The 57,500-nt window shown below is 41.9% G+C and overlaps 1 long non-coding RNA gene across 1 annotated transcript; it reads right to left on the bottom strand.

Annotated features, from left to right (window-relative positions):
• Positions 1–22,596: 22,596 nt before the first annotated feature.
• Positions 22,597–27,648, bottom strand: LOC108718706. Its single transcript, XR_001936052.2, has 3 exons — positions 27,401–27,648; positions 25,683–25,791; positions 22,597–22,835 (listed from the first exon to the last, which is right to left on the bottom strand). It is a non-coding gene; the product is annotated as an uncharacterized LOC108718706 (long non-coding RNA).
• Between the last annotated feature and the right edge of the window lie 29,852 nt (positions 27,649–57,500).

The raw sequence follows: 57,500 nt of genomic DNA, 5'->3' as shown, positions 1-57,500 counted from the left end.
CATCAAAAAAACTTTGACGCCGGTGGCGAAACTGTTGCCGTCGCAAAACTCTTTCCGCCGCCGCCGCCGCAAATTAGCATATTTATTCACCGGCGACGAAATGGCCAAATCCACCATGAATTTGTGCCTGCCGAATAAATTCACCCATCACTAAGTACAACTGATTCAGGGGGAGAATTCCAAATCTTCACGGCTCTCACTGTAAAAAAAACCCTTCTGAATATTTAGGCGGAATTGGTGACCTCATGTCAGCTGGAAAGATCTACTGGTAAATAAAGCATTAGAGATATTATTATATGATCCCCTTATATATTTATACATAGTTATCATATCACCCCTTAAATGCCTCTTCTCCAGCATGAACATCCCCAATTTGGCCAGTTTTTTCTTCACAGCTAAGATTTTCCATACCTTTTATCAGATTAGTTGCCCTTCTTTATACCCTCTCTAATACAATAATGTCCTGCTTGAGTGATGGAGACCAAAACTGTGTGGCATATTCTAGATGGGGCCTTACCAGTGCTCTATAAAGTAGAAGAATGGCAGCTTCCTGCCTTGAATCAATGCCCTTTTAATACACCTCAAGACCTTATTTGCCCTTGATGCTGCAGACTGGAATTGCTTGCTACAGCCAAGTTTATTATCTACAAGGACTCAAATGTCCTTTTCCATAATGGATTTCCCCAGTGCAGTCCCATTATGGGTATAAGAGGCTTGGATATTTCTACATCCCAGGTGCATTACTTTACATTTATCAACATTGAATCTCATTTGCCACTTAGCTGCCCAGATTGCCCCACTTTGTCAAGATCCTGTTGCAAGGATGATACATCCTGGATGGAATTTATTGGGCTGGATAGTTTTGTGTCATCTGCAAACACTGATACATTACTTACAATACCCTCCCCTAAGTTATTAATATACATGTTAAACAAAACTGGATCCAATACCGAGCCCTGATGGACCCCGCTAACCTTACTCCAAGTAGAGAATGTACCATTGACAACCACCCTCTGTACCCGATCCTGTAGCCAGTTTCCTATCCATGTGGAAATGACTTCATTAAGCCCAACATACCTTAGCTTACAAAGCAGTCATTTCTGGGGCACAGTATCAAATGCTTTGGCAAAATCCAAATATATCACATCTACTGCCCCCACTGTCCAGCATCTTACTTACCTCATCATAAAAAGCAATCAAATTTATCTGACATGACCTATCCTTCATAAAGCCATGCTGATTGCTGCTCATAATGCCATTCACTCGGACAAAATTTTGAATGTGATCCCTTAACAAGCCTCCAAATAATTTAACCACCAGAGATGTCAAAATTACTGGCATGTAAATGTCAGACTGAGATCGTAATCCCTTTTTAAATATTGGAATGACATCAGCTTTTCTCCAATTCATAAGTACCATACCAGATGAAAGTGAATCTGAGAAAATCAGAAATAGGGGCTGGTCTAAAACTAAACTAAGCTCTCTTAGAACCCAGGTCTATATGCTATCAGGTACTGGAGCCTTGTTTACATTAATTTTTATTAAAGTTTTATGGATCATATCCTGAGTCAGCCACTGACTAGACTGAGCTGAGCCATCAGTGCAGCTATGAAGTTACCCTGGGAACTCGGACTCCTCTATTGTATACACTGAAGAAAAGAACTGATTAGCACATTTGCCTTTTCTGTATCTGTTACAACCATATTGGTACCATTATTTAATGGAACAACACTCTCAACCTGCATCTTTTTGGGGTTAGTCTTAGCCTTCGCTGCAATGCACTATTCATTTCCTTTCTTTGCTTTCCAGATTGCTCATTTACAAGTTTTATTATAGTGTTTATATTCATTAAATGCAGCTTCTGTCCCAACAGACTTGTAGTTTTTAAAAGCTTTTCTCTTTCCTATTAACTTCTTTACTTCTATATTAAGCCACATAGGGTGATTCTTAGAGCTTCTACATTTACTCCATAAAGGAATAAATTGAGAACAGTAATGATTTAATAATGACAACCATTTCTGTTCTGTGTTTTTAACTGAAAACTTAATGTCCCAATCAATGCTCTGAAAGGCAGCCCTCGGGGCACTAAAATGATCTTTTCTAAAATTCATGTTTTTTGTTGCCCCAGTGTTTAATTGTTTTTTGCACTAGACATTAAATGATATAACATTATGGTCATTATTACCCAGGGGTTCAATGACTTGCACATTTGCTATAAGTTCTGGGTCATTTCAGTTCACTAGATCCAGAATAGCATTTTTTCTGGTTGGCTCCTCAACAACCTGTACCATAAAATTGTCATGCAACAAGTTTATAAACTTGTTCCCAGAAACTCAAGACATAAGTAATACAGCAAAAGAGTAACATCTAATAAACTGGTTAAAAAAGCATACACTGTCATTTGTACTTAATTTTGGATATACTGTATGTGAGTATATGCATGTTACTGCATAAAATGGATGATAGTTAATGTGATAACATTAATGCATGCATGTTTCAGCATTAGAGGGCTTAATTTACTAAGTTTTCTCATGTATGTTTCTCCCATTTTCTTACTTGGGGAAATTATTGAACCTTTATGTATTAGATATACTGTTAATATGTATAACCAATTGTAGATTTTTACCTATTAATGTGCAGATAAAAATGAATAATCATACCAATCAGTAGTGATGGGCAAATCTGACCCGCTTCACTATGGCGAAAATTCACCAAAATGCATAAAAGTCTATGGGCATTACCTATCAGGTTTGACAGTCTGGTTTTCATGCAGAAACTAATGGATTTAATTTGGCAGTTTCCAAATAAAATCAGTTTGTCAGTAATGGTAATCTTTCTAAAACATTAAATCAGTAACATTTAATTCAATATTATTTCTCAATGTATAAATGTGGAAGGTCAAGTCTTTAAAATTCCTCATTAAAACCTATTTAAAATAAAATGAGGGTTTGATTGAAACTAATCTCATGCAATGTGCTCCTGCTTGGGACCTGGGGTTTTCTGGATAAGGGGTTTTTCTATAATTTGCATCTTCATGCTTAAAGACTGCTGAAAAATCATTTAAAATTAAAAAAACCCAATAGAATTGTTTTGCCTCCGAGGCACAATCGGAGTAAGATATACTGGAATACACGGCCTTCCTGGCTAAAATGTATGGAAATGTTAAACTAACATAGAGAAGAGGCTTCTAGGGCCATTGAAGACACTGGTGAAACAAAACACCAAACAAAACATTTGCCAAAACACGTAACTTCCCATCCATATAGGTAACAATATCATATTAGATGAAACTGAAAATACAGATTTATGTATAATTTCATAATATCAGCAATAACATGTATGCTAATTAGATGAAATGAATATGTCTTTGAAAACTTGTTTGAACTCCTTTTCCCTCCCTCCCTCCCCCATCCTCTTGCTTTCTGTGCTCCCCTTCCTACGTTATAAAACTATAAATAAAGAATTATTTTAAAAAAAGGATTGTTTTGCCTTCAATAAAGATTAATTATATTGTAGTTGGGATCAAGTACAAGGTACTAGTTTATTATTACAGAGAAAAAGAAATAAGTTTTAAAATTTAAAATTATTAAATTAATATGGAGTCTATGGGAGATGACCTTTCCTAATTCAGAGCTTTCTCGATAATGGGTTTTCAGATAATTGATCCTATACCATACCATAAATATTAATAGCAATATAACACAAAATAATGCACACCTAATTGTAAAGGATGAAATATTGTCGTGTCTCCAGCATAAGCTTCTACCATGCTATGGGATTTCCTGATTCACATGCTGTGGGCTTTCTCCACTGAATGCTTGCTGTAAGTACACAAGGCCATATAATGTTTATTCTGCACATCCACATGGCTTATGGCAGAACTGCATTTGGACTTATCCGGCTACTGTAGTTTTACCATGTGACCCAGCACAGTGCCTTGTGGGAGCTAAGACTCCATATTACAGTCCATGCTGTGGAAGAAGCACATCGTTTCTCATCCCCCTCATGGTAGCATCGCTGATAAGCAAATAGACTCAGAGTTGCACCAAATCACCTCCACAACCCCTGAGACATTGCTGTATATATATTTCATGCCAGCTACTGTTATAGCTATGTATTTGCTATGTTTCTGCATTATTATTCTTTGTACTCATTTCACTCCTTTTGTTTGTATTACAGTTTCACCTCTCCACTCAACTCTCTTTATCTATTCCACTTGCCTATCCAGTAGACTCCACGCTTAGTCTCTTTATTGGTTTGTGGGGAGGTTTAGCTGCATGTTGAACTACACACTGCCCCAGGGTAATACATAGGGAGGACAGAACAAACATGATTATCACGGCCCAAAAGGGGATCATAACTCCGCCTTCAAGTTCAACATTTTATCTTTGACACTGCATCCCAGCTAAGTAGAAAGTTACTGAATTAAAGGGGTGGTTCACATTTAAATTAACTTTTAGTATGTTATAGAGTGGCCAATTCTAAGCAACTATTCAATGGGTTTTCATTATTTATCTTCTTCTTCTTCTGACTCTTCCCAGGTTTCAAATGGGGTCTCTTAGGGCAATTGGCACCTAGCAACCATATTGCAAACAGGAGAGGTGCTGAATAAAAAGCTAAATAACTTAAATACAACAAATAATCAAACATGAAAACCAATTGCAAATTGTATCAGAATATCACTCTCTATATCATACTAAAAGTGAACAACCCCTTTTAGAAAGCCCTATTCAATTATTCAATTAGTCATAGTTATAAGAATATACAAAACAATAAATACACCTTTCCTATTTAGTTCACCCAAAATAACCATAAAGCTATGTTTCTAGTAGTACATATGAGTACATTTTTCCACAAATTTCATCCTAACTGTCCTTGCAAAAGATTATGACATCACAAAATAAGACATTAAGGGAGTAATTTGCTAAACCTGAAATTTATCTGGTGGGGGTGAAAACAAACTTGAATTTTTTGAGATTTATTATACCCCAATGCTGCAAAAAGCCACAATCCAAAAATCTGCCATCTCAGATCTATCGAAGTCCTGTATAAGTCAATAGGAGAGGCACCTATCTCAATTTGAAGTTTTAGTGGACTACACTGGGTTTAGCCAGAAAATCCAAATTTTTAGGGATTTGTATTCTCTATGAAAGAATTATATTGCATGTATATGTAATAACTAATATTTTCATGTTTTAACATTTCTGAAAAATGCTAAGCAAGTTGGTTTTATTGAATTACGGTACTCTACATACTGATGATGAATCTGCCACTATGTATAACCAAATCAATCAAACCAACTAGGTGAGCACTAGCAAATGCCATTTTCTATCACTTTCAATCTCAATTCTAATGCTTATGTCACATAGAACTGAACAAAGAAACATCAAGATGTGCTTCTTGCATCAATTGCCATTCTTTCCACCAGGGCAGCATGGTATACCTGTTACACATATGTGATTTTAGCATCATGAAAACATTCATTAGAAAAAATACAAATAATTTCTCATTCCTCTAACCAAGAATACATTAAATTGTATGGGTGTAAACAATAAAAAAATGCATTTCGCCTATATCATTTCTCTCATTTTATTTACTGAATCAAATTTGTATTTTATTAAATTTGAGGAGTATGAGAAATAATTTGTTTAGTAAATATTAGGTATCCTACATATGTATTAGATACTGCATGTGACATTACTTAATATATTCCCTCTTAAAAATTTATACAATTTATAAGAATATAATCTAGTCTATCAAGCAAAAAGTAGCAGCTATCAGTAAAAAATTTTATCTTGCCATGTTAATGAGTCTCTGACTAAAAGTTAATGCTCCTTGAGGACACCAGTCTCAAAAGCTCAGATGTAGAATGAAAGCAATGGACATTAGTTAGAGGAATAAAGCATTCTCTTGAGGCCTTAGTAGGTAAAATCGTAGCCATAAATTGACAGGCAACCTTGTTTGCCCTTCAGCTTGTCTGGATTGTATGAGAAAATATGTTTGAAATTATTTAGAACAAAATATTCAATGGATTGATTTTTCTGAAAGATAAGAAGAAGTGTTTTACTATATAATTGAACTTCTTCTCAGTCAAGTCACTCTAAGACATTTAAGTTTAAATAATGTGTTCTTCTTTTTACTATATAATGCTTAAATATTAAAAATGTAATATTTTGTGTCAATATCTTATTATGATTATTTATATCAGAATACCATGCAGTTACTCAGTGTTTATTAAAGCACAGAGAAACACTGAAACAACCTTTAAATAATACATAAACCTTTGTAGTATATACTACCACCAAATATTTTCTTTTGTTTTTTTTCTCCCCTTATATTATCAACATATATATATATATATATATATATATATATATATATATATATATATATATATATATATATATATATATATATATATATAGTGGATAATGTACCCCCTACTGTAATTTATAAAGATATTATGTTACCGAGGAGTTATGTGACCATATAAAAGCACGAGGCCGCAGGCCGAGTGCTTTTATACAGGTCACATAACTCCGAGGTGACTACTAATATCTTTATAAATTTAAGTAGGGGGTACATTATGCATTATAATCTACAGTTTTTATGTGCCTTACAATGTAAAGAATGGCTTCACTTACATACTTCTAAATGACACTTTTGCCCCTTCCCTTGCTGATTTTAGTTTTCTCCTTATGTTTCCCTGTAGTTCTTTTTGGAGTTAAAGGACCAGCAACAATTTTTTTTTTTAAATTAGTTTAAACATTTCAACATTTCAGTTTAAGTTCACATGGGGGCAGATTTACATAAGGTCGAATATTGAGGGTTAATTAACCCTCGATATTCGACCATCGAAGGATTTAGAGCAAATCGTTCAAATCGAACAATTTTTTATTCAAATGTTTGAATAGTCGAGTGATTTTTAGTTCGAATCGTTCGATTCAAGGTCGAAGTAGCCCATTCGATGGTCGAAGTAGCCAAAAAAAAAACATTCGAAATTCAAAGTTTTTTTCCTCTATTCCTTCACTCGAGCTAAGTAAATGGGCCCCATAGTCTTTATTAAGAAATAACTCACCGATACTCTGCTTCCGCTCCTCTTCAGAAAAGGCGATCCGTTGAGTTCCATCGTGCGGCACTAGATTTCTCCTCCCTGCCTATCTCCTATAGAAGACAGGGAGGAGAAATCGATCGCCGCACGATGGAACTCACCGGGTCGCCTTTTCCGAATAGGAGCGGAAGCAGAGTATCGTGAGTTATTTCTTAATAAAGACTATTATATCCTTATAAACAGCGCGTTCTGACGCCAGAACGCGCCGTTTATAAACTTAAAGGGACAGCACTCGCAGCTGCTGCCATCGCCTCTACCCGACCTTCCCACCACTATAGCTTTCGGCTCTGCATTTGCTTACCTCCCACAAAGCGCTCCACCCCCTCCCTTCGGCTTCTCTTTGCTTCATAGCAGATCTCACTTCAGTAAAACATTATCTGCAGCTGCCTCACTAGCGTTTCTCTTCTCCATTTTCACTCCCCCTCGCATCAACTATCTGAAGTCTCGCCCCCCTCCCTTACCCTTCCAAAGTCTCGCTCCACCTCCCGTCCACTCTCTGAAGACTCGCTCCACCTCCTTCCCTTGCCTTCACCCGTCTGTGATGCAGTGAAAGAAAATGTCACACAGTGCGGGAGCTAGCCTTCAGAGTGGATGGGAGGCGGAGCGAGACTTAGATAATGTAAGGGAGGGTGAGAGAGACTCCAGGTAGTGTATACGAAGGGGAGGAGACTTTGGTAATGCAGGGGGGGCGCAAAAATGGAGAGGAATCCTGTGAAGAAAAAAAGGAAAGAACTACATCCTAGCAGGCCCGGATTTGCGGCAAGGCCGCATAGGCCCGGGCCTAGGGCGGCAAAAAAATTGGGCGGCATGCCGCCCAGCCGCACTATGGGGACGCGTGCGTCCCCATTCAATTACAGCAGCTGCGCCGGCGAAAAAACGCCAGCGCGCTGGGAAGGGGAGGTGAAGTGGGCGCTAGGACCGCGCGGCCGCCTGGTCGGACCGCGCGGCCTAGGGGCGCCGCACATTGAAATCCTAGCTGCATCCTAGCTGCAACACACATGTGACATGACCATAGCAATAAGAAATAAAGGTACCCAGCTAAATATACTAAAGTATGGCATAATTTAAAAAGCAAAGAACTCGTCAGAAAGTACAAACTGAACCCAGAAATTGTAGATTATAATGAATAATGTACCCCCCACTGAAAATTTATAAAGCCATTAATAGTCACCTCGGAGTTATGTGACCTGTATAAAAGCACTCGGCCTGCGGCCTCGTGCTTTTATATGGTCACCTAACTCCTCGGTAACATAATATCTTTATAAATTACAGTAGGGGGTACATTATCCAATATATATATATATATATATATATATATATATATATATATATATATATATATATATATATATATATATATATATATATATATATATATAAATATAAATTTGCTGCAGTGAGCCAGACTGTACTTTATATAGTTTTTATAGTAGTTCAAAAAAAATGCATTCCTTATCTGGAAACCTATTAACCAGTTTGCAAATTCACTAAAATGTGGATTTTACTGAACGTTGCATCTTTCGCCAGAGTTGCCTTCGCCACCTCAGACCAGGCGAAGTGCATTAAAGTATATAGATATTTGCTTCTATGTACTTTGAATAACCAGCTTTACACACTGATTAATGTCTATGCTCCTAATGATAACCAGCTGCAGTTCCTTGACAAGACTTTGGCACACCTAATGCAATTTAGAAAAGGTAGATGTGTTGTGGCGGGAGATTTCAACCTTGCTCCTGATCCTATCATGGATGTCTACAGAACGTCTCAGCACCCCTTTACGCGTCAACAATTATCACAGGCCCGTAAGTTTAAAGACCTTTTAAATAATTTTGCTCTTATAGATATTTGGAGGGCCCAAAACCCGACGGAAAAAGACTACACTTTTCATTCCCCCAGATTCTTGACTCATTCTAGAATCGACTTAATTTTACTAGACCCCCAAACTACTGTCCAAACAACTGAAGCATGGATAGGGACACAATCTTGGTCAGACCACGCCCCTGTTGGAATTGAACTCACTTTGTCCCCAGACAGGAAAACTTTTTCCCCCTGGAGATTAAATGACTCTCTTTTAACTCATCCAGATACTCAGGAACACTTGAGACATTCCTTAACTTCTTATTTTGTGAACAATGTTACTCCAGGGATGGATTCCCAAACCATTTGGTTAGCCCATAAAGCTACAATGCGTGGGGAGCTTATCTCGCAAGCTACTAATCTTCGTAGGAAGAGAGAATCTCACACTCGGGAATTGCAACACCAAATACAGCAGGCTGAACAAGCTTATTATTTACATCCTTCTCAGGTCCTAGTGGACAAAATCCAAGCACTCAAACTTGAGTTACAAAAGCTTCTTTACGTTAAGACTGAGTACAGGTTGAAACTTCTTAAGCAGCTATACTACACCAAAAGTAATAAGGCAGACAAGCTTTTAGCTTCCCAACTACGTAAAAAACAAGCCTGTACGAGAATTCAATATCTAAAAATGCGACAACTCAAGATTACTGATCCGCTCCAAATAGCTAACCAGTTCGCCTCCTACTACTCCTCCCTGTACACCCTTTCCAATAATACTGCTGAACCACAACCTACACTAGAGGTTATACAACAATATCTGGACTCAATTCACATTCCAAGGCCTTCTGCATCGCAACTAGACTTACTAAACGCCCCCCTAACTACAGACGAAATTCTCAAAGCTATAAAATTGTTAAAATTAGGTAAAGCCCCTGGGCCTGACGGCTACACCAACTTTTATTACAAACATTATGCTGCTGTTTTAGTCCCCCATCTATTAAAAGTGTTTCAATCTATTATGGATACAGGGAAAATACAACCTGAATTTCTCCAAGCGCATATCTCGACTATCCCCAAACCTGGTAAGACTTTGGAACACTGTAGTGACTACAGGCCTATATCTTTATTAAATACTGACCTCAAACTTTATTCTAAAATTTTGGCACTCCGGTTGAATACTGTTTTACCACATCTTATCCATTATGATCAGGTGGGATTCGTCCCTGGACGACAAGCCCCCGATAACACCAGAAGATTTCATAATCTACTTCATATCATTAAACGCAATAAACTCCCAGCCTTACTGTTGTCATTAGATGCGGAGAAGGCCTTCGACAGGATCCATTGGGGGTTTATGATGCAGACACTTAGTAAGTTTGGTTTAGGGGATAACTTTTTACGGGCAATCGTACCGCTATATTCAAAGCCTTCAGCCAAAGTTCTAACATCAGGGATCCTGTCGAACGCCTTCACCATCACCAACGGTACACGACAGGGGTGCCCTTTATCCCCTTTGATCTTTGCCCTCCTAGTAGAACCACTGGCTATTAGAATTAGACAAAATCAGGATATTAAGGGAATCCCAACAAAACTTGGCAATAGTGCTATTGGACTTTTTGCCGATGATGTGATTCTTTCATTGACTAATTTGCATATTTCACTTCCCAATGTCTTTCGAGAACTTGATTCCTTTTATCGTGTTTCCTGGTATAAAATTAATCCTCAAAAAACACAGGCTCTGCCAATTAACGTCTCAGCTCAAGAGGTGGGACTTAAAAGTAATTATTTGTTTGAGTGGAGGGAGTCCTTTCTCGTGTATCTTGGCATTCGGGTCCCTAAAGACCCTGAGTTATTGTATAGGCACAATTATATACCCTTGCAGAAAACCCTTCAAGAACTATATCTTAAATGGAAACCTTTGTATATCTCATGGACTGGCAGAATTAATGCCGTTAAGATGACGGCCTTACCGAAAATTTTGTATCTATTTCGAACCATTCAAGTAGATCTCCCGCCGCAATACATTAAACTGTTACAGAGACAAATGAGTGACTTTATATGGGGAGGGAGGAAGCCTCGTACAGCTGCTAAGGTGTTACAACGTCCAACTTCTGTGGGTGGTTTTGGAATGCCTAACCTATCTTGTTACTTTAGAGCCTCTCTTTTGGACACTGCTGTGAAAATGCATAGCCCCTTATCTTGCAGATATTGGTTAGACTTGGAGACTTTTGAACTGCCCCAAATTACCATTCCTCAACTGCTGTGGACTCCTCCTAGCTTAAGACCTAAAAGCTCTTTGTGTAATGGAATCCGAAGGTTCTTACCTGCATGGCGTCCAAGATGGCGACCAAGATGGCGTCCCCCTGCTCCACCATGTGGTCCCTGCTGGTCGCAGGCCATCAACGTCAAGATCGAGTCGCTCAGGGATTGGTCGCCGGCGACGGAACGGACGCCGGCGTCAGAATCGGGCGCCGGCGTCAGGACGTCAGCGTGGGGACGCTGGCGTCTGCGTCTGACGCCAGTGCGTCAGTTTTTGGCGCCAAGCCCAGGACTATTTTAACCCCATTCCCCTTTTCTTCATTGCCCGATTATAGGTTCCTTTACTGTGTTCCTGGGTGTTATCATTCTGCTATATTTTCCTGTGTACCGTTTATTGCCTGTTTCCTGGACTTTGCTGATTGCCGCCTGAACTGACCCTTTTGCTTGTATTTGACGATTCTTCTGGATAAACCCTTTCTGTACTGCGAACCTGGTCTGGTCTCCTCTTTGGTCCTTACTATTACTGTGCCTTCGGGCCCGTTACAGTATAATCGGGCCATGGACCCTGCGGAGGAGACGCAAGTTACGCCCGATGTCTACCAAGCTGTCCGAGGATTGTCTTCTCGTTTTCTCTCTTACGAGAACCAGCAATCTCAGTTCAGCCAAGTCCTTCTGGCGATTCAGGAGAAGCTGTCCGCATTCCCGTCAGCGGCCCACGCCCCTGTTCCAAGACCTGCTACACCGGTATGTGTCCCTGAGCCCCGCATACCTGCACCCCCTCTGTATTTCGGCGATCCGGTAGCATGTCGCGGATTCATCATCCAGTGTGAAATCCAATTTGCTCTGCTTCCCGGCCAGTATGTCTCAGAGCGTGCTAAGGTGGGCTTCATCATCTCCCGGTTACAAGGGAAGGCTCTGGAATGGGCATCACCACTCTGGGAAAAGCACGATCCAGCCATTGACGATGCAAAAGCCTTCATCCGGGATCTCCGCACTGTGTTTGACGCGCCAGGTCGGTCTGCCTCGGCTTCTGCTCGGTTGTTCCAGTTACAGCAGGGAACTTGCTCTGTGCCGGAATACGCCATAGAGTTTCGTACCTTGCTGGCAGAAACATCCTGGAACAACGACAGTTATCACGCTGCCTTCTACAACGGCCTGGCAATGCGTATCAAGAATGACCTAGTGTCCCGCGAGATCCCTTCTTCTTGGGAAGATTTGGTTTCCTTGGCTGTAAGAGTCGATACCCGGCAGAGGGAACATCTTGCTGACTGTGAGCGGGTCTGGAAATCGCAGAGGTCTCAACCAGCTTTAGCTCCTCGCTTCCAGAGACCCATACTACCTCTCCAGTCTACTTCTACTTCTTCTGTTTCTCCTCCTCTGCCCGCCAAGAAGCAAGTACAGATTGGTCGCTCTCATCTGTCTGATCAGGAGAAACTTCGTAGAAAGGCTACTGGACTTTGTTTATATTGTGGGGGCAAGGCTCACTTCGCTCTGGAATGCCCCATTAAGCCTGGAAACGCCAGAGCCAAGGTTGGGGAAACTTTTCTGGGAGGAATTGTCCCCTCTCCACAGTCTTCTGCCCATCGATTTCTTCTTCCTGTGCAAATCCAATGGGGCCCCCGGAAAGTCTTCCTGCAAGCCTTCCTTGACTCTGGGGCCGCTGGAAACTTTATGGACAAGGTCTTCGCTGCTAATCACGCTATTCCTCTTCAGCCCATGGCGAATCCTCTTCGAGTCCTTGCCATCGATGACCGTCCTCTGTCTTCTGCAATCATTTCCTTGTCTACACAAGAACTTTCGCTTAAGGTGGGCACTATGCACTTGGAGAGACTGTCCTTTCTTATTATTGACTGCCCTTCCACTCCAATAGTTCTGGGGCTTCCATGGTTGTGTACCCATAACCCAGTCATTGATTGGACCTCCTCACAAGTCTCCCATTGGGGTCCTTATTGCCAGCAGAATTGTTTGCCTGCTGCGCCCCTTGTCAAAGTTTCTTCTGTGTCTTCGAATCCTTCTCTTCCTCCCGTTTATCAGACCTTCTCCGATGTCTTCAACAAAGGCTCTGCTGAGACTCTCCCTCCTCACCGTCCTTACGACTGCCCAGTCGAGCTTCTTCCTGGTTCCATGCCTCCTCGTGGTCGCACCTATCCACTTTCTCCCTCTGAGACTGCCGCCATGAAGACCTATATTCAGGAAAATCTTCAAAGAGGTTTTATCCGCCCTTCTTCTTCCCCTGCGGGAGCAGGGTTTTTCTTCGTTGAAAAGAAAGATGGAAGTCTGCGACCTTGCATTGATTACCGGGGGCTTAATAAAATTACCATTAAAAACCGCTATCCCCTCCCGTTAATTTCTGAACTTTTTGACCAGTTGAGGGGCGCCAGTCTCTTCACCAAGTTAGATCTTCGGGGCGCCTACATCCTCATTCGGATCCGTGAGGGGGATGAGTGGAAGACCGCTTTTAATACTCGTGACGGGCATTACGAGTACCTAGTAATGCCATTTGGTCTCTGTAATGCTCCTGCGGTCTTCCAAGAGTTTGTAAATGACATTTTCAGGGACTTATTGGGGCAAAGTGTGGTCGTTTACTTGGATGACATCCTTATCTTTTCCAAAAATCTCCAGGAACACCGTTCTCAAGTCAAAGAAGTTCTTCTTCGTCTTAGGAGGAATAATCTGTTCGCCAAATTGGAGAAATGCTCTTTCGAAGTGCCTACCATTCCCTTCCTTGGTTATATCATCTCCCAGCAGGGTTTCAAGATGGATCCCGCCAAAGTCTCGGCAATTATTGATTGGCCTCTTCCCACCTGTGTCAAGGCCATTCAGAGGTTTATTGGCTTCGCCAATTATTATAGACAGTTCATTAAAGGTTTTTCTTCCAAGATTTCTCCAATTCTTGCTCTAATCCGTAAAGGGGGTAGACCTCAACACTGGCCCCCTCAGGCTCTGGAAGCTTTTGAATCCCTTAAAGAAGCCTTTTCATCTGCACCAATTCTCAGGCACCCGGAACCTCTTCTACCCTTCTTCCTCGAAGTCGATGCCTCTGATGTGGGAGCGGGAGCAGTTTTGTCTCAAAGGTCCTCTTCCGACGGTAAATTACATCCCTGTGCTTTCTTTTCCAAGAAATTCTCTTCTTCTGAGCAAAACTACGATGTTGGGAATCGTGAACTACTTGCTGTCAAGTTGGCCCTGGAGGAGTGGAGGCATCTACTGGAAGGGTCTTCTGTTCCTGTAACCATCTTTACCGACCACAAAAACCTCGAATTCATCCAGTCCCTCAAACGTCTCAATCCACGACAAGCCAGATGGTCTTTATTCTTTTCCCGTTTCAACTTCATCATCACCTTTCGTCCTGGCTCTAGAAACAGAAAGGCTGATGCCCTGTCCAGAAGTTTCATTTCCGAAATGCCTAGTTCCGAGGTTCCTGAACCCATTGTGCCTTCTTCCAAGATTATCGCTGCCTTATTTCCGTCCTTGGCTTCGCAACTCCTCTCTGCCCAGACCTCGGCTCCTGGAAATGCCCCCTTGGGGGTTGCTTTTGTTCCTCCAGATTGTCGTCAGTCCATTTTGTCCCAAGTCCACACCTCTAAGCAAGCCGGTCATCCGGGAATTGAAAAAACCACTGAACTACTTTCACGCCTGGTGTGGTGGCCATCCATGAGAAAGGACGTCAGAGACTTTGTTTCTTCCTGTGCCACCTGTGCTGTCTCTAAATCTGGACATTCCTCCCCCAAGGGTCTTCTCTTGCCATTACCCATCCCATCTCGCCCTTGGACTCATTTGACGATGGATTTCATTGTCGACCTGCCCTTATCCTCCGGCCACACTGTCATCTGGGTGGTGATCGATAGATTTAGCAAGATGGCCCATTTCACTCCTCTTCGAAAATTACCTTCTGCTCCTGAACTCGCTGAACTGTTTATTAAACACATTTTTTCGTTTACATGGTTTCCCTGCCGAGATTGTGTCAGATCGAGGTTCTCAATTTGTCTCTAAGTTCTGGAGAGCTCTGTGCAAGGTTCTTAATATTTCTCTTCAGTTTTCCTCAGCTTATCACCCTCAGTCTAATGGTGCCGCTGAACGGGTCAACCAGGCTTTGGAGCAGTTTCTTCGGTGCCACGTGTCCCTATGCCAGGATGATTGGTCGGATCTTCTTCCCTGGGCTGAGTTCGCTCATAATAACGCTTTGCATTCCTCTTCTTTGAAATCTCCATTCTTCTGTGTATATGGTCGGAACCCGTTGGCCTTCCCTCAGGATCTTCTCCTTACCAACGTTCCTGCGGCCAACGACCAAGCTGCTCACATGTCGGCTATCTGGCAGGCTACTTCCTCTAATTTGGAAAAGAGTTCTTTGGTTCAGAAGAGGTTCGCCGATAAGAAGAGAGTTCCTTCCCCACCATATGCTCCTGGTGACAAGGTTTTTCTTTCCACCCGCAACATTCGCCTCAAGATTCCCACTCCCAAGCTTGGTCCTAAATTCATTGGTCCTTATCCTATCATCGAAGTTATCAATCCGGTGGCGGTCCGTCTTCAACTTCCTCCCGAGATGCGGATTCCTAATGTCTTTCATGTTTCTTTACTTAAGCCTGCCATGTCTTGTTCCTCTTCTTCTTCCCCCCCAGCTCCTGTCCTGGTTGATGGTCACCAAGAGTTCGAGGTCAAGAGGATTCTGGATTCTCGCTTTTCCAGGGGCACTCTTCAATATTTAATCGAATGGAAGGGTTTCGGTCCAGAGGAGTGTTCCTGGGTAAAAGACTCAGATGTCCATGCACCTACCCTGGTCCGTAAGTTCCACAGACTGTTCCCTTCTTCCCCCAGTCTCGGTGGTCCTGAGGCCCCCCCTAAGGAGGGGGGTACTGTAATTATCACTCCATCCTGATAAGTGGTTAAACCTTATCTGGTGCTACTAGATGCACTAACCACTTAGAGTCCCACAAGAAGCTGATTTATAGGTGGCATCTTACACCGGCAACTTTGCATAAAATTTCACGATCCCATTCCCCGCTTTGTTGGAGAAATTGTGGTCAGTCTGGAACTCTGCTTCATATGTGGTGGGACTGCCCACTATCACAGCACATTTGGAAATCTGTGTTTACTATTATAACGGTTGGTCTTGAATTAGACATCCCCTACGACCCACAAGTGGCATTGCTATTGATGTTCCCGGACTACGTGCCTAAGTATACGAAAAAGCTACTTTTTCACCTCTTTAACACTACCACTAGCTTGATTGCCAAATTTTGGAAACCTGGAGGACCAATTTCAATTGACCACATTTTATCAGCAATGGATGTACGAGCGGATATGGAACTAATGGCGGCGCATAATGAGAACCGACTCCCCACTTATGATGCCATTTGGCAGCCGTGGATAACTTACAGAGGAAAAAATACTCGATAGGCCTGGAGGATCCACAATCTGGACACTTTTCTACTTGCTTTTTTATGGCCCTCTCTCTCATCTACTAACTTGCATCAAAACGAGACTCTTACTTAGAATTGAAACAGGTCCCACTACCTGGTGTGACTGATCCTTTTCCCTTTCTCCCCCCCCCCCCTTTTTTTTTTTTTTTTTTTTTCTGGGAAACCTTCCGTATGTTTGTTTGTTTTTTTTTGTTTCTTTCTCATACTTACAGTTTGGCTATATTTCGGATATGTGTAATTGCACATGTTTATTCCTGTTACTGCTGTTTAACAGAATGCTTCGTTTAGCTACTATGGTGACCTTGTTTATGGTGTGAAAGGTACAATGTCTGTATAATATTACATTCTGTGTTGTTGTCAACATCTTTGACTGATATCAATAAAGAAGTTATAAAAAAAAAAAAAAGTATATAGATATACTACATAATATTACATAATATTCTGTGAGCGTAAAATGCATCAAAGTCCAAAAAACGCTGGCGTCTTTTCCTTTTTCAGAGTGATAATAAAATAAAAAATTTGTTTGTGTAACCGGTTTCCCCCATACATTTTCTAACATATGGAACGTTAACTATACAGTGGGCTCATGTGTAGGGCATTATAACATCTCTATTGTCTTTATAAAGGTTCCCTGGACATGTGGAAGTAACAGTGGAAATGTAATGTATTTGTTGCAACATATAACATATAACGTCCATTCAACTTTAAATTTCCCGCCGTATGTAAATTAACCTGAGCGCATACCTCTAGTAAATTTGAACTAGGCAGAAATTAACCCTAGCGCATCTTCAATTTGAATTGCTTGCATTGCCGAAGTAATGCTAGTAAAAATTCACCAGCGTTCGGCACAGAGGACAATACTCTGCATGCTAGTGAATTAGCGTTGTCTTGGTGAATTTTCACCTGACAAAGTGTTGCAATGGGTGTGAATCGGACGCTGGCGAATTTTTGCTGGTTAGTAAATCTGCCCCGTAGAGTCCATTTTTAACAAAATAGGATTTTCAAAATGTATTAAAATAAACCAGCAAATGTAACAATAAACCAGCAGCTTGTACTTGATGGTAACTAAGCTGCATGAATCCATATTGGTGGCAAAACAACTTTAATGTATTTATTTCCTGTTTAAAAATATTAGTAGATTTAAGGTATGAAAATAAATCCAAATTACAGAAAGATTCCTTTTCCAGAAATTCCCAGGTCCTATGCATTCTGGATAACAGATCTCATACCTCTACAAAATACTTTAAACTCATAAAAAATTAATTGTTAACTCTCTGGGCGTAGCACTCCACATTACAAGATATTTATAATTATGGATATCAGGGATTATAAAATGTATATGTTTTCTATACAGAATATTGTGCCATATGTATGCAGATTTGGAACAAGAGATCCAAAATGCTTACCTCTATGGTGATTGTGAGCAAATTGCCACTTACGAAGGGACATGATTACACTTACATTAGAGGACATTATAGACAAATAGCAGGGGACCTTTTTACCCTTAAAGTGGATCACCGTACCAGAGGCCATCCCTTTAGACTGGAAGAAAAGAAATTTCATTTGAAGCAGCGTAGGTGGTTCTTCACAGTGATGACAGTGAGGTTGTGGAATGCATTGCCGGGTGATGTTGTGATGGCTGATTCAGTTAATGCCTTTAAGAATGGATTGGATGATTTTTTGGACAGACATAATATCAAAGGCTATTGTGATACTAAGCTCTATAGTTAGTATAGGTATGGGTATATAGAATTTAATTAAAAGTAGGGATGGGTGTATGTATGGATGCTGGGTTTTCAGTTGGAGGGGTTGAACTTGATGGACTTTGTCTTTTTTCAACCCTATGAGTCTATCTGCAGTTTTGGTAGCCATGCCTAGAGAAAGGATTATGTCTCATGGATGTAGAAGTTATTACACACATTTTAGTATTTTTAAAATTCTTTACAAACTAGAGGCAGTTGTGTGGTCCATTTTTATATTGTGTGTATTCATTTGACATGCAAGTTAAATGAGGGTTGTCAAAAGCCAACTCTTGGGGGGTTATTTAGTAAACTCTGAATGCAAAAATCACAAAAAAAAATCATGATTTTTTTTTTTTAATAAAATCTGACTTTTAAAAAATCACAAATTTTCGGGATTTATTAAACCCTGAGGACAGAAAAGTCAGAATCTGAAAATCCGGCATCTCAGACCTTGCATATAAGGTTGCATATAAGTCAACGGGAGAAGTCCTAATGATTTTTGATGTTTTGTTGAGTTTTCTGTGAAAATTCCGAAAACATCAAGAAAAACCGATGCAAAAATCTGAAAAAATCTTGAAAATTGTTTTTTTCCCCGCAAAACAAATTTTCGGCAAAATGTAATAAAAAATAATTATAAAAAGCTCAAGCGGATTTGATCACAGTTTGTAGCAGAAAATATTGAAATAAATTCGGAATTTGTACAATAACCCCCCTTGGAGACTAATTTATAAAAAAAAAAATATATTTTGCTAATAAAACTCCCAAGTACTTCTACAGTACATGAGCTTTTTATTTCAGATTTTTTTTCAGATATTTTTTATGCTAAAAAATGTCAATTATTTGAGTTGGAAATTCAAATCCAAGTTAACAACTTTTTTAGTATACACAATAGCTATTATTTTCATATTCAGTCATTGTGAAAGGAGAACTAAACCCTATCTTGCATCCCCCAACTCTCCAATGCCTCCCTATAAGCCCCCTCCTCACAACATCTATTTTGTTGAAAAGTTTCTGTGTGTGTCAACCAGTCATAAATCTGCAGAGCTGCACCATCTTTACCTGTCTTCTCATCTTCTTCTGTTAGACCATTGACACAGATATTGCAGGAACATGCAAAGTTGAATCAGCACTCAGGGGAACTTTTTAACAGAACTAATGTTGAGGAGAGGGAACTTGAGGAGTGGAGTGAAGGGTGTGGAGGGGGGTTTGGAAATGGGCTAGGGTTTACTTTTCCTTGGATGTCAATCCCTTACAATGTCTTTGTCATTTTCCAAAAACTACAAGTACAATTGGACTTCCATGTCCCTTTGCTTATACTAATGGCTTTCTATTTTTTTATTTTAGTCTTAAAGCTTAAAATATCAGTTTTGCCCTACGTAAACTAAGCCATAATGATATGTACCCAGTAAGATACTAGGGGTACATAATGAGGGAAAATGCAATTGCATGTACAACATTTTTAGCACAGACATTGTGGGCATTTTTTGTCATTTATTATAGGTATAAAATAATTTAAAAAAGGTGTATTTGGAGACCAAATTAATCTGAATGTATAAGAATTTTTTTTTTTGTTTTAAAAATTTTTTAATTTAAAACCTGGCAGGCCAGGAACCCAACATATAACAATATAAATACATTAAAAACATGTATTCAGGTAGGTGGATTATCAGATTGAACTATAATTCACACCATAATACTCCCAAATTGGAGAACTGTCACTCCAATTATGCTCTACATAATTATTGTTGCAAGACTGGGGGAATCATTCAATACAACCTAGGAGATTTGTAAAATTCCCATTACTGTGTTTTTAAGTGACCACCTACCTAAATCATTTTTACAAAAAAAACATGTATGCATTTATATTGTTATATGTTGGGTTTCCTGGCAGGTCAGATTTTGAATGAATTTTTTTTTAAAGCAAAATAAAAATTTTATAATTTCAGATTAATTTGGTCTTCAAATGCACCTTTAATTAATGTATTACTGTTTTGTTATCCTTAGTAGGACCTTGGGGAGTAAAGGTGTGTTCACAACCAATTAAAGTGACTTCTCCTTAATGCCACATTACCTCTTATTATAGGTACTTGCATCCAAAGCCACTGTTTGCACTTCCATATATTTGTGCATAGTGTTCTGCCTTTGTCCTGCCTTCCTATTCTCTAATTTGTGCAAGTGCATCTATTGACAAAAGTTGACCATGGACCTAAAATCACCTCCAAAGGCTCCATTTCCACAGCAGCCTACATTAACAGATTCAGCATATTTGCACCTTGAGAATTGTGTGCAGCATCATTTTGAACCATGTGCTGGAAGTGACTCCATCCAATTCTTATTACAGCACAAGTGTGATTACTTTAACATATTGTCCACAATGGAATCAAGTCCTTGTTGGAATTAAACTCAAGACCTATGTTTAAGTCAGAAAAGAGACATAAACCATACCTCCCAACATTTTGAAAATAGAAAGAAGGACAAAAAGATTTTCCGCCCAGAGTGTGGCAAAATTTTTAACCACACCCATTTTCTGGCCCCTCCTCCTAATTACCAATTAGCATTTTACAACATTTGGGAGGTTAAGAAAGTGACTGAAGCCTCTGAGGAAGTTGAAGTTTGATAAAACGCGCAAGGCAAAGCATTCAATGTCATCCCCAAGAGCCCAGGAGGACACACGCGGTTAAGGGCAGCACTGGTCGTAGTCAAACAAACAAGCAAAACTGGATTATCCTCATATGAGCAAACAGGAAGGGGGAATTAATATACTCGTTTAAATTCCACAATTTGAGAAGCAGCCACAATTGACAAATTTCATGTGTGCAGAAAAAACTATAACATTTGTGAGTACCCCTCAATCACTAACAAGTGGTGCATCTAAAAAGTGCAAAGTGTAATTTATACACACTCTCGGTTAATAAGGTTGGAATGTGAGAATGTATGATGTTGTGAAACTACAACATAAAAAAAATGTACTACACTCAAATATTGCTATTTTTCTCTTCATCTTTTTCTGGCTGTTCAGTGCAGGAGATCAAAGAGAAAGTCGGGACATTTCAGTAATAATCTGGGACTTTGGGTTGAGCTGTCAAATTCGGGACTGTCTTGTGAAAAACGGGACAGTTGGGAGGTATGCATTAACTAGGTTATTTTATTACAGTGATAATTCAGCTATGAATGTGAACATATATAAAGAAGCTTTATCTAAGATAGAGACTATTTATAAATCTGTGTATTTTTGCTTATGCATAATTTTACAAGTTCATTGTAATCCCTGAAGTCATCCATTAAAAAAAATCTAGTTACCATAGTTATACAGGTGTGTAAAAATTGCAAGAAAATGATGGTGTCAGAAATTGTACAAAAACTGTGCAAAAGAGGCTACAAAAACTGATTCTTTTTTATTCAAACTGTTTTAGTGGACCACTGTTTTTTATGTCTGTGTATCACCTTAATACAAAACTTGATTAATACACACATTTTGAAATATATAGGTTTCTGGATTTTAAGGATGAAACATTTTTGTGACTCATTTTTGTTAATCACTAGACTAAAAGGTTATAATAGCAACATGAAAAAAGTCTGCATATTAAAGATCAAGGTAAAAACATTGTTTACTTGTTTACTGAAATTTTCTGTACAGATAAAAAGATGACAAGAGGGTATTGATAAAGAGTAGAGAAAGGAAGTTTTTTAAGCATTGGAAAGCCATCAACACTAATGGACAATGAAATTATGACATTTCCTGCTTACATTGAACTTGCAGCAAAACCCAAGGGGCTGCTACTTTTTATTCAATTCATGCTATTCTGGGGGCTACAGTCTACTGAAATCCTAGGCCCCTGCCACCAAGGAGCACTAGAGGCTGGGCTTCTTTGTCACAAAGGCCAATATCCTGTGCCTTCCTAGTAAGTCAAGCTTGGAATTTGGACTGCTTTAGATCCAAAAATATCCTGTAAATAGCACATTTTTCAAAACATGCGTTCAGGTCCTGGAGATGGCACTGAAACAATTTCAGTATAGTGCTAGCTTCCCTTTAAAATACTTTAAGAAATTTAGTGTACAGTTTGTTATGGAAAGTTTTTGTGGAAAGGAATTCATGGTACAACTATTAACAAAATCTGTAGTGGGGTTTGTTTCAGCTCCCTCTTGATTTACTTTTAGATGGATTCAATCTTCATGAGATTATATTTTGTACATGAGCATGTACAAATGCAGGCTATAGATGAGAAGTCTGGGAAAGAAAAATAATAAGACACAGGAAATCTTCCTAGCAAATATTCATCATCTTGATTTATTTATTTAACAAGTTATGCAGAAGTTCACAACAATGTTACAACAAATGGAAAAAATACATTCAAGGAACAGTAACACCAAACAATAAAAGCATTTTAAAGTAATTACAATATCACGTACTGTTGCCTGCTTTGGTAAAAGTTATGTGTCTGCTTTTGAAAGACTACTATCTTTATAAGAATAGGCTGCTTGTAGTCATGAGGGCAGTCATTCAACCTGAAAAAGGATAAAAGGCACAGGTTACTTAACCGATAACAGCAAAGCTCTTCAATAGAGTTCAATGATATTTTACCTTTGTGCATCTGTTATCTGCTTGTTATGTACTTTGAATGGCTGCCCTCATGGCTACACAGCAGCTTGTTTATATAAACTGTAGTAGTGTTTCTGAAGGAAACACACCAATTGTACTAGTGCAGGAAAATACTACATTAATGTTAGTGTTACTGTTACTTTAACAAACAAGGCTTACAGAATTATCTTCACTAAGGTATGGAATCAGTCATGTGGAAAGGGGTCATAGCCTGTGATGCCCTGCTCCAAGTCCTGGCTGATAACAGCCATTCCATGTGGAGGGGTGAAATTCCAAGGAGGGGGGACTTAGAGTTCACATTAAGATGCCCATAGTTGATGTGGAGGTCACTTTATAACATAGCCTCAAATACCTGTTATGCCAGAGGTGTCAAAAGCTGGGTGTGGGTTTAATTAATCATTCCCTGTCAGATGAGCACAAACATGATGGGCTTTCAGTACTTGGTCTTTTAGATAAGAATATCTGAGAAAGGGTAGGTCACACAGCAGTGATATTTGGTCTCTATGAAATCAGTAAAATAATCTAGTGCCACTGAATATAATATCATGTATCTTCTATGTTCCTATAAGAGTTATGGTTCTTATATTAGTGGTCTGGTCCATACACTCAGGAGGTCATAAAAACTCAATTTGGGGACAATGTAATTTTTTCGCCACACACCGTTGTGCTGGTCCTCCATTGGCCTTGCCTGGTCCCTTGGCAACAACAAACGTTTGGAAAAGGATCCACACGCACTCAATATTATGCAGTCGGGGAGTAGACCCCTTTTTTATGCCAAAAAAAGTTCAACATTTTTGAAGGTATAATAAAAGGGGTTTACTTCACGACTGCATAATCTCGAGGGTGTGTGGATCCATTTCCAAACATTTGTTGCTGCTATTGGGAAAGCCCTTCTGCATTATTGAGGGTGGGGAGTGGCCAGTTACCTGATGCCTGGAAAATAAATAAATAAAAAGTCAGCTCTTCTGACTCAGTTCTAGGTTATACTTAGGAGGACCCTTTTCTGTGGGGGTTTATCTAGTTTGTTTCCTCTTGCCTCCAGGACCAGGAAATTCTCAATTTCAAGCAAAGTACAGGTTTCTATGTAGTTCCCTTTTATTTGATAAACGGTTTGTATTTGTGAATGTATGTCTTTTTGTAACATCCTTTTGTTACTTAATTTGCAGTTATACCTTTTATAATATTAAATATAACATTTAATAAGTTTGTCTTTGATGCTCTAAACAACCCTAGCCTGAAAGTGTATACCTGTGAGCATTAGCCCCCTGCATGCTGAATGAAAATGCTAGCCAATTATAGTAATACAACTAATGATGCATGGTTCACACATGAGAAAAATTCAAGAGATACTGGAACAAAGATGGTATTCGTCCCAGGGTACTTAGCGAGCTTAGCTCTTTGATTGCCAAACCTCTTTACTTAATTCTTCAGGATTCATTGAGGTCTGGCATAATGCAGAGAGAATGGCGAATTGCTAATGTGGTGTCGCTGTTCAAAAAGGGGTCTTGTTCTCAGCCTCAAAACTATAGGCCAGTTAGTCTGACGTCAGTGGTAGGAAAGCTTTTCGAAGGTTTAATAAAGGATAAGATACTGTACTTCATAGCAAATCATAATACTATTAGTTTGTGCCAGCATGGTTTTATGCATAATAGATCTTGCCAGACTAACTTAATTTCTTTTTATCAGAAGAGACCTCAGGTTTTTGTAGATAAGTTGTCTAATTTTGGGCAGTGTCATTCTGTGGCTACTAAAGCAAATAAAGTTGTGTCTTGCATAAAAAAGGGCATTAACTCAAGGGTTGAAAATATAATTATGCCTCTTTATAGGTCCCTGGTAATGCCGCATCTGGAGTATGCAGTGCAGTTTTGGACTCCAGTACTTAAGAGATATAAATAAGCTGGAGAGAGTGCATGTTAGCAGAGAACTGATCTGAACTGCATGTGCAGCTTCTCTAAGTGAGGACACACCAACTTCTGTGTGAACAGTAACTTGGTTGCTTTATAGAACTCAGCATAAACACTTCTGCAACAGGAACTTTTCATAGAGAGTATGCACAGGAAGATGAAGAAGAAAAAAAACAGTGTTACAGGTCAAACATGACATCACATTGCTAAGCAACAATAGACCTTTCCAGCATTAAGTAACACGCACTGGAACAATCTCTGTTGTTTTCCAACAGTACAGAGATGTGCAACTAAACTGGTTAGGGGGATGGATGACTTAAATTATGAAGATAGACTGTCAAGGTTGGGGTTATTTTCTCTGGAAAAAAAGACACTTGCGAGGGGACTTGATTACACTTTACAAATACATTAGAGGACATTATAGACAAATAGCAGGGGACCTCTATACCCATAAAGTGGATCACTGTACCAGAGGCCACCCCTTCATAATAGAAGAAAAGAACTTTCATTTGAAGCAACGTAGGTGGTTCGTTACAGTGAGGACAGGGAGGTTGTCACTGCCGGGTGATGTTGTGTTGGCTGAATCTGTTAATGCCTTTAAGAATGGCTTGGATGATTTCTCAGACAGACATAATATCAAAGGCTATTGTGATACTAAACTCTATAGTTAGTATAGATATTGGTATATATAATTTATGTTAAAATAGGGTGGGGTGTATATGGATGCTGGGTTTTCATTTGTAGGGGTTGAACTTGATGCACTTTTTTCAACCTGATTCAACTATGTAACTAGTCTGTGTGTATGCTAGTTAACCCTTTGTTTGCTGGTAGGAAGAGCGAACTACTTACGTTCTTGGCATCTTTCATTGACAGAGAAGTATGAAAGTAGAGGCAGCAAGTGCTGTATGAGTTTTGTTGATGTTGGTTGTTCTTTGGGGTGCTGGTGTGTTAGTATAACCTGTGTGCAAGGTGAGTGAGAGACTGAGTTAGTGACCCCTGATTACTACACCCCCCAAAAAAAACTTACATTTTTCAAAGTCTACCAATTGACTCCAAATAAGTCCACAAATTGACCCCATAGGCTAAAACAGCAATTCGGCAGGTTTTAGATGGCGAATGAAAGTCAAATTTTTAAAGAGACAGTACATGATAAAGTTCGATATTTAAATTTTCGAATTTTTTTTCATATTCAAATCAAATTTGGACTATTCCCTAGTCGAAGTACACAAAAAATAGCTCAAAATTCAAATTTTTTTAATTCGAAAATTCACCTTGACCTTTGATAAATCTGCCCCCTAAAGTCAAGTGCAAACTGCAAGTACCATAATCATGACACAATGTAAAATAATTTACTTGAAGAGATAACACTAACTAGGGAGACTTCAAATTCATTAAAAAAGAAATGCAGCTGCTTAAAGGAACTGTTCACCTTTGAGTTAACTTTCAGTATGATGTAGAGAGTGATATTCCAAGACAATTTGCACTTGGTTTTCATTTTTTATTATTTTTGGTTTTTGAATTATTTATCTTTTTATTTGGCAGCTCTCCAGTCAAATTACCCTAGCAACTATGTACTGCTTTGAATACAAGGCTGGAATATGAATAGGAGAGGTCCTTAAAAGAAAGATGAGTAATAAAAAGTAGCAATAACAATATGTAGCTGTACAGAGTAGCTTTAAAGAGTATTTGTTTTTTTAGATGGGGTCAGTGACCCCCATCTGAAAACTGGCAAGTGTCAGAAAAAGATTGCAAATAATTTAAAAACTATATATAAAAAAAATAAAAGTTTCTTAGACTTGGGCATTCTATAACATACTAAAAGTTAATTAAAGGTGAACCACCCCTTTAACTTAGTAACCTTGATTTAGTACTAAAAACAAGAAAAAGCAGTAAAACCCCACACTACCTTACTAAAATTAATTGAGATCTAATTATATAAGTGCTTAGTGCTATTATAAACATATGCTTAGTTCTAAATCAATTTAGCACCAACATACAATTAATGGTATTTCAATCGATTGTGTTATATATTAATAATTAAAAAGATTAAGTTGCTCAAGTGCTATAAATCAGGTGATGTGACCCGCAATAAAAATTTATCTACACACAATTGATGAATAATCTAAAAGTTCATGGTTCTTATATGAATTAAATAAGGTGCTAGTGCTGTAGTTATAATTCTAAAGTGAGTTCATGGTATCAAACAATTAAAAATAAAGCTTCAGCAATTCATGAATAAAAGTTAGAAATTAGAAAATAGTATAGAGGTGGAGTTGTCCCGAAGAAACTAACTGCATTGTTCTAAGCCCTGGGACACCACACGTGGGAGAAAGGCAGAACACTGAGGACTGTGGTCTCGTTACTACCTTTAACTGTCTTGTAAGGAGAGCTAACTTTGCTATAAAACCAACAAATCCTCAGTGCCTTAGAGAATAAAAGGAATGAATGCTGCGCTAGTAGCGCTGCAGTTCCATTAAATTTCTCTAGATCCGAGATTCAATTAAAGTTTAAAAAGAGAATATTTCAATAACGAGCTTTGAAGGCTCGCCGACGCATGTTTCGCTTACGCTTTATCAAGGCAAATGGGCTTTTTTTCCCGTCGCATAGCTTTTTAAAGCTTCAGCATCTGACATCATAGAGATCTTGTTGAGATCTCGCGAGATTCTCACACTGTGGAGCCTCATTGCTGCACACCTGTCAGCATGATACTCACAGCTTTCCTAACATGTCAATCACTCCAGTTTGTCTCAGGAATACAACCAGGCTCAATGATTAGGTAATCTCCTCCCATAAGGGGAGGATGTCAGGGTTTTTACCACGGATCGATGGGGAAAAGGGTTACCAACAAGATTTACCATAGCAATCAATATAATGTCCAGAAGTAACATTTCGGTTCACTGATTTTAATCAAAGCGTTAATATAGGTGTATTTAGACTTAGATGAATGCCTGGAAAAGCATATTTTCATTTATACCATTAGGAGCGATTGTATTTAATTTAAAAATCCAGTAACTTTCCCTTCTGAGAAGTGCTTGTTCCAGATCACCCTTTCTGATGCCTAGATTGATTTTTTCTATGGCCCAGAACTTTGTCTGCTGGATTCATATTATGGTATTTTTTAAAATGCCAAGCAACTATAGATAGAGTTGCATCTGTTTTATCAGTCTTGCCAGCATTGCTTATAGAATTGCAATGCTGCTAAACTCTTATCTTGAGCATTTGGGTTGTCATACCCACATATTTCTTGCCATACGGGTATTCCAAGCAATAAATCACTCCCCTGGACTTGCAATTAATATATTAATTAATATAGTATCTATATATTAGAATCAAACCCATAGTGTAAAATCTAAAAAAACCTTTTTAAACTTTAATTGAATCTCGGATCTAGAGAAATTTAATGGAATTGTAGCGCTACTAGCGCAGCATTCATTCCTTTTATTCTTTTTTATCTCTAAGGCACTGAGGATTTGTTGGTTTTATAGCAAGGTTTGCTCTCCTTACAAGACAGTTAAAGGTAGTAACGAGATCACAGTCCTCAGTGTTCTGCCTTTCTCCCACGTGTGGTGTCCCAGGGCTCTAGTTTCTTTGGGACAACTCCACCTCTATACTATTTTCTAATTTCTAACTTTTATTCATGAATTGCTGACGCTTTATTTTTAATTGTTTGATACCATGAACTCACTTTAAAATTATAACTACAGCACCAGCACCTTATTTAATTCATATAAGAACCATGAACTTTTAGATTATTCATCAATTGTGTGTAGATAAATTTTATTGCGGGCCACATCACCTGATTTATAGTACTTGAGCACCTTAATCTTTTTAATTATTAATATATAACACAATCGATTGAAATACCATTAATTGTATGTTTGTGCTAAATTGATTAAGAACTAAGCATATGTTTATAATAGCACTAAGCACTTATATAATTAGATCTCAATTAATTTTAGTAAGGTAGTGTGGGGTTTTACTGCTTTTTCTTGTTTTTAGTATCCCTATTCTGGTTTAAATACCTCTACACAGCCGGAAATTGGGTAATACAAGTGAGTGAACATTAATTACAAGTGAACTATATTTTTGTTTGTAACCTTGATTTAGTAGTCACAACATACAAAATTAACATTTCAGATAACAACTCTACCATTCTTTAAATCCAATCAACATACAAAAAATGTAACATATATCATTAGAGTAGAAATAATATTCTATGGGGAAATTTAATAAAGGGAGAAGTGACTAACGCTAGCGAAAATTCGCCAGTGTGACGTCATTTCGGTACTTCGCTGATTTATTAATGATCGACGGCGGAACTTCGCTAGCGAAGGAGGTAGACTCTAGCAGTACTTCGCGCCCTAACGCCTGGCGAATTTGCACTCTGGCGAATGGACGTAACTACGCAAATTCACTAAGATGCGGATTTAACTGAACGTGACCTCTTGCGCCAAACTTGCCTTTGCCATCTCAGACCAGGTGAAGTGCAATAGATAGGACTTCCTCAAAAATTGTCCTCAAAAAAAAGTCCCAAAAAACGCTGGCAACTTTAAATTTTTCAGGGTGATAGGCTGCAAGAGATCGTGAATTTTTTCTGGGGTACCCGGCTTCCCTCCTACATTTCCTAACATATGGTACATAAACTATACACTGGGCTCATGTGTAGGGCAACATAACAACTCTATTTTATTTTATTAAGCTTCCCTGGGTTTGTGTGTAATGTATTTGCTGCAACATATATGTCCATTCAAATTTAACTTCCCGCCGTATGCAAATGAGGCAACAGTAGCGCAACTTTGCTTTGCTTGCCGCAGTAATGCTAGCGCAACTTCGCCAGTGTTCAGCACCCTGGACACAACTTTGGATTTTAGTGAATTAGTGTTGTCCTGGCGAATCTATGCCTGGCAAAGTGTGGCAAATTTTCGGAGGTTAGTAAATTTGCCCCAATAAGTAGTGATGAGTTAACATTTTCACAGAGCTTTGTTGCAAAAATAATGCCCTTAGGGGCAAATTTACTAACCTGAGAAAATTCGCCAACGACGGCTTTGCTCACATCGCAACACTTGACCAGGGGCAGCTGGGAAATGAGAACATGTCTAGTCCCATGTCAGATTTCAAAATTTAATATAAAAAAATCTGTTTGCTCTTTTGAGAAATGGCTTTCAGTGCAGAAGTCTGCTGGAGTAGCACTATTGACTTATGTGTTTTGAAAAAAACATGTTTTCTGATGACAGGATCCCTTTAAGTACTGAGACTGCACAGACATCGCATTTGAATCAGATATTTCCTCAATGTGTTTGAAGGCCCTAAATGCAAGCAGTCATTTATTCTTTTTCCCTCCACTTCTTGCACTTCTTTATAGTTGCCTTTGGCACAGATCAGTCCTTCTGTTACAAATTTCCCTCAGTTTGGCCTGTTGAAACAGGGGAAGCAGCACTTTTGAAACAAGGGAAGAGCTTTTGGGCACCTTTAGCAGCCTATGTTAATTGCTGTAGCATAGTTGTACTGAAAGAACAAGCTGATTTTCACCTTTAAATTAACTATAAGTATGATGTAGACAGTGATATTTTGAGACAATTAGCAACTGGTTTTAATTTTTTATTTGTACTGTGCATTTCCCCCCATTGTTCTAGAATAATTGCAATCACTTGGGGAAGATCATTCTGACACATTTATTTAATATAATGTGCAAATAAACTACAACCTGGTGTTTCTAAAGTATATAGACAAATAGAAAAAATTGTGCAACATAGTGTTTGGTTTGGTTGTGAATAGACAGTACATTGGTCTCAGATGTTTGCAGAGTGGAAACCTTGGCCCTGTCTATCTAAAATCTCTTTAGGGTCTTGGAGTCTAGAACAAATAGAAAATGGGTAAAATGTTTGTTCCCTTTCTCCTATAAATGCTGCACAACAAATCCAGGCCAGGTTGAGCTCAAAGCAGAGAGGTAATTGTAGCCCCTGGTTTTCTGCTCTTTAAAAATTCTATTGTTTGGCATGTCTGACCTTCACATGCAGCTGAGAGCTGTGCTGCTAAGAGAAGGCCTAAAAGCACACACAAGGTTTCTTAAAACCTATTCAAACTGTTTTCTTTTGCTAGAATTGCAATGAAAAATCCATCCAACTATTGACTTATTTTTAGTAAGTACAATGTTTCAAGGGGTTTTTTTCATTTTCTTTTGTAATGCTGTAACATTCAATAAATGAATAAACCAACAGGCAGTTGCCTTTCAACAGAATGTTTGTGGTTAAGGCAGCTTATTATCCTAAAAGTCTGCAGAACAGTGACCTTGAGAAAATGACCCATTCACCCCCTACTGGTCAGTGACAATAGTTTTGTATAAAGAACATTATAAAAGCATACCCCTGTTTTACCCAGTAGACTGAACAGATTAGAGAAGTCTGAAAGGCAGACACATCAATCTTCCATTAAAATAGGGTAAAACAGTACAAATTAGAAAGTAAAATAAATCAATATTCCTAGTGAAATATGAGAACAAATGAAAAGACAGAATTAATATGTAAACAGCCTCAGGATATGCGTACAAGTTTTTATAATTCCATATTTAAAGATGTGTTAAATAAAATTTGGAATCTGTATTAATACATTGGATTAGCACATCTTAAATAGAAATTTGTTTACAAAAAATACATAAACTACTGTTTTTCTGCCAATTCTATCTTTGTTTATTAATAAAATGTCATTTACCATAGGCTGCCAGTTAGAGGGTCAGTTGCCTGAAGACAAATGAGTAATTAAAAGAAACTTAATTAAGAGAAAATATGTTTTATGCAAACAGCTGTTTAGTTACCTATCCTACCAAAAAAAAATATTGTAATTTTTAGTTTAAACTACTGAAGACAATACATTATAATTTTGCTACATCCAACATCATCCATGTCTTTAAAAGCATGTTATACATAGTTTGCTATCTAATAGTGGTCTCACAAACAATATAAAATGAAATATTATATATTTAAAGGGGCAGTTTGCCTTCCAATTAACTTTTAGTATGATGTAGATAGTGATAGGATCCATTATTTGGAAACCCGTTATCCAGAAAACTCAGAATTACAGAAAGGCCACCTCCCATAGACCCCATTATAATAAAATTATTAAAACTTTTAAAAATGCTTTGCTTTTTCTCTATAGTAATGAAACGGTACCCTGTACTTAAACTAAGATATAATTAATCCTAATGGGATGCAAAACAATTCTATTGGGTTTAATTAATGTTTATATTATTTTTTAGTAGACAAGGTATGGAGATCCAAAATTACAGAAAGACCCGAGGTCCCAAGCATTCTGGAAATCAGGCCCCATATTGTACCTATAATAAGTAACAACAACAATACAACTATAACCTTGAAGAGCAAATGGATATGATAAGGGGCCCATTTACTAACAATCAAATTTTGAATTTGTTCCACAAATCTCTAAAATTTGTGGTTTTCTCATTTAAAAGAAAACAAATCAAGATTTTTAATTGAAAAAAACACAAAAACCTATAATATAAAACTTTGCCACATAAAAGTTGTCGAGGTCCTATAGATGTTAATGAGAGCTGCACTGATCCAATTAGACCATTTTAAATCAGTTTGGACTTTTAGAGGTTGTCAATTTTTTTCCCCACTAGGAATTGTCCAAAAAACTTCTAGAGGTTTTAGAGGTATTCGTATTTTTCCCCTTCAGCATACTTTCGCATACATACTTTTTTATTTGGATGTTTTAATAAATATCATGACATTCATAGTTTTACAGAAAGTGAATTTAGTCATGGTTTCAAAAACATCTAAAACATCCGCCCTTTAATAAATAGGCCTCCACAAGCTTACCTAAGGGTTAACTATTCTTTAATTGTCCATTTTAGGTATTTATCATTCCAAACTGGTGAGGTACTTCTTTAACATTAACTAACATTACAGGATGTCCTGTGATTTAGCAGCACTATCATTTCTCTCTCTCTCTCTGACCAATATTTTGTGAAATGTGAAACCAATGAGCCATGATCAGTTTCCCAGCCCTCCCTAACTTCAATTAGTAATGTATCATTAACAGCAGTATCCAAGATGGCAACAGCGACTTTTGTCAAGGGGAAGGAACAAAAACACTAATTAACATCAGATGTCTGTGTCAGGTCTCTATATACCCATTACACAAAATCAATGTTTGTGAATTTAGTTAATCTCTAGTGGTCTCCTTTAAATAGCTTTATGTCACACTTAGGTAAGAAACAACAATACTTTTAGGATATGTACTGATGTCAAGCACTATATCAGTTTCACAGGAAGGTGCAAGGTTAACAGAGAGACTTAGTAAAAATATCACATGCATTAAATGGCAGCAGTATTCCTGCTTAAATAGAAAATCTTTGTTAAGTCAAATGATAGAAAACAGTATTCTACATTTTTCAACTGGAACTTTATAAACAGTTACAGAGAAACTTAAACTTTGTTATAGATAGGAACACGTCAATATTAGATTTTACTGAGCTGCAGCATGTTAATTTTTTTTATCCTCGCTGCCCTTAAGGCACTCTTAGTACAGTGCTACTTACAGTTATTAACATTATTTTCAATTATAACAAATTAAAACATTTTATCAAAGCAGATATGATGAATATATCTGCTTTTAGCAGTTGAACAGGATTCTGTCCTTTGAGGTGTTATAACTTTGCTGCAGTGCTGAGTTCTAACATGCATCTGAAGCCTTTATGCTTCTGCAATTGAATTTGGAGTATTATTTTCCTTATTGAAACAAATTGTATCGGCATGTGACATATAATACAACTGGTCCGATATTACAGCCCATTGGTAAACCAGACCCTTAATATTTTATCTTTGAGTTCTTTTTTTTTTGATGCAAACAAATTATTTTTCCTTTAGACAACTCACTCTTGCTGTGATTTTCAGACTGATTTACAAGTGTATTAAATTAATTTCAGCATGAATCGGCAATTTAACATGTTCAACTGCCAAACAAAATGCAAGTGCAAAAATGAATCCTGATTCATTATTATTGTTTGAAGGGCTGCTATATACCTTTGAATACCCATGGAAATATGCTAGATTAAACTAGGACAATTTCCCTTGAATGTGCAATCATTACAAAAAAATGTACAACACTTTCCTGGAAATGTATCAAAAATCTGATTTAATAACTTGGGAATAATGTGAATGAAATAACCTTCTATATAAAGCACTGAGTAATGTGTCAATGCCATGCTATAACTCAATTGTCAAAAGGTACAGTATAGGTATAGGACCTGTTATATAAAATACTCAGCACCTTGGGGTTTTCCAGATAACGAGTCTTTCTGAAATTTGTATCACCATACCTTAAGTCTACTAAAAATCATTTAAACATTAAACTAACCCCATAGGATTGTTTTGCCTTCGGCCTCGTGTTTTTATATGGTCATGAAACTCCGAGGTAACTTCTAATATCCTCATTAGGGATGTAGCGAACGTCGGAAAAAAAGTTCGCGAACATATTCGCGAACTTGCGTCAAAAATGCGAACGTCGCGAACCCCATAGACTTCAATGGGAAGGCGAATTTTAAAAGCTAGAAAAGACATTTCTGGCCAGAAAAATGATTTTAAAGTTGTTTAAAGGGTGCAACAACCTGGACAGTGGCATGCCAGAGGGGGATCAAGGGCAAAAATGTATTGGAAAAATACATTGTTGACACAGCGCTGCGTTTTGTGCTGTAAAGGGCAGAAATCACACTACATTTCTAAACCTGTGTAATAAAATGCTTTAAAACGTCCGGCGTCTACATGTAAAGGTTACAGCCTGTTCACACGCAAAGACGAAACGCGGCGCTTACTGCAACGCAAAAAAACGCAAAGAGCTTTAATGAATTATACCGTCAAGTGAGCAAATGATAGTTGTTAATTACTAGTTGAGCTTGTCACCTCCAGGATGTTCGTCCTGTTGGTGGCAATATTTCTGTAGTGGTGTGTTTAGCAGTCACCGTGCTTGTGAGCACGTGCACGGTCAGGCAGAGGTAATTCAATGTACAGTGAAGTGAACCAAAAAACACTGTGTAACGTTCACAACTAGGAACTGTTGTGACCGAGGATAGCCACTCCAAGGGGAGTGGATATGGTGGACGCCCAGGGGTGTAGCCATAGGTAATAGTAGGCAAAAACATGATGGTGATGAAGTTATAGCAGGTTTATTGCAGACGGAACACAGAAACACAAAAGGCAGGAACAAGCAGAATGGCTGATCGAGGAATCCACATGGTGAGGGAAAAAAGGGGAACACAGGAACAAAAGTACTCACTCAGGAAACAAGGTAACAAGGTTTTCAGGAACAAGACAAACAAGGTTTTCAAGGTTCAGGTTCAGATTCAGGTTCAGATTCAGATTCAGATTCAGATTCAGATTCAGATTCAGATTCAGATTCAAAATAGCAGGTCAGGAACAAACAGGATACAATCAATGACTCAGCACTGAGCAAAGCTCAGGGCGGGGTTTATAAAGGGAAGGTGATTAGGAAATGGGAAACACATGAGGGTAAACGAGGTGGGTGGAAAACACTGTGAACAGGCATATAACAGAAAACAATACACTCAATGGCTCAGGACCAGTCCCGAGAGCCCCCAGTGGCTCATGAGGTAAGTGCTACAATGAGCAGAACAGCACCACCAGAGTTCAAGTCCCGGGCTGATCCTGACATTACCCCCCCCTTGAGGATCGACCTCCGGGCGATCCCAGGATCAAATGGTCCCCCATCCATTTTAGTCCAAATCCTGGGGAAATGGGCCGAAGCCTCGCCAGAAACGAGAACAGGAGCTTCTTGAGGATTGGAAAACAAAACAAAGAAATTGCTGGGGTCAGGAGCCAGAACAGGAACATTGGCAGAATTAGGAGCCAAGATATCACAGCCAGAGTCGGAAACCAGGACATGAAGACAGACAAAATCAATACAGGCACCCATTACAGGTGGCGGACCAGGAGCTTGGACACCCATCACGGGTGGCAGACCAGGAGTTTGGACACCCATCACGGGTGGCGGATCAGGAATACAGGCACCCATCACGGGTGGCGGATCAGGAGTTCGGACACCCATCACGGGTGGCGGATCAGGAGTTTGGACACCCATCACGGGTGGCAGACCAGGAATACAGGCACCCATCACGGGTGGCGGATCAGGAGTTTGGACACCCATCACGGGTGGCGGACCAGGAGCACGGGCACCCATCACAGGTGGCGGACCAAGAGCACAGGCACCCATCACAGGTGGCGGACCAGGAGCACGGGCACCCATCACAGGTGGCGGACCAAGAGCACGGGCACCCATCACAGGTGGCGGACCAGAAGCACAGGCACCCATCACAGGTGGCGGACCAGGAGCACAGGCACCCATCACAGGTGGCGGACCAAGAGCACAGGCACCCATCACAGGTGGCGGACCAGGAGCACAGGCACCCATCACAGGTGGCGGACCAGGAGCACAGGCACCCATCACAGGTGGCGGACCAGGAGCACAGGCACCCATCACAGGTGGCGGACCAGGAGCACAGGCACCCATCACAGGTGGCGGACCAGGAGCACAGGCACCCATCACAGGTGGCGGACCAGGAGCACAGGCACCCATCACAGGTGGCGGACCAGGAGCACAGGCACCCGTTAGAAATAGGAAGAGACAAGCCAGGACAGCAATACCAACACCTACAGCAATAGACCTGATAGAGACAGGATTAACCGCCCTACCAGGTCCAGTAGCAGGGAAAGTGGCACTATCCAGGGCAGGCAGGTCCTCAGGCCCGGAGGCCAGGGCAAACAGGTCCTCAGGCCCGGAGGCCAGGGCAAACAGGTCCTCAGGCCCGGAGGCCAGGGCAAACAGGTCCTCAGGCCCGGAGGCCAGGGCAAACAGGTCCTCAGGCCCGGAGGCCAGGGCAAACAGGTCCTCAGGCCCGGAGGCCAGGGCAAACAGGTCCTCAGGCCCGGAGGCCAGGGCAAACAGGTCCTCAGGCCCGGAGGCCAGGGCAAACAGGTCCTCAGGCCCGGAGGCCAGGGCAAACAGGTCCTCAGGCCCGGAGGCCAGGGCAAACCGTACAGAAACTGGCTCGGGAAGAAGCAGTCTTCTGCGAGCTGACACGGGAACGGAGTCTGGCTGGGCTGCTGGCACGGAGACTGGAACCGTCTGGGCTGCAGGCACGGAGACTGGAACCGTCTGGGCTGCAGGCACGGAGACTGGAACCGTCTGGGCTGCAGGCACGGAGGCTGGAACCGGCTGGGCTGCAGGCACGGAGGCTGGAACCGGCTGGGCTGCAGGCACGGAGGCTGGAACCGGCTGGGCTGCAGGCACGGAGGCTGGAACCGGCTGGGCTGCAGGCACGGAGGCTGGAACCGGCTGGGCTGCAGGCACGGAGGCTGGAACCGGCTGGGCTGCAGGCACGGAGGCTGGAACCGGCTGGGCTGCAGGCACGGAGGCTGGAACCGGCTGGGCTGCAGGCACGGAGGCTGGAACCGGCTGGGCTGCAGGCACGGAGGCTGGAACCGGCTGGGCTGCAGGCACGGAGGCTGGAACCGGCTGGGCTGCAGGCACGGAGGCTGGAACCGGCTGGGCTGCAGGCACGGAGGCTGGAACCGGCTGGGCTGCAGGCAGCTTTCGGGGAGCCGGCACAGGCAGCTTTCGGGGAGCCGGCACAGGCAGCTTTCGGGGAGCCGGCACAGGCAGCTTTCGGGAGCCGGCACAGGCAGCTTTCGGGGAACCGGCACAGGAACAAGGTCTGGCTGGGAAGCCGGCACAGGAGCAAGGACTGGCTGGGAAGCCGGCACAGGAGCAAGGACTGGCTGGGAAGCCGGCACAGGAGCAAGGACTGGCTGGGAAGCCGGCACAGGAGCAAGGACTGGCTGGGAAGCCGGCACAGGAGCAAGGACTGGCTGGGAAGCCGGCACAGGAGCAAGGACTGGCTGGGAAGCCGGCACAGGAGCAAGGACTGGCTGGGAAGCCGGCACAGGAGCAAGGACTGGCTGGGAAGCCGGCACAGGAGCAAGGACTGGCTGGGAAGCCGGCACAGGAGCAAGGACTGGCTGGGAAGCCGGCACAGGAGCAAGGACTGGCTGGGAAGCCGGCACAGGAGCAAGGACTGGCTGGGAAGCCGGCACAGGAGCAAGGACTGGCTGGGAAGCCGGCACAGGAGCAAGGACTGGCTGGGAAGCCGGCACAGGAGCAAGGACTGGCTGGGAAGCCGGCACAGGAGCAAGGACTGGCTGGGAAGCCGGCACAGGAGCGAGGACTGGCTGGGAAGCCGGCACAGGAGCGAGGACTGGCTGGGAAGCCGGCACAGGGAGAGAGCGGCACCAAAGCTGGAGACTGGAGAGCCGGCACCAAAGCTGGAGACTGGAGAGCCGGCACCAAAGCTGGAGACTGGAGAGCCGGCACCAAAGCTGGAGACTGGAGAGCCGGCACCAAAGCTGGAGACTGGAGAGCCGGCACCAAAGCTGGAGACTGGAGAGCCGGCACCAAAGCTGGAGACTGGAGAGCCGGCACCAAAGCTGGAGACTGGAGAGCCGGCACCAAAGCTGGAGGCTGGCGAGCCGGCACAGGAGCAGGTGACTGAAGATCCGGCACACGAGCTGGAGACTGGAGAGGGTGCTGGGAAACTGTAGAAAAACTAATAAACTGGGGTTCAGGTCTGAGAGAAAAAGAGGGTGACCTGGGTTTGGCAGCTGCCACAGGAGCAGAAGGTTGTGGAGGAGACAAGGGCCCAAAAACTGGAAGTGGCCGATCTGACACAGGCCAGATAGCGGTTTGTAGTTCATCTTCATCCAAGTCTAGATCCTCCCAGTCCTCATCGAAGGCTGAATCCTCCCACTCATCATCGGAGACAAAATCCTGCCAGACATCATCAGTGAAATGGATGGCGTCTTCTGCCTTACCCTCTCCATCCCAAGGGAGTTGCAGTTTAACAACAGAGTCAGAAGGCATGGAGGGCTTTCCCAAAGGCTTCCTGTAGTTAGGCTGAGTCATTCTGTAACGTTCACAACTAGGAACTGTTGTGACCGAGGATAGCCACTCCAAGGGGAGTGGATATGGTGGACGCCCAGGGGTGTAGCCATAGGTAATAGTAGGCAAAAACATGATGGTGATGAAGTTATAGCAGGTTTATTGCAGACGGAACACAGAAACACAAAAGGCAGGAACAAGCAGAATGGCTGATCGAGGAATCCACATGGTGAGGGAAAAAAGGGGAACACAGGAACAAAAGTACTCACTCAGGAAACAAGGTAACAAGGTTTTCAGGAACAAGACAAACAAGGTTTTCAAGGTTCAGGTTCAGATTCAGGTTCAGGTTCAGATTCAGATTCAGATTCAGATTCAGATTCAGATTCAGATTCAGATTCAGATTCAGATTCAGATTAGCAGGTCAGGAACAAACAGGATACAATCAATGACTCAGCACTGAGCAAAGCTCAGGGCGGGGTTTATAAAGGGAAGGTGATTAGGAAATGGGAAACACATGAGGGTAAACGAGGTGGGTGGAAAACACTGTGAACAGGCATATAACAGAAAACAATACACTCAATGGCTCAGGACCAGTCCCGAGAGCCCCCAGTGGCTCATGAGGTAAGTGCTACAATGAGCAGAACAGCACCACCAGAGTTCAAGTCCCGGGCTGATCCTGACACACTGATTCTGCAGTGTGGGCCCAGTTTTGGTCTACTTTATTGATCACCTGCGGTGACCATAAAAGATGCGATTTTGCCACTGTTGCAGAACCTTGAAAAATTAGGCATGTGTACTTTCCTGAAAAATTATGTTTTTTTTGTCGCAGCCACTGAACCAGAAGGCCAGAAACAATATGCCATATAAATGTTGAAAATATTCATTTTTTTGTCACAGCCACTGAAGCACAGAGGCCAGAAACAATATGCCATATAAATGCTGAAAATATTCATTTTTTTTTGTCACAACCACTGAAGCACAGAGGCCAGAAAAAATATGCCATATAAATGCTGAAAATATTCATTTATTTTTGTCGCAGCCACTGAAGCACAGAGGCCAGAAACAATATGCCATATAAATGCTGAAAATATTCATTTTTTTTTTGTCACAGCCACTGCAGCACAGAGGCCAGAAAAAATATGCCATATAAATGATGAAAATATTCATTTATTTTTGTCGCAGCCACTGAAGCACAGAGGCCAGAAACAATATGCCATATAAATGCTGAAAATATTCTTTTTTTTTTGTCGCAGCCACTGAAGCACAGAGGCCAGAAAAACTCAGGATTTACCTGGATTCAAATGAAACCAGTAGGGTTTGCACCCTAGTTTGTAACGGTGGTGGAGGGAGGAGGACGCTAAAGGACAGCTGTGTGTGGAGTCATGAGGCGTGCAGAGAAGGACAGCTGCATGGGGAGTCAGAAACTCAGAACAAGTCTTCCGGTGTGCAGTAACCCTCCGAGATCCACCCTTCATTCATTTTAATAAAGGTCAGGTAATCCACACTTTTGTGACCTAGGCGAGTTCTCTTCTCAGTTACAATCCCTCCTGCTGCACTGAAGGTCCTTTCTGAGAGGACACTTGAGGCGGGGCAAGACAAGAGGTTCATGGCAAATTGTGACAGCTCTGGCCACAGATCAAGCCTGCGCACCCAGTAGTCCAGGGGTTCATCGCTCCTCAGAGTGTCGATATCTGCAGTTAATGCCAGGTAGTCCGCTACCTGCCGGTTGAGGCGTTCTTTGAGGGTGGATCCAGAAGGGTTCTGGCGCTGCCTTGGACAAAAAAACATTTGCATGTCTGATGTTACAGAGTGGCCAAAGTGCTTTGTCCTTGCAGGTGCGCTCGTGGCAGGATTACTGGCACCTCTGCCCCTGGAATGTTGATGAGTTCCTGAAGTGACATCACCCTTAAAAGCATTGTACAACATGTTTTGCAGGCTGGTTTGTAAATGCAGCATCCTTTCAGACTTCTGGTACGTTGGTAACATTTCTGCCACTTTATGCTTGTACCGAGGGTCTAGTAGAGTCGCGACCCAGTACAGGTCCTTCTCCTTAAGCCTCTTGATACGGGGGTCCTTCAACAGGCATGACAGCATGAAAGACCCCATTCTCACAAGGTTGGATGCAGAGATATCCATCTCCGCTTCCTCGTTATCAAGGACTGCATCATCCACGGTCTCCTCCCCCCAGCCACGTACAAGACCAGGGGTCCCCAAAAGGTCACCACTAGCCCCCTGTGAAGCCTGCTCCTGTTGGTCCTCCTCCTCCACAAAGCCACCTTCCTCCTCTGACTCCACTTCTGACACCTCTCCCTGCGTTGCAGCAGGTGCCTGGGTTCGTTCTGGTGATTCCGACCAGAAATCGTGCGCTTCCTGCTCCTCGTCACGCTGGTCTACAGCCTCATCTGTCACTCGTCGCACGGCACGCTCCAGGAAGAAAGCAAAGGGTATTAGGTCGCTGATGGTGCCTTCGGTGCGACTGACCATGTTTGTAACATCTTCAAAAGGGCGCATGAGCCTGCAGGCATCACGCATAAGCACCCAGTAACGGGGGAAAAAAATCCCCAGCTCTGCAGATCCAGTCCTACCACCCAGTTCAAACAGGTATTCGTTGACGGCTCTTTGTTGTTGCAGCAGACGTTCCAACATGAGGAGCGTTGAATTCCAGCGAGTCTGGCTGTCGCAAATCAAACGCCTGACTGGCATGTTGTACCGCTGCTGAATGTCAGCAAGGCGTGCCATGGCTGTATAGGAACATCTGAAATGGGCCGACACCTTCCTGGACTGCCTGAGAACGTCCTGGAATCCTGGGTACTTTGAGACAAAACGTTGGACTATTAAATTCAGAACATGTGCCATGCAGGGCACATGTGTTAAATTGCCCAGTCTCAGTGCTGCCAACAGATTGCTTCCATTGTCACACACCACTTTTCCGATCTTCAGTTGGTGTGGGGTCAGCCACTGATCGGCCTGTGACTGCAGAGATGACAGGAGTACAGATCCGGTATGGTTTCTGCTTTCCAGGCACGTCATCCCCAAGACAGCATGACAACGGCGTACCTGGCACGTCGCATAGCCTAGGGGGAGCTGGGGGTGCACAGTTGTGGAGGAGGAGGACCCAGCAGCAGAGGAGGAAGAAGAGGAAGAAGACGAGGTAGAGAGCGAAGGAGGAGTAGAGGTGGTGGCAGAACCGCGTGCAATCCGTGGCGGTGACACCAACTCCACTGTCGTTGTTGAGCCACACATTCCCTGCTTCCCAGCCATTACCAAGTTCACCCAGTGGGCAGTGTAGGTGACATACCTGCCCTGACCATGCTTGGAGGACCATGCGTCAGTAGTCATATGGACCTTTGGCCCAACACTAAGTGACAGAGATGCGGTGACTTGGCTCTGCACATGGTGGTACAGGTGTGGTATTCCCTTTTTTGAAAAAAAATTGCGGCTGGGTACCTTCCACTGCGGTGTCCCAATTGCTACAAATTTGCGGAAGGCCTCAGAGTCCACCAGCTGGTATGGTAAAAGCTGGCGGGCTAAGAGTGCAGACAAGCCAGCTGTCAGACGCCGGGCAAGGGGGTGACTCGCAGACATTGGCTTCTTACGCTCAAACATGGCCCTCACAGAAACTTGGCTGGGGGCAGATGACTGGGAATGGGAACTGGTGGTCAAGGTGGAAGGCGGAGTGGAGGGTGGTTCAGACGGGTCAAGGACAGCAGAGGTAGAGCAGTAAGATGCTGGACCAGAAGGAGGGTGGCTTTTAGTTTGCCTGTTGCCTTTGAGGTGTTGCTCCCAAAGTGCTTTGTGCTTGCCAATCATGTGCCTTCACATAGAAGTTGTACCTATGTGGCTGTTGGGCTTCCCAAGACTCAGTTTCTGACTGCACTCATTGCAAATTACAACGCTTTTGTCAGAGGCACACACATTAAAAAAATCCCACACTGCTGACCTTTTTGAAGCTGGCAATCTGGCGGTAACAGTAGAAGTTGGCGGCGTTGGCGGCAATGGCGGGTGCGTTGGCCGGCTGACCACAGGTGCCGATACATGTTGTTGCCCTACTGTTCCATGCGAGCTGTCCTCCCTGCTTCTTCCAAGTCTTATTCTCCTCCTGCCTCTCTGACTCTCCGTCTCTCCATCTGAACTATCCTCCTCTTGCTCTCTTCTACTGGGCACCCACAAAACATCAATCTCCTCATCATCATTCTCCTCAGATGCATCAATTTCTTCTGACAGCTCACAGAAGGAAGCAGCAGCGGGGACCTCCTCATCACTCATTATGTCCATCTCTGTTGTGTTCTCTGCCAGAATTAAATCTGGTGTAACGTCCTCATCTCCTTCATCTTCTTCTGCCAATAATGGTTGCGCATCACTCAGTTCAAGAAACTCATGTGAAAATAACTCCTCTGACTCCAGTGAAGAAGGGGCGCCGGTGGTGGAGGAAGTGTTACGTGGGGTGGCCATAGCAGTGGAGGATGAGGATGTTGTGGTAAAGTTAGAAACGGTAGAGGATGGGGTGTGCTGTGTAAGCCAGTCAACTACCTCTTCAGCATTTTGGGAGTTCAGGGTCATTGCCTTTTTAAAACTGGGCAATTTGCTAGGGCCACAGGATAGCATAGCAGCACGGCCCCTAGTGCCTCTGCGTGGCGGCCTGCCTTTGCCTGGCATTATTTTTAAAACAAAAACAACAACAACAACTCAGGTGCTGTTTCTGGAGACGGTATTATTATTGATATTTAGACGGAATGTGAACAAGCTCACACAGCTAAGTGGCAGTGGTTTGAAGAACACACTGGGCAAATAATGCCTGCAAGGTCAACGTATACACTACAGCAGTGGTGGATACGGAATATATTATTGCTGCTTGAAAAACGTCACTCAGGTGGTGTTTCTGGAGACGGTATTATTATTGATATTTAGACAGAATGTGAACAAGCTCACACAGCTAAGTGGCAGTGGTTTGAAGAACACACTGGGCAAATAATGCCTGCAAGGTCAACGTATACACTACAGCAGTGGTGGATACGGAATATATTATTGCTGCTTGAAAAACGTCACTCAGGTGGTGTTTCTGGAGACGGTATTATTATTGATATTTAGACAGAATGTGAACAAGCTCACACAGCTAAGTGGCAGTGGTTTGAAGAACACACTGGGCAAATAATGCCTACAAGGTCAACGTATACACTACAGCAGTGGTGGATACGGAATATATTATTGCTGCTTGAAAAACATCACTCAGGTGGTGTTTCTGGAGACGGTATTATTATTGATATTTAGACAGAATGTGAACAAGCTCACACAGCTAAGTGGCAGTGGTTTGAAGAACACACTGGGCAAATAATGCCTGCAAGGTCAACGTATACACTACAGCAGTGGTGGATACGGAATATATTATTGCTGCTTGAAAAACGTCACTCAGGTGGTGTTTCTGGAGACAGTATTATTATTGATATTTAGACAGAATGTGAACAAGCTCACACAGCTAAGTGGCAGTGGTTTGAAGAATACACTGGGCAAATAATGCCTGCAAGGTCAACGTATACACTACAGCAGTGGTGGATACAGAATATATTATTGCTGCTTGAAAAACGTCACTCAGGTGGTGTTTCTGGAGACGGTATTATTATTGATATTTAGACAGAATGTGAACAAGCTCACACAGCTAAGTGGCAGTGGTTTGAAGAACACACTGGGCAAATAATGCCTGCAAGGTCAACGTATACACTACAGCAGTGGTGGATACGGAATATATTATTGCTGCTTGAAAAACGTCACTCAGGTGCTGTTTCTGGAGACGGTATTATTATTGATATTTAGACAGAATGTGAACAAGCTTACACAGCTAGATGGCAGTTGTTTGAAAATGAAGAACACACTGGGCAAATAATGCCTACAAGTGCACTACTATTGGTGCACTACTATGAAGAACAGCAAACAGCACTGTACACGTTAAAGAACAGTAAGATAAGTAAAATAAAAAAAAAATTATATGTATATTAAAAAAAAAAATTCTCGGGTTGGTGCTGCTGAACTACTAGGAGCAGCACAGTGGCACACCAGTCCCACTCCCCAACACTGCTAGACTAATAGCACTGGACTCTTATAGTAGCAACTAGCAAAGTAAAAAAACAAAAAAGAAAATAAAAGCAGTCCTTACAAGGACTATTGGGTTATTACAGCAGTCAGCAGATGAGATCAGAAGAGATCAGTGCCCACAGCAGGCAGCTACATACAGAGCACTGCAGTAGAAGGTAGATTACTAGCCAGCAAAGCTACCTAACCTAAAATGTCCCTCAAATCCCTGCAGACTTCTGTCCCTCCAATACAGAGCAGTATCAAGTAGATTACTAGCCAGCAAACTTACTATCAACTGTCCCTCAAATCAGTGAAATCACTAACAGCTCTCTCCCTACACTAGCTCTTCCAAGCACACACAGGCAGAATGAAAAAACGCTGCAGGGCTTCAGTTTATATATGGAAGGGGAGTGGTCCAGGGGGGTGTGGGGGTGGTCCAGGAGGGAGAGCTTCCTGATTGGCTGCCATGTATCTGCTGGTCTGGGGTGAGAGGGCAAAAAAAAGCGCCAGGTAAGGCGAACCCAAAATGGCGACGTTCGCGAACATTCGGCGAGCGCGAACAGTCGATGTTCGCGCAAACAAGTTCGCCAGCGAACAGTCCGCGACATCCCTAATCCTCATATTTTGCAACTGGGGGGTACTTTATTTATTATAATACACAAGTTTCAGTGAGTTATGTGACAGAAATGACATCAGAACTCACCGTTTATAACTGATGACATCAGAACTCACCGTTTATAAGGATATAATTTACAAGATATTCATGGCTCTTGTGTGAGAGAGAGAGAGAGAGAGAGAGAGAGAGAGAGAGAGAGAGATCGTAGGATGACGGCACAACACGTGTAGAAGAATAAGGTGCCTGGGTGCAAAGCTTGGATAGTTGTATGCAGGCACCACAGTGGGGATGCAATGAGGTTGTGACAAAATTATATATACATGTAAGTCCTGAGCTGGTGCACCAATAACCAAAAGGAAATGCCTGGTTATATACAGATATATAAACAACAAAATGAAATCGCACTCCTAGGACTTTGATGAAAAAAAATGTGCTTGGCTTTATTTCAATGTTTCGGCTCCTACACTCAAGCTGTCATCAGGAAGAGAAACCCGACCCCCAACAATCACTTTTAACCCCAGAAATGGCGCCAAAACTCATGTGTGATGTCATAATTACACATATATATATATAAACATCCCGTGGAAGTGTATAGGGCTGCAAGTGTAAATAAAGAATAAAAAATGAAACCGCTACTGTGCGTGTCTAATGCCCAACATCATCGGGCTGTGTTAGCAGTGTATCGCTGCCTTAGCGCAAGTGTTTGGCGCCTGTATACAAGTTCAGTGAAGCATCTTAATGTGCATTAGATAAGTGAGTGTCAGCAGCCCGCCCCCATTGTCAGCATCAGAAGTAACTATAAATGTTTATCTTATCAGCAGAGAGGGAAACACACAGAAAGAAGAGCACACAGCTTTCACCCCTTTTACAGTGGTCAGACCAACATAAGGTGTCTCTAATAACATTCCACGATTGCCACCGAGGTCTGCAAATGTTTTTCTTATCAGCAGAGAGGGAAACACACAGAAAGAAGAGCGCACAGCTTTCACCCCTTTTACAGTGGTCAGACCAACATAAGGTGTCTCTAATAACATTCCACGATTGCCACCGAGGTCTTCAAATGAGTGATCTCCTTTTGTGCACTTATAGCAACTCTGCCGGCTTGCTGACAGTCCATAGGCCACGTCCCTTGACATGTCACTGTGAGGGGAGCTCCCTGCTGTCATGCAGGGGGCCAACTGTCTCCTAGATCGCCGCACAGATAATTAGTCTTTCCCATTTGGACATCACTCTTCACAGGAAAGCCCTGCTGGGAGCGCCGAGTTTAGTGAAACACCTGACTCTCGCTCACCACCTTACGGGCAGTATTACACTGTGTTTGTGAAACCAACGCATCTTGCATGTGGTTGTCCAGATAGACTATGCTGTGCAAAGGAAAGTAGTGCTGACCTTCCGGATCACACATCGCTGCAATCCTACCATATTCTCATACTATCAGCGAGTTATGGGACTACTTGGTCCGTCGCTCTGTCAGGGGCCTACCGAATATCTCTGTGGTCAACTCCTGGTGCAGGTAACAAAATCTGTGTGAAAAACAAGAGCAGGAGGGGTTAAAAGTACTCCCACTCATTGCAGGCATTAAACTTTGTGGTATTGAAGACAAGCATCAAACAGCAAAACCAAGAAAACAAGAAAACATAAGCAAATCCAAATCCACCGTGGACCTCAGGCAGCAAGTGCCCCAAGGGGAAAACTATATATTATAGAATATAGTATTTAAAGTCACATTCTTGTGCTAATATGTTACAGTCATTAGTCCAATGAGGTAAGAAGCCAGATAAGAGTCACCACACATGTAGATTGTATCCCTAGCACATTGGCAAGGGCATCCTGGTTTAATAAAAAGGGGACATCGGAAGAGTTTTGTTCAAACCCTTTGGTGCCAGGTTTAAAGATCCACATTGATTCTTTTTGTAAGAGTAACAAGTACCTATTGCCACCTCTTCTCAGTACTGGTACATGATCAATGATCATATGTCTCCTATGTGCTCCTATATAGGTTGATCCACTTTGCTGGTTGCTAAAGCGCAACAATGAATATTCATTCGCTCATGGTAAGTTGTAGAGGCTTTCCCAATGTAGTGTAATCCACATGGGCACCAAACCATATAAATCACATGGTCCGTGGTGCACATGACTCTATGGTTAATTTTAAACTTTGTACCCATTCGTGGGTGGGTGAAGTGAGTCTCTTGCAGCATGCCACTGGAGGTAAGACAATTGGCACATTTATAGCATCCGTTTTTCAAGGGTCGTTCCAGCCAAGTGGTCTTTTTCACAACATCCTTGGATAAGTCCTTAACCACTAATAGATCACTGAGGTTCTGTCCTCTCTTGTATGTCATAATAGGGTCTCTGTTACCCAAAAACGGTAAGTTAACATCTCTCTTAGTCCGTTTGCTCCAGCGGGGAGCATAGGGCCTCAACGACACTCCTCCAATGAACTCGGTTCGCAGCGGTCTTCTTCAGCTGAGCCCATGTCCATCCGGCTGCCTTCATTTCAGCCTCCATGCACCTCCTGCATGTCTGTCTTGGCCGGCCAACTTTTCTTTTCCCTTGTGGGTTCCACTCAAGGGCTTGCCTTGTGATGTTGTCAGAACTTTTTCTGAGTGTGTGGCCTATCCAGCCCCACTTTCTTCTTCTGATTTTCTCGATGGAGATCTGTTTTGATCTTTTCCATAGGCTGATGTTAGAAGTTTTCTCTGGCCATCTGATGTGTAGGATGTGTCGTAGGCAGCGGTTGATGAAGGTTTGGAGCTTACTTGTGGTTGTCATGGTCAGTCTCCAGGTTTCCGAACCATAAAGCAAGACTGCTTTCACATTGGTGTTAAAAATACGAATTTTGGTTTGTTGTGAAAGGGCAGTGGAGTCCCAGATGGGACGTAAGGTGTTAAATGCATGTCTGGCTTTGTTGATACGGCTCCTGATGTCCTCATCTGCTCCTCCATCCTTGCTTACTACGCTGCCCAGGTAGACAAACTTGTCCACGTCCTTAATGTCAACTCCTTGCAGCTGGATTTGATCTTGCTGCTGGTTGTTAATCCTCGTGGTTTCTGTTTTGTTAGTGTTGATCTTGAGGCCAGTTTTTGCTGCTTCCTCTGATAGACGTGTGAGTTTCTGCTGTGCATCTTGTTGTCTGTGCGACAGGAGGCTGACATCATCTGCAAAGTCTAGGTCCTCCAAGATTTTAGTGAAGGACCAGTAGATTCCTGTGTTGGCATTTTGTGTAGAACTCTTCATAATCCAGTCTACTACCAACAGGAAGATGGTTGGTGACAACATGCAGCCTTGTCTCACCCCCGTCCGCACTTCAAAAGGCTCTGTCATTTTTCCTTTATGCACAACCTGGCATGTGGAGTTGTTGTAAAGTTGTTTGATAATGGAGATGAATTTTGGTGGTATCCCATAATGTGCCATAAGTTTCCAGACGACCTCTCTATCTACACTATCAAAGGCCTTCTCAAAGTCTACAACAATTGTGTAAGTTAACATCAGTGTTAGTAATCTCCCATCTTTCTTTCAAAGCTTTCTTCACCTGAAGGCTGGCATCAGACCATTCTGTCAAAAAAATTGTATCAGGGGGGGGGGTCTTAGAAGTTACCCCCTTCTGCTGTAGGAGGTCCTCCTGTATATGGGCTTTAGCTCTCTCCAATTGTGATTTAATCACTGAAGTGGCATAACCTCTCAAAGCAAACGTGTTGAGCTAGTGTATAAAGTTGTAGTTCTGTTGTGTTACAGTCTGAGTTGTTTCTAATTATCCTGAGGAACTGGGAATACAGAACCCCCAGAGACATATGAGATGGATAGTGGGAATGTGCATGTACTATATAAGACTATTCCTGTCCGTCAACATGTACAAAGATGCTGACATTAAGATAATTAATCCGTTCTGCGTCAAACTTCATGGTGAGTCTGATTGGTGAATTTAATCTGTTCAGATCCTGATGTAACCCTACTAATTCACTTTCTGTCCCTTTCCAAATGAGTAACAGATCGTCGATGTATCTTTTATAGAAAAAAAATGTTAGTGCCACCCATAGGGAGCAAGTACTCCTTTCCGTACTGTTGCATAAACAGATTGGCAAAGGAGGGGGCTACATTAGACCCCCATCGCAGTGTCTGATATCTGTAAGAAGAAAGGCTCTTTGAACGTAAAATAATTGTGTGACAACATTAAGTCAAGAAGTGAAATCAGGAATTCCACAGGGGGTGTACGTTGATGTGTGCCTGACAGTGCCCTCCTGCACGCCGCAATCCCACTCTCATGGGGAATCACGGTGCACAGGCTAGATATGTCCATAGTGACTAGTAGGCTCCCTGGGGGGACAACAATTTCATTCAGAAGAGTCAGTAAATGGGTAGTATCCCTTACATACGAATCCTTCCCCTGTACTAATGATTGGAAAAATGAGTCCAAGTACTGGGCAACTGGTTGGAAAAAGGATCATATTGCTGAGATTATATGACGACCAGGAGGTTTGGACAAAGATTTATGGATTTTTGGTAACGTGTAAATGTATGGTACCTTGGGAAAATCTGTGGTTAGGAATTTATGAGTGCTTGAATCAATCCACCCAGCCATCAAGGCAGCTTGAATCAAAGAGTCCAGAGTTTTTTTGTACTTAGTTGTGGGGTCTCCTGGTAAGCGTGTGTAGATACTGGAGTCCATCAGTTGTTCAAGGAGCTCACCATAATAAGTTAAGTCTAACAAGACTATGGCATCCCCTTTATCAGCTTGCCTAATTATTATTGATTTATCAGCTTTCAACATTTTTAAGGCTTCCCTCTCACATAGGGATAAATTGGAATAATTGTGCCGCTTGCTTTGATGTATCCTTGCACTGTCCTTAGCCAGGAGGTGCGTCAATGTAGAGATTGAGGGGGCTGTGTTTGGAGGAACAAACGTGCTTTTAGCTTTGAACTGTGTGGGCGGCTCCCGTTGTAATTTAAGGAGTGTTTTGAATTTATGAATATCCTTGTGTACCCCAAATGGTGTTGAATGATTGGTGGGTACATATTTAAGGCCTCTGTTAAGTAAACGTGATTCGCCCATGGTAAGTGTCTGCTGGGACAGATTTACCACTATGTTTTCCTCCTCCCCCTGCGTGGTGGTTTGTCTGTGTTGTTTCTTGCCACCTCTCCTCTTCCTCCCTCATCTACCCCTTCTGTATCTATGGGGGCTTGGGTAGGGGTCCCTAAAAAAAGTCTCGTACAGGTGGATTGGGTACCAGGGTCCGAGTCAGTTGAGTCCCTTGAACTGTCAACAGCGGTCAGTGTTAGTGGTTTGTATTTACGTGCTGGTTTTCTCCTATTGTCATCAGAAATGCCCAGAAGCCACCTATACACTTTTTTCTTTCCTGTGAAAAGTGATGTCCGAATGGGAAAGACTAATTATCTGTGCAGCGATCTAGGAGACAGGTGGTCCCCTGCATGACAGCAGGGAACTCCCCTCACTTGACATGTTAAGGTTCATGGCCTATGGACTGTCAGCAAGCCGGCAGAGTTGCTATAGTTCGTTCTGTGTGTTTCCCTCTCTGGTAAACGTTTATAGTTACTTCCGACGCTGACAATGGGGGCGGGCTGCTGACACTCACTTATCTAATGCACATTAAGATGCTTCACTGAACTTGTATATGGGTGCCAACACTTGTGCTAAGGCATTGCTTACACTGCTAACACAGCCCGGTACCATAGACAGGCACAGTAGCTGTTTCATTTTTTATTCTTTATTTACACTTGCAGCCCTATACACTTCCGCGGGATGTTTATATATATGTGTAATTATGACATCACACCGGAGTTTTGGTGCCATTTCTGGGGTTAAAAGTGATTTTTGGGGGTCAGGGTTTCACTTCCTGATGACGGCTCGAGTGTAGGAGCTGAAACTTTGAAATAAAGCCAAACACATTTTTTTCATCAAAGTTCTAGGAGTGCGGTTTCATTTTGTTCTGTGGTCTTTCTCCTCCCAAAGATAAAGGAAGATTATTTCATACTTACCGAGATCTTCCTTTCCTAGACGTACTCCATGTCAGTACGTTACGGGATAGCCCCTCCTCCCTGTTCCAATTAGAAGGAACCTCCCCAAGCCTTTAAAAGGCCAACCACACCCACCTACCGGCGTCTTTGTAACAAGCTCTTAAATTACCGGAAAAGAAAGGGCGGGTGTACTGACATGGAGTACGTCTAGGAAAGGAAGATCTCGGTAAGTATGAAATAATCTTCCTTTTTCCCTAGACGTACTCCATGTCAGTACGTTACGGGACATAGCAAGTTAACGTTATCCCATGGGAGGGAATATGCTTTAAGAAGAAACTGTAATAAGGAAAGGAGTATCTCTGACTAGATAGTCCACCATCATGCAAACTCCTTACCTTAATATAGAGAGTCCAGGTGAAAACCCCAGAATAAGTTCACCAGGCTAAGAATAGAGCTATAGTATAGCATATACTATAGAGAAAGAGAGAGAGAGCGCGAGAGAGAGATGTTAGCCCACTGAGAGTGAGGAACAAGTTAGCTCACTAACCACCACTTCACCCTCCAGAAGAGAGAGAGAGAGAGAGGAAGACAGTCCTGTAAAAGGCGAATTCAGCAAGCTGAAATACTTACTCTCCTACTCACCAAATAGCATTCATCACATGTATGCCTAAATTCAGTGCAAATTGCAAGGTACCTGTAAGAAACACTTGGTAGGAGTAAGAACCCAAAACAGACACAATATAGAAATGATCTAATTAGGATATATCCATAAATGTAGGATATCCAATGAACCCTGAGGTACCCAAGGCCAGTACCATAAATATCTTCATATCAGAATGCATGTTAGTCAGGACTGTTCTAACCGAAAGCAGATCCTAAAGATCGGAGACAAGGGCACCTGAGAAAATAATTGGGATTAGAATTCCTTACCCTGTGTAAGGTCCTGTGATGAGGCAGACTCAATTAACTGTAAAGAGTTGAGCAACTCCAGTACCTAAGAAAGAGCCCCTGTTGGTTGACCCAACCTAGTACTCTGAGAGGTATAACTGAATACCCCTAAGGTTACAGATCCCAATAACCACAGTGCAACTAAAGGACTAATTCCAAGATTTATGGAGGCAGATTATATGCCCTGGATAAATGTTTCTAGTCACCCACAAACCTGTGTTCTCTCTACCCATAAGGGACCCACTTATATGTGGAATCAATTATACTACATATTTAATCGTTGAGGCTGACCTTGGAACTGGAGGGACGCTATGGATGTTCCAGTAAGTGTCAGAAGGGCCTCTGATCTACTAGAGTCATGCTGGGTCATATGTATCAGGAGTGGCGCAGGAATGTGAATCCGAGAACAAACCAGGATAATAGGAGTGTTGTATCTGGAAGTTACCTGGACATTGAGCTCTGTGCGAATGTTTCAGACACAATTTTCAGCAGGTGTAAATGTAATCCCCCTAGCATAGGGAATAATGTGACAGACATGGTCAAAACAGACAAAAAAAAAAATACTTCCAAGCATCCCATTTGAAGCTAGACAAACCTGTATGACAGATACATAAAATATCCTTAATTCATTCTCAATGAAATTAATGACTAGAAGTGGTAAGAGATTACACTCTACTGTAATGACTGCAACCGTCCCACTTAAGGGAAGACTATGATCCTGCTCAGAAGAGCCAAGTACATTTTTGGCCGAAACAATAGGACAAGTAGCAACTGCAGTATGTAACTGTAAGGAGGAAAGATCCAAAACTGCTGGTGTTCCAAGAGGGCACAGACATAGAGAGGGAAAATAATTAACGCTCCTAGGACGCCTCCATCTGCTGTCCAATCAGTTACCTATCTGGTGTGGAAGAACAGCCAGCCCTGTATTCTAAAAAAAACCACTAACTAGGGGATTGAGAAATTGAAGAAAAAAATAAATAAATGGACCCAAAATAAGTGCCTTCTGGACACAGAGCCTTAAGTCACAAAGCCGTTTTGATGATAGTATAAGGTAGTATAAGCAGAAATATCCCTATCCTGGGCCAGACTTGAACAGAGGTCATCTCTATGGACTAACAAGACACTTTGAGGACTCCTATAGCCCTGAAAACCCTTGGTTTGAAAAATATACCTTATGCAAATTCCCAGTGGCCTGATATGTATGTGTACCCTGTCTCTATAGACACCCTGTATTGCAGATAAAATGTCCCATCTATCCTGACATTAAGAATATCAGTAGAAATAGTATAGGAATAACACTGGGTAGTGGCTCCCCTCTCTAATTTGTAGGAGGCACTAAGGAGTCACCCTAGAAAATGGTAGAAATACATCTGGGGATCCTTCAGCCAAGCATAGAGAACTGTATACCTTGTTCTTCCTTAAACCTATGAATATGGAATTTCCACAGGTTGCACCCCTAGAAACTAGCCAGATGTCCTGGCTGCTATAGTGAAATTTATGGATGAAGAGTTCAAGTACTGATTGTTCCAGGAATCTTCAAAAATACTATATGTTGCATAAAAATATAGGTTTATTGAGCCAACGTTTCTGGTTCCAAAAAAGAACCCATCCCAAGGACACAAATCATATATAGATATCAGTGCAAACATATATACACACTCATATACATGCCTTAGTATTAAAATATATGCACCTGCCTATGGCCCTCTTATGGATGCAAACATATATGTTGCTTGGTAGACCAGTTGTATTATGGAGTTTATCCATTAATTGAGCATTTGTTCTGAAGGCAGTAGAATCCCCCTGCAGGATGTGGGCCATGGTGCAAGCATATATTAAAATATGTGATAATAATATGTACCTCGGTCAGAGTCCTAAGCTCCTGGTAGAGCACAGTACCCGACCCCAGAGCTCGAGCTGCGTGGGTAGTAATAAACTGCACAATTGACTGGGGCAAAGCAATTATCTGGTCCTCCATTCGTTCAGGCAGTGATCGGTGATACAAGGCTGCTGAATCTGGAAAATGTACATTCAATGGTCCCAAAAGTAGTACATACCTGTGGTTATTGTTAACCCAGCAATCCTTATAACAGACAGGCTTCAGAACTCCTGTAGTGTTTATCAAGACAAAGTTAGGCTTACCTGCCATCGGGAAAAAATATTGCCTAGTGTCTAATTTATTAAGCCATATCTTATCCCAGGAGCAATGCCATGGAATGAAAAGACATTCATATGTAGGTATTCCTATCAGTAGTCATCTGGATTAAACCGGAATGTACCCCAGAAACAATTACAACCCCATGTAATGCATAGTTTAGGTTAGCTGCAGTCAGAGCAAACCTATATCCGACCTTCATAGCCACCCAGTCCAGTGATCTACATCTATTAGAGCTACTGGTTCAAGGTGAGCAATAATTAGAGCATATCATACTGCAGAGAATAGGAGCATACCGATATGATCACAGCAACATGTAATACATAAAACAATAGCTACTGCTTAGGGCAAGCGTAAATCTGGTCCTAGCCGTTCCCAGGCCTGTGCTTTACATACCTTAGGGCTACCTATTCCAGGTGAGCCATAGCCAGGGTATATACTGCAGAAGAAAAATATAAGCACAGATTCAATCACAGTAACATGAATACATAGTTTATATTAGCTGCTGCTTAGGGCAAGCATATCTCAGGGCCTAGCAACTCAAAAGGCCTGTGCTCTACATCCATTAGGGCTACTTGTTCCATGAGAGAAATAGCCAACTCATAAACTGCAGAAAACCTGTAGTACATAGTTAGGTTAGCTGCTGCTTATAGCAAGCATGTATCAGGACCTAGCAGCAAGACAGATCTGTGCTCTACATCTCACAGGGCTACGTGTTCTTTGTGAGCAATAGCCAGAGCATAAGCTGTATAACAAAATAGTAGCACAGGAACAATCGCAGCAATATGAAATACATAGTTAGATTAGCTGCTGCTTCGAGCAAGCATGTCTCAGGGCCTAGCTGCCAGCCAGACCTGTGCTCTACATCCTGTAGGGCCACGTTTTACCTGTGAGCAATAGCCAGAGCTTAAGCTGTAGAACAAAATAGGAGCACAGGTACAATCACGGAAACATGAGGTCCATAGTTTAGATTAGCTGCTGCATAGAGCAAGCTTATATCAGGCCCTAGCATTCAGCCAGACCTTTGCTCGACCTCTATTATGGCAACCTGTTCTATGTGAGCAATAGCCAAAACATAGAATGCAGAACAAAATAGTGCAATACATATTATGGATTATCTGATGTTTATAGCAAGTATATATCAGAGCCTAGCAGCCCCCCCAGCCCAGTGATCCATATTCAATAGGGCTACTGGTGTCCTATTTGTAAATGGCTTGTGCTTTCAGGCAGGAAACAATCATAACCAGGCACAGTGCAGATAAGCATATGAATATATAGCCTGCAAGCAGTTAGTTAGACTTTAGTACACTGCAGAACAGCATATGGACACACTCCTTACCTGCTGCTCATTATGCAAGGCTGGAAGCAGACCCTTTAATGTCACAAATTCCAGGACACTCTATTGTTAACGGGAAAACAGGCCTCACAAGTTTACTGACAACAGCAGGACTTACCTGAGGCTGCAGCTTCCTAGCTTGCTGAGTTAGAGAGTGGGTGGGGCCATCTCCACTTGCTTTAGCTGGACCTGATTATACTCAGCTGGTGTCTGCACTCAGTGGGGGGTTGATTATACTCAGCTGGTGTCTGCATAGGCAGGGAACCCAAAGCAACTGCGTAGGTTATACTGAGGCAAATTGGATAATTAGTGTTGGTGCTTCCTGCACAGGCCCAAGTTTGCTATAATATGAAGCCTATAGCGAAACTTTTTTTATATTTTTTATTTTTTTATTATTATTTTAACTACCTCCACCTTAGGAAAGTCTGTTGAGGGAGGCAGTTGGCCATGACCTGCCCCCATTAAAACAAAAATAAAACAAAGGTAACAGGGGGCAGTAAGGTTCAGGCCCCTAACTAATTAGCCTAAGTTAACTGCCACCTCCCTCGCCCATTCGTAAAAATGGGGTGTAGGGGCCACATACACCAGTGCCGCCTGAGGCCCTCTGGGCAGGTCGGGAGGGCACACGAATGGGGGGACAAGCACCTGCCACCCAATGCTCTTGATAGCAATACAGGAAGGCAACTGAAATACAGGCAGACAAGGAGTAGCAAACATTGCACCTCAGTGCCTTACCTGATTCAAAAGCTGAAGTTCAGAATACTCCAGGTCTGAGGTAGTGTGCTGGGGGGAAAAAAGGTCCCATGGACCAAAACCCCTGTCCCTAGGACGCCTTCCGGGCAGGCCTAATGCTTTCCTAGGCGTAAAAGAGAAAAACAAAAATTTGCTTCTAATGATTGAGGCCTTTGTTCAGAGAACAAAGCCAAGAGCATAAGAGAAGGAAAAAAAAGACGCCGGTAGGTGGGTGTGGTTGGCCTTTTAAAGGCTTGGGGAGGTTCCTTCTAATTGGAGCAGGGAGGAGGGGCTATCCCGTAACGTACTGACATGGAGTACGTCTAGGGAAAATACTTTTTTCACTTAGATAGGACTGATGCTTGGACACTGCCTTGACGGGCCGCGTCAGCTTATGCATACTTAGTACAAGCTTTGTAACTAAAAGGGGCAGATTTACTAGGCTCGAGTGAATTTTCAAAGTAAAAAAAGTTTGAATTTCAAAGTAATTTTTTGGATACTTCGACCATCGAATAGGATACTACGACTTTGAATTTACTTTGACTTCGAATCGAAGTAAAAATCGTTTGAATATTCAACCATTTGATAGTCGTAGTACTGTCTCTTTAAAAAACTTTGACTTCAATACTTCGCCAACTTAAACCTACCAAAGTGCTATGTTAGCCTATGGGAACCTGCCAGAGCGATTTTCTAAGTTTTTGGGTATCAAAGAAAAATCGTATGATCATAAAATAAAATAGTTTGAATCGTACGATTCGAAGTACGATCGGAGTACTATCATACGATCGTAGTACGTAGTACGATCGCACTACGATCGGAATACGAACGTACGATGAATAAAATTCTCTGAATTCGAATGTCGGAGGATTCTAT

Source organism: Xenopus laevis, chromosome 6L (assembly GCF_017654675.1).
Source record: "Xenopus laevis strain J_2021 chromosome 6L, Xenopus_laevis_v10.1, whole genome shotgun sequence".
Taxonomy (NCBI): Eukaryota; Metazoa; Chordata; class Amphibia; order Anura; family Pipidae; genus Xenopus; species Xenopus laevis.
Note: the sequence above shows the minus strand (reverse complement) of the source record. Positions and strands in the feature narration are given on the sequence as shown.